The following is a 72,089-nucleotide window of genomic DNA, read 5'->3' on the forward strand; positions in this document are numbered from 1 at the left end:
TGTGATCATACTGAACGTTGACAATGAGTAAGAGAAAGCAGGCAATGCTTGCACTAAAATGAAACAAAAATCTTAAGTGTTGCATGATTATTTGCTCGACACAGATGTAGTGTTGATAATGGGGTGCAGCTGCATCTCTTGCACAGTTGCATTACTTTTCAAATGAACCCTTACTCTTTTGAAACTGACAAGAACAAATATGAAAATTCCCAAAAAGAGTTGATACTTTCAATACTGTACCTCTAACTTATAATGATTCCTATATTTTACCTAGGTAAGACGTACAGTACAGCTAACATTCATAGAAACGTAAAAATGTACGTTTTTAAAATATAAATTAATACCACAAGAACTGCTGACATACTGTATAATAAACAGATATTGATGCACCTACTGCATTTCCAGTACTGTTCTGTAAAAAACAATCCAGTAATTCAAAAATAAAAAAAAATAAAAAAACAGTCAAAAGAAAGAGTGTAAGAAAATAGTGTAAGAAACTGCATTAACAAAGTAACAAAGTAGTGTTGTAATAGTTCAGTGAAGGGTATTGTTAATTTATTCTGTATCGCCATTCTTATGTATACTCACTTATACAGTATCAATGCGAATTGATCATATCCATGAAGTGAAGAACATCACTTAGTGACATGGAACCTAATATGTGTTATGGAGAGTTTTATATATACATACCATCTTATATTTAATACATAAGTTTTGTATATACCTGTATCTGTGTCAGGATGAATACCTGACATTCAAGCCAAGGTCCCAAGGTGACAGTAAAAAAAATCACAGAACTGAAAATGTTTGGCTGATTTCTGGTCTTCCAAAACGAAGACATCTGTCTGTGGCCCTGGTGGATACAGTAGATTAATACAGAAGGTGTTAGTTACAGTACATCAGACATACATACAGGTACAGTACAAATAAGGAATATGATAGGGGCAACAAATTGTTTTGTAATGTTACAGTACTGTATGTGTTATGTTTACGGGGGAACGGTGATGTGCTGTGATGTTAAAGAGATACAATGAATAATGGTTTTTAAAAAGCATGAAGGCAAAGAGATCACATTTCTAATATTTCTAAACCAAAGAAATAACAGCCCCTAACACTGAAGAGCGCTCTTCATCTTTTTTCTTTACTTCATGTAAATATGTTCCGTTAAAGAATGAATTACTTTAACATTAAGGTCAAAAGTAGCCATTCTTGAGTGAATTGAGCCCTCTGGTGTGTAATCAAAACATTGCATACGATTTTATGGGTGTCTTTTCAGGTTGCAGCCTTTATCTCTTATCAATATAATTTTACGAAGCAAGTTGCAAAGTGCTTTTGATTAATTGTTTTCGATGGAGGTATACAAAATCATAGATTAGAGAATTGAAATCCTGCAGCTACCTGTACTATGTTTGTTAATTATGGGAGTATATGCACACCTATCTTCTGGTATTATAAATTACATTTAGATGACTTGCTGTATACAGACCAGATATTTAAGGATTGTTAATCCACATTACAGCGCTAACACGATGTTAAGCATGGTAAAGATATTACTTTAATTAGAGAATAGAAAACAATATCCTATCAGATGTACCTTTTATTCAGTCCAACACCCCATCTGCATGAGAAAAGTTTATTTAGAAAATACGAAATATTCCACGGAATGTGATAATGTGTGAATAAAAAAAGGATTAAGAGGGCTGAGATTATGTATATATATGTGGTTTTGCAATGTTTAATAATATATTAACCATTGTTTCTTACAGTATGTAAGAAACTAATTCCTTTGTTCCTTATACTAGGCGCTACGCCGAAGTACACACCTCCACTGTGGAAAACCCTCCTTGCTTCAAATCCTAAAGGGAAATGAAATCTGACCTCCTCTAAGGTAAAAGCGTCGGACAGTTACTGCTCCAGTGAAGCAGGTTCCTCAACTGCGGTTCTTGCAAATCCACGTTTCTTCTTGAATAAGGAAGTTGTTCTGCGGGTAATTAAGGTGTGTTCTCACAACCGGGTGAGGAAATAATAGTCTCTTTTACCTATGGCACTAAAAGGACTACAGGTATTCGCTGGAAAAGGAAGTCTCACTGCCGAGAAGCAACAGTGGCTGTTCGGCTCTGTGAGAAGTGGGAGGCTTACTTTCGGACAGGCTTGGGATCTAATGAATGAGGACGTGAAGACTATGGAAATGCCTAAACTCGCCATAGACGTCCCGCAGGTGCAGTAGAAAACCCGTTTTAAAGTTATATAGATATACAGAATATAGATATTGTTACTATATTCTTGTCACATTTTTTAAATCATTAAGACTTGCCAAACTGATCTTTCCTGCTGCTGCAGTTAAAACTTGCCTTGGTGACAGAATTACTGTACGTTCGAGTTCCTTGGATGCTTATCTGGTGTTTTATTAAAGCTGTAGAGTACTTATAATTATAATAGTAGGATATGTGCCTAAATAAAAAAAAAAACATTTAAAACATGCATAAATGCCATTGACGTACAACCCTGTGTATAACATCAAACATACAGTATAGCCGGAGATGGAATATTCTGAGAACGGTGATTGGGTTGGTTTGTTGGGTCAGTAATCTGCAAGAAAAGTACGTCTCACGTGTACCGGCTCATACGGTTTTGAGCTAGAAATGTATAAAGCCTCTCTAGAAATACAGATCAGGCTTTACATCTTACAGCTTACCTCAGATAACCCCACAGTTCCATATACAGTACACACCCAATACCCAGTGTTGTTGTAGAAGATGCTGTCACTTGAATGAAGCATATTCAGAATCTGTGTAAACTGTGGACAGTGTTTGGTGACTATTCTTTGACAGTTGTAAACGTAACGAAACTAAGAACAGGAGCCCCCAATTCCGCACTTGTAACGATCCCAGTAGTCTTTTATGTGCTATGAAAGTAGCTGTTCAGATGATTTCTTTGAGTTAGAAGTGCATTTTAATTTGAGTGCGTTTGCGACATTTTGTACTGTTTTCCAGAAATGATATGCGAAACGTTAATACAGTTATACATCATAACATGTGACGGCTGTCTTCATCAAATGCTTGAATATCGCAAGCCTGAAGTTTATTAAGATGTGGAGAATTCAAAATTCTTTTCATATGATTCTGTGAAAGCATGTCATTAACATTCATTTCCTTTTTTAAGAAGGAAGTAAGCGCAGCTGTTCATTCCCTGGTAGTTTTCAGAGCAAAATATAACTCGCTTTTACACATTGCAAATTTGTACACTTATGAAGTATTTTATAATTATAAGTATTATGGAATATTTGTCAATAATGTGTCATTGATATGCTGTTAATACATCTTATCTGAATAACACTTTAGATCTGATAATTATCTGAATAATCAAAGGTCTCTATCACAGTAGTACTATCTCTATCCAGTACTTTTTATTTCAAAACCATTATCTACACAAAATATTATGCATGCAACAATTTTACAGTACATTTATTGTGCAAGTATTACAATTATAATCAGATGGCATGCTGTACATACTGTATTACAGTATGTCTACAGCCATCAAAGGGTTTAAAAAACTAAAAAAAGTACAAAAAGGCATACAGAAAACTGACGGTGGGTATCCAAAATCAATACTGTATTTCTGGTGCTCAGTCTCCAGCGGAATAATCACAGGAGTGCAATATACTGTAGAAGGTTACACTGTGGAGTGATCACTTGTTGACCACTTGTTGTGTTTCTTATCTGTTTACTGTGTTCCTTATTACTGTAACTGCTGTTCTCTTTTTCTGCTGGTCACCAGACTGTTTGACTCTCTGAAATCCCAACTTTTACTTTGCAGATCAGCTGATGTGTTTTATTCGTGTCCTGCAAAATAAAGCCCTTCAGAAGCAATGTGCTAAAAAAGATAATTATATAAAGAAATGTAGAATTAAATAATGCAGATTATATGAAACGATGTAGATAATATGGTTGAATGCCTGACTTTGTAACGCCTAACCTGAAACTTTGTAAACTGTCCTTTTGATCATTTTCTTTGTACTTAATTGAGCAAGCCAGATGGAAAACAATTAGTGTGTTTTCACTTTTTCTTTTGCATGTGTTTTTCAGCTCAGCAATGAGAAGCAGCTCAGTATCATGAATATGGTGAAGAGAGGGGAGCTGACCATTGAGGAAGCTTTAAACGAGGCCCGGAAAGAGAAATTCGAACTTCCGAAGCAGAACAGGCCATCCCATGTAAGGACAATTAGTACCTGTCATTTTGCTCGATGTACAGTTCATGTAATGGCAAATGACGAGATGTTTTTTCTGTATTTCCAAGTGCAGCACATTTTTATTATAATAGGATAGTTCCTCCTATAACATGAAAAAAAAACTGTGGAGGCCATTCAGATGTGCTTAGGTGCTTGAATGTGGCTTTGACAAGGAACACTGAATTACAGTATTAGCTGCAGCTCTTTTTTTCTGGCTGGTCACCATGGCCAGACTGTTTCACTCTCTGAAATCCCAACTTTCACGTTGTAGATCACATGGTGTGCATTGCTCATGTCCTGCAAAATGAGGTCCTTCAGAAGAAATGTACACATTGTGTTAAAAAAAAGAGTATTATTTTTTGGTCCTGAAGTACTTAGAAACCCGTTCAGTTACTATATGGATGTAACCTGGTAGTTAGAATGCAGAACATACAGTATGTGTTGAAGTAAGACATCAGAAAGATATTTGATTGGAAAATCTTTGAACTAATACACTTATTAGATATGGATTTTGCAGTCAGTTTCCCAGTAGGTTTGTATAATAAAAAAGCTCTATTTAGAATTGCATCAACCTTGCTTATCGCGAGCAGAACTCTTATAGTTCTTAGATGTCTCTTTAAAACCAGCTTATTTGATTAGCTAGAGTTATAGAACCCTGCAGCCTCACAAGTACTGAATTAATGGAAATTTTCACACTACTAGTAGAGCGCAGAGCGCAGAATTGATTTTATAAGCCACCTGCTTACTTTTAAATCCCTTTATGAATATACAACACTCTTACCTGGCTGATGTAAGGATTCTAAATATTTCGAAACAAGCCCTGGGAAAGATTAGAGTTAGAAGTTCTTAGAGCCTGCTGTTACTGTAATTCTTTTGGCACTTGAGAGAGAGCTCTGCTTATACCCTCCTAATGTCTGCAGTACACCAAGTAGATTAGGTAAAACAAATCTTTCTTTTAGGGCAGCATGGTGGCACAGCACAGGGGTTAGCATTGCCTCTTTGCAGCCCTGGGTGGCTAGGTTCAATTCTAGACCTGGGTTGCTACAGTATATACAGTATGTAGAGTTTGTATGTTCTCCTTGTGTTTGTGTGGGTTTCCTCTGGGTGCTCCGTTTTCTTACCACAGTCCAAAAACATACCGGTAGTTTAATTGGCTTCTGGGAAAATTGGCCCTGTGTTGGATTGGTGTCCCACCTAAATGCCTATTATTTACCAGGATAGGCTCCAGCTCCTCTATGACCCTGTATTGGATAAAGGGATTAGAAAATGGAAGGGTGAATCTTTCTTTGTGCCATATACAGAGAAGCTGCTTTTCTGCAAGGGAATGAACAATAAATTATCCTCTTTACACAGAGGGCTTTTGATCAAGCCTGATAGCCAAACCCTCAGAGAAGCATCTCTACAGAACCATTGTGATGCCAGACTGTTAAAGAGAGTTTTTCTTAATTCTGTTCCCGCCTCTGCCATTCCTCTGATCTCCATTCCCTTACATCCCCTGCATTCTCTTACATTTTTTGTGTTTTGGGGATTCACTTCCCCTTCATAAGACCATGTGCTATAGTCCCGAACCTGAAGCCTTTTTAAGGACAACTTAGAAGAGGATTTTAATAAGAAATTAATTTAGTTCAAGTACTGTACTGTAGGTAGTAGTCACACCTGAAGAAGGTTGTGTTTCCTTTCTTATCTTTTCAGCATGGATTAATATACTTCACAGTCCTTCTCATTCCATGCATCCTGAAAGAATGTTGCATAACTGTGCCATTTCTCGTCCAGAGAACATTTGTTTTGAAAGCCATTGTCAGTGTCCCCTACCTAACAGGACTTGAAGCACATATCTCAGTTGTAATATCCTAACATCAGCCATGTCCCCGACTACTAGATATGGCCAGTCCTACAGTATATGGATTTATAGATCTGTTTTATTTAACTGTTCATCTCAGTATCTGCAGAAACATCCACAACCCAGGTGTTAGAGTGAGCTTCCCCATTGCAGTCAATAGAACACACTAATCTGTAAATTTAAAAACGGAACAGCAAAACCTTTGCATGCTTTTTAAAGGTTCTCTAAGCAAATCATTAAGCGTTTCTTTTGGAAATGAGGAACTGAGATGTTCTCTAGGAGGAAGTAGACATTAGGATTTCCACTACCCATAATGATAAGACCAACTTAAATCGACTACATGGTGTTTTAATGTTGTGGCCAAAACTCTCTGTGCTAACATATAAGATGTGTTTGCTTCATGTAAAGGATCACTGCAGAACTGGATGGAAAAGGGAGAAATTTGAAAGGAGGTTTAAATGCAAAGTGTTTCATCATCTTTATTTTTATACATTACATGATAACGTAGTGGCTGATGAACAACTGCACTTGCTAGCGTTTAGCATCGATAAGGTGTTCAAATAAAAACAAAATACTTGCATAACAGTACCGATAGTAATAGTAACTTTCCAAGGTTACAAAACTGCCTGTAAGAGCTAACCTTCACACCCTGAATGAAATGATCTCATGCATTATAATTACATTATTCTATTATTAGGTAAAATAAACATAAAACTAAGATGGGAATTGTCATATTTTCCTCCAATAGCAAAATAGCCTCCTAACTTGCTTAAAGTAAATGTTAAAGTATGAATACATTAATAATGCTAGAGACAACATACAGTACATGTGAAAACAGAAATATACTGTAAGTTAAATTCAGTTTCATTATGTACTTTAACATTTAACTTTAACATTACGTTTTAGGATTTCACTGGGGTTTATTTGGGAAGAGAAAGAGTGGGCCATTTTTTCCACTTGAGCTGAATGCTTTTGAATGTTACCCTGTAAGTGTAATAGCATTTAAGAAGCTTTGGACAACCCAGTGATTTTGAGTGCAGTGTGCTCTGTATCATTGTTAGTTTAGTTAGCCATGTTTTGTCATTAATTGAATGAGGCCCAAGAGCTAATACAGAGAAAGGAAGAGGGATGCAAGGTGACAACAAGAGGAAAATTTACTACCCATACAGTATGTGTGGTTGGCTGCTAGTCTTAAATACACTGATGCACAGCAGTGAGACTATTTGAGTAGTTTAGTACAGTGGGATGATAACAAAAAGAACTCAGGCCTTGTGTTTGATCATTTAGTATTTCTGAGAAATTCCCTAAAATAGTTAACCCAGAATCTTTGCATAAAAAGAAATGTTACATGAGTATAAATAACTCTTTTGAGTGATGATGGTGAAAGCGTGATTGAGGGTGGCCTGTCTGTGAGAGAAGCTGCCTAGAGAATAATATGTTTTTCTTAAACTAGTTCAGAGTATCCAAGAGATTAGGCTCTTAACTAGGGTGTCCTTCTAGTTATTCATAGCAAATTAAGTAAAATATATTTCTTTAACAGTGTGATGAATGCATGTCACGTGCATGATTCAGTGATTGGATAGTAGCTTGTTTGTGTCCACTGGTATCACCCTGAAGTATGCACAGGAACAGTTTTGAATTGGCAGAGAAGACATGGGCCAGTGCTTTGGGTGCAAAAATACTTTGTCTCAGGGTCTTTAGGGGAGGAAGAGGGCTTGTGAGAAACAATTCTTCAGCTCCTTTAAAAGAAAATAAAAGAAAATGCACTGGCGCTTATGGCACTTAACAGGACTGGTACAAGCCAATAGGCATGATTTCAACTGGCAAGAGCCAGACATTTTGTAAGCATATAAAAGGACAACAAAAATGAGTTTCCAAGTTTCTTTTTCCCCAATTGGCATAGAGGTTTTTAATTTACATTTTGCCTATCCAATATTTGAAGCACCTGAATTTTTTGGAATGTGAAGCATAGTCGAGGCAGCCGAAGGTGGTTTACAGCTGGAGCATAACGACTTTGCAGAAATATGTCTCTGTGGTGGGCACAGAGTGTGGCTGTTATACAGAGATAGAGGATCTGCCTGTAGCTTTGGGTTCATTTTGATCCAGAAGGTATATGGACCTGTGCCATGGTGCCTTTCTGCCTCCTGGCCACAGACTTCATCTGCTGGTCCTGCTCTCTGAGGGGGAGTATTGCACTACTGGCATTGCACTACCAGTCTGGAGATCCACTGATGCTTTACAACAGTGGTGAGACATTTACAGATTTGTGTGAATCAGGATTGTTATCAAAATGCTTTGGTTATCGTAATAAGACATAAATTAGAAAACACAGACCAGATAAGCTGCAGGATACTGTATTGAAACATCCTGACGACCTCTTTTAAAGGTCGCAACAATGGTAATAAAACAATGATTCCTTACGTGCTCATTTTTAGTTCCTCTTTTGAAAACTTCCTCTTATGCTTAGTATTCAGTGGAGTTTTGTTTGTCTGCAGAGTACATCCATCTGAAAGACCTGTATCAAAACAACCTGAATAAGATATAGATCATAATATTGGATCGTAGGCTGCAGAAAGAGCAAAAATAAACCTGATGCTAACAAGCAACCCCAACAGTAAAGGTACTTGCTCTTTAAAACAAGATGGCTAGTTTCAGTCTGTGTTACTTACCCCCTGTCCTTGTCTGTCCAAATGGCAGTACATCATTCTGGCTAGTGTTTCCAGAGCTGGCTGGGTTTGAGTTGACCATGGTGTCCTTAGGTTCTTGCCCACAGTGACTTACTGGGTATCATTTAATTGATGACAAAACTGAATACTAATTAATTAATGGATGACAAGGAAACACAATAGTGAGCATAGTGAAATTACAAGCAGCTAGCTTTCCTTAACAGTGAACATCACATCAGAAGAGGAAGCTGTCTATTATAGATGCTATAATGTTATAATTGTTCATATACTGTTGATATTATTTTCTGAATTTTTGGCCAGTAGTAATGCATAGGATGGATTTGGCATTGCAAAAAGAGTCAGATAACATGTTTTCCTTCCTTTATAGGAGGAAGACATTACACAATACAATTTCAGTGTCTACAAGTACAACAGATATCGATGGCAGAAACGCATTTTGCAGGTAAGCGAAAATAACTGACAAATGCAGGGAAACAGAAGAATGTATTTCCATCTGAAATCCATTCATCCCCCTGAGAACCATGAGAATTGCTTCTCAAGAAAATTGTTTTGGTTTTAATTAAAATAAAGACAAATGTTTGTAAAATTAAATACGCGACATACTGTAGATCTGTGGCATTGTCCAGATAGTTACTAATTAAATTACACTCAATTTAATTAGATATGTAATATTTAATTACTGCCTGTAATAATGTTTGTATCAGTAGAATGCAAGAGGGATGTTTATACTACAGCATGTACTCTCCTGTTTCCTATAGATTTTATGAGTTTTGTAATCTTTAACGTATACTGCATTCTAAAGGACCTGCTGCTTCATCTATCCATTGCAAGAAAGCAGTAAAGGTTGTGATGTTCTAAAGGTTGCAATCTGTTCCACTATGTTGTCTGTTTCTATACAAAGGGCACAGGGCACATCTATGCCACGCATAGGATGCCAGTCCTTTACAATGAATCAGTGTTCAGTAAGATCTATTAAGATTCAAAAATGCAAAACATCAACACCGTGAATGGGGCTGTGAAATTCTAGCTGAATGTTGCTCAAGGTCAGAAAGCACATGGAGATTCCAAATGACTGTGACTAGTTAGACCACAAATACTGTAGGTGGTGATGTAACTTGTGCAATTGAAATGTTACATTGAAATTGAAGCAAGGAAACTATTTTTGTTCCCTGTTTTTTTTTTCAGATCGATTTTAAGGCAAAAGTCATCTGCAGTATTGAGAAAGGAATTGTCAAGAGGCAGCTGCCCTTTTCAACTGTGAAGTCATGTGATGATGGGGTGGGGGCCAAGTTCTCCATCTCATTTCAGGGACGGCATGACTATGAGCTGGAAGCATCATCGCTGGAAGACAAACGGAATGTGAGAAGACAAACACCCTGTCAGTGTAGGACAAAGCAGTTGAGACAGGAAACCTTCGCCTTAGTCCTTCACCCCTAAGGGCACTGTTGCTTTAAGACAGTGATCTTATTGCATATTCCTGCAACACCAGTCCTGCAGGTTTTAGATGTTTGTTAAAAATGTTTCCATAACCGGTCAGGAAAAAAATGTAAAATATTTCTTAGATCCCCGATACCCTGTTTGAGACTGTATTTGACTGCTCTTTGGAAAGTTGTGTTTTTTTTTTACTTAATTTTGAATGATTCATTTTAATATGTTTACATGCCAAGCTGTGTCACCTTTGAGACACATCAGCAGATATGTGACTGTAAATGCACCACAACTTCACTTGTACTCTGGCTTCTGCAAATCACATGCGCACCAGTGCAGAAGCCATATTTCTCTAGTCTGTTCCTCAAGGGCAATAGTTCAAGAGGTCTTTTTAAATCACCAATGATTACAAGACCTCAGGAATTAAATTAAGGTTAAGATCAAAGGTTAAATTAGCACGATCGTCTTAATAGAACCAATTAAACCTTGCTGCAGTTTCTAAATTTGTTGATGATTTTAAGGAGACCTACAAAAACTGTTGGACTGTTGCCTTTAAGGAGCTCTGCGCTAAGTGCACTATGGATGTATATCATTAGTGACACTGGTCATGGTGCAATTTTTGAAACAAGTGCATTTTTTACACTGACACAGAGATCTCAGCACCTCAGAACTCAACCTTATTCAAGAGCAAAATGGGTTTTGAAAACAAACATGAAGGTTAAGATGTTAGTTTTAATATTTTCTGGAGGGAAGATCAGACTCCGATTAAACCTTAATAAACTTAAAGCCAATATATCCAAAATATCTAGTAATCATTCTGATCAACTGAAAAAGTAATAGAATCAATTACTTGACCTGACCTGTTTTGCAGATTTCTGTGTGTTTTGTATACTTAGCTCTTTAAGTACAAATAACTTTGGTTTCTCAGCAATGGATGTTTTTCTAAGTTTGTCTTACTTTCTGTCTCCTTTGCAAGATTATGCAGCTAGTTAACTCAATCATATACAGCAATATTTATGACTTTCCAATACCACCCAACTCGGATACCTATGAGCAGCCTACAACATCAAATACCATTCGCGAAGGACCACTGGATTTACAGAGAGGGGGCTTGGCCTCAGTCACATGGGTGAGGTATGGAAGGTCTTGTTCTAGTAAGAAATTGGTGATTCCTCAAAAGTTTCATTTGCACCTTTAGCTCAACAAACACATTGACTGTACATGGCTTCAATGTGTTTAATCAACAAAAGTCTTAAGAATAAGCTTAAATCTCAAATCTTATTCACATCTGTAGTTAATCGGTTCAAGAACACAATTAAGTTCACAATTGTTTTCTTGAAAAATGTCATTTTTTCCTCAAGAAAAAAAAATGTAGCCACTCTCAATGTGGCTAAGGGACATTAATGCTTGTCACACACTTTTTGGTACAGTGATGTTGTACATGGAATAACATCTAACTCTTAAACATTTTTAAAAAGAAAAAAAGGAAAATAATTTGGTGGTTGTAAATTTTAAATAATGCATCATTGTTCATAGAAAATGAAAACACTATGATAGTAAAATATCCTCTTTTGCCCCAGAGGTCAAATGTAAACTTCTGCAAAAAGGTTTGATTGTTCCTTATAACATCAGTGTTGTATAATGCATGAGTGGTAGTTTAGCTTTTAAATAGAGGACTAATATAATGCATTTGCCATAAAACTGAAATGACATGCTTGACAGGACACCATTATCTGTGTCATTGTAATTTACCTACAGCAGTAATTCAGAAATGTTCCCCGCAGTAATTCAAAGACAAAAAATTACATTTAATCTGATATAAGGTCCCATACTTACTGCATAGGGATACATTTTTCTTTTCTTATGAAATGTCAGCTTTGAAAGGAAGGCTTGTCTACATGCACTGCACAGAAGTATTTAAAGAAAAAGATATGGTGTCACACTTTAACAAAAAAAATGAACAGAAATATTATGCTATAATCCAATTTTCCTGATGTTCGATATAGCCTTTCATGATGGATCTAATGATGATGGATTTTTTTTAGGATTGTCACGCGTGTTTCACTAGCAATGATTAAATGAATTGATGTTCAGCTTCTACGAGGGAGGTGTGTTAGCCATTCTTTTGTTAAGAGCGGTGCTTATTAATTTTGACCTGTCTTCCCTTCACCAGGCCTTATGAGCCCAAATGTCTGTGTTAAGTTATTAATCATACTGACAGGATCTAAAAGAGCACTTTGAAGAAACCACAGCCAGCACTTTCTTTATTGATTTTACAGGTGTGATGTTACAAAGTCGGGATTTTTGCAAGGACAGTGTCCAAAATCAATATCTTGACCTTAAAACACAATCTTATGGATTGTGGTTCTGGGACAGTAGGATTGTTGTACAGTAAGTCAGTTGAAATGGCCATAAAGTGTCAGGGTAGTTGCACGGCCTTGCTCCTGCTTCATGTGGTTTATGCAGAATCCTGTTTCTGAAACATAAGGTATACTGTTCAGAAGTGTAATGCCTTGTCTGAAAAGAAAAACTATAGCTTATTATCAACATACTGTATCTGCTGTTCTGTTAGGTGCATGGCCAGACTTCAAGAGGGAGAGCTTGTCTTGTCTCCTGTCGGTCAAGACAATGATGACATTAACGCCACATCCCAGTCCTTGCCCGTGGTCATACACTTCTCTGATGGGAATGCCAGCGTGGAGAAACACAGAGGCTGTGACACCTTCACCGTGCTCACCAAGAAAAATGAGTACCTGTGAGTGATGGTATCGCCCTGCTATCTCCTACTCTGGCTCTGCAATGGTACTGTGCTTCAGGTGTTGTACCATCCAAGGGATATCCATCTGCTTGCTTGCTTTATCAGCAGATAACCAAGCAGCTACTGTACTTCTGGACTTGTTGAAGGTGAGACTAGATATCCCCAGAGTGGTGCAAACCTTTACACTGGCAAAGAAATAGGTATTCAAAGTCCCTGAGGCAATCCACAATGCTTTTCTTAAGTGACCAGAGCTATGTTAAGTTTTACTTCCCAGTTTTCTTTCCATTGGCTTTGGGGGAACAGGTGCCATTCTGAATTGCTGAAGTGCCCTGCTTTTAAAAGGCCTCTGGAAATGGATTTTTACCATGAAAACAGCTTTATCTGAAAAAACCCGCACAGAGTGTGAAGTGTCTTGATTAAACAGCCATGACCTGCTAATGCATTTTTTCTTACATTTTATTCTTTTTTGTTTCCCTACAAACAAAAAAGCAAGTCTACAAATGCTATACAAAAGGAACAATCTATTTTTCTCATTTATTCAATGCCATTTCAAAAGCTCATTTAAAGCCCATTTCTTCTTTTAGGTTTCGGGTACCTGCTAGTAATGATGTGAACAGCACAGAGGCCATTAGGATGGATCGGAATGAGTGGGTGCAGGCCATAGACAAGTTCTGCCTGGATTGGAAACGCAAATCTCAGTCAGAAGACAACAGTATATATGAGGTCATCAGAATGCCAGAGATCCAGGAGAACAAGGAGGAAGAACAAGACAGGAAAAAGAATGAAGAAGATGAAAAGGCAGCAGAAGAAGCGAAGCCTGCTGTTTTACAACTGGAAGGGAAGAGAGCCTCTGGAGAATCAGACGTTGTCCAGACTTCAACTCCACATCCCCCTTCACCTCCTCTATTTCCTCCTGTGCCTGCAGTTCGCAAATTTACCACTGCACTGGTCGGTTCTTTCATCCCTCCGTCTTCTCCCAATGCACCTGTGCCTATCCCTGGATTTGCCATGAATCCTCCTCCACCACCTCCAGTTCCTGCCCCACCTCCTTTGCACAACAGATTTAATGCTAAACCCACATCAAAGAGAACTAAAGCGTTTCACTGGGACCTGGTGTCCCAGGAAAGGGTGAGCATCTTTATAAAATTCAATTGACAAAATGAATTCAAAATAGCTTCTCATATACAGTACAATGATGACCTGGATATTAACTTCCATTTATACAGCTGGACATTTCACTGCTGAAACTATTTTACATAAGGGCACAACATCAGTGTCCATTTCATGTTTGAATATACAATATTACAACTGCAGAACCATGACCGTTATACCACAGTGCTGTTTCAAAACTGCTTCTTATGTTTTAAAGTATTAGAATGTATTAGAAAGTATGTATTAAAATATTAGAATAGACCTATTCTGAGTGCATTATTGTACTCACTGTACATTACAATAGTGTATAACATACAACACCGCTATAGGATATAAAAGTGAAACAAGCAGAAAATGGAGGAATAATTTTTGCTTGATGGAAACGTTTGTTTGAAATCCTGAGAAAAAAAAATCAGCTTTCTCTTGGCACTTAAAAGAAGTAAAATACAGTACTTGGAGTAAACAGATAAACAAATAAGGCTTTTGCTGTACAGTAATTTTATACATTTCAAAATTTACTATCTAAATACATAAGTTAAATTCAACTTGATCAAATCACCTTGCAATGGGAGTTTTATTATGTCCATTAAGAACTACTACTAAGGTCAAAGGTTAAATGGCTTTATACTGTATGCCTAATACAGTTTCTTTGCTTCTCAGAACCTCAACACAGGGACCTATTCACTGATGTCAGCAACAGCTTTGTCATGCCTTGTAGCTTTGACTAAGCTTACTGTGTGACCCAAAAAATTAAATAAGGTCAATCTTAAGGATAACAGCTTTTCAGAATTCCTAAGAAATGAGGATTTTAAAAAAGGTCGCTTATCTTTCAAATCCTCTAGCAGTCTTTACAAAAGTCTCCAGTTACAAAAATAATAATGCTTACACATACAGTACTGGTACTTTTCTGGACACTCCACTCAAAGCACTTCACAGGTAATGTAACCACCACCAGTGTGTAGCCCCACCTTGATGATGCAACACAGCTAAAGTGCACTAGTATACTCACCACACACCAGCTATCAGTGGGGAGGAGAGCAGAGTGATGAAGCCAATTCATAGATGGGGATTATTAGGAGGCCATGATTGGTAAAGGCCAATGGGACATTTGGCCAGGACATACATACTTTTTCTCTCATTATACAATCTCCAATTGTAATGTCAATTAACAAATTGCAGGTACAGTATTAGTATACAAATGACTTTTCCCATACCGTCTTGATTAATTTCTATACTGAATGTGTGCCACTCAGTAAGGAACGTGGACTGTAGTATTTCTAGTTGATTATCACTGATATGACAATATTAACAGGTTGGTAATATTGCTTGTCCTGTTGTAAACTGTTTTTTTGGCAGATTGGGAAATCTGTGTGGACACGGAGTGATTCTGGGAAAATTAAAATTGACGGAGAGCGGCTGTTTGAGCAATTCTCCGTTCAGGATGTGGGAGTCATTGGAGGGGTGGAGTCGAACAACAACCCTCAGATCATGTTAAACCAGAAGATAGCCCATAACTTCAGTAAGTCTTTTCTTTCTAAAGAAATACAAAAGCATATATATATACTGTATATATTTTTACATTTTATACTGCACCAGATTGGGAATCATTAATTGGTAATCGACTAAGATAGTGAAGACAATAAATGTCTTTCTTTTACAACAGCTGGTGTTGATGGCACAGTAATTTCATAGTGTTTGCTACTAAATTGTATGTAGGAAAGCAGAGATTGCCTTGCCCACACAAACCAGTGTTGTAGTTATAGTTAAAAACCAGTGCTTGAAAGACTTTCTGTGCTCTGAATTAGCTACGTTTAGTGATTTACGGACTACATTGAGTCTCTTTACTTCAGTGTCCTGCATTAAAGAATTAGAGCGTCCCCACAATATAAAAGACGTGTAAAATGATTTCACTTCTCCTCACTCTCTTTGCCCCTGTAAATAACCAGCTGGCTTTCCAATAGCACAAACTCATTTACTGTACGTGTGTTTTACCAGAGGTTTGTGTGTGTATGTTACACAAGCTGGATGTGCTTTTGTTAAATGCAGGGTCAAATAAATACACAAATGATGTGAGTCGTGCTGTTATAAAATTGCATATCTATTTAAATAGCTTAATCTTAAATCAGCTGCATTTTTCAGAACAAAAAAGCTCAAAAACTTAAATACAGATGCTACACATGTTCAGACCTTTTTTTCTGGCAAGAAGAAATAGCAGTATTAGTGAAAGATCAAGTATTAGCAACAAATCAACATCCTTGTACTGTTCTCTATTAAACACTATAGATACTTTAGGTGTTACATAAGGCTTTGTTAAGAAACTTAAACTACTGAGGAGGAAGCATATAATTTTAGTAACAGTGAATAGCTAGAACAGGACAATAATACATGAACTGCAATGAATTGCAAGGAAATAAAGCCTTAAGGGAATTCCTGACAAGATAATGTACGAGAGCTAAGCATAGGTTTTGATAGTGAGAGAAACTGCTAAAACTGGTACAAAACAGCTGTTAGAAAGCATTTTTTTAAATGCAAACTAAAAGAAATTGTATGATTTTTCTTAATTTATCTATGTGTATATTGATTAATAAATGATTGAGAAGCAGTCTTTATTACAATAAAATGTCTAGACACAGTCATTGGTAACATAAGAAAATGAAAAGGACTTTGCACAAGATGGGAGAAACCAACTGAAACTGAAAAACATGAAGCACTATACTGTACAAAAGTCAGGTTTTGAGCAACACTGATTTCTGCTTTTCTCTGCAAGTTCTGTTGGGGCTTATTAAGTTCCATTATAAAACAAACAAATACTATTTAGACACGTATTCGTCACCCTCAGGTTCAATCATTAGACTTTGTTTAGGAATGTGGGAATTCTAGATTTGATCTTAGCATCCCTTACTGACATCAGGAGGTTACATTTGCTGTGATGATGTTGATAAAAACCATTCCAAATCAGTTTCCCACTTTAATGGGTTGGCAGCATTTCAAAAGGGAGGTAGAATCGACATAACCAGCTTTCAAATTGTCTTAGTCTGGTTTGTTAGGGGGCAGATGGTGTTCTTCCTCTCAAACTAAAATGAGAAAAGAATCTAATACAGGTGGCAATGGCCAGAGAATTCAGTGCAAACAACACTCTTCTTGATAGAAAACACACAGAAGACACACAACTGTTTTTTTTTTATTTAGAGCTTTGCAGCCTGGTTAAGGAGAGGGGAATTCAAATCTTATGGATACAATAAATGTAACAAACCTTTTTTTATTTATTCCTTATCGCTTTTCATGTCATTGAAAAAACTTCATCTGTATTTTTGCCCATTCTGATTTGCAAGAACTGTCCATTAGAGTAATTACTGATGGTCCTCTCATTCTATTGCAATTACTGATGGTCCTCTTATTCTATTGCAATTACAGTTTCCCTTACTATCAACAAGCATAACCAACAGCACAGATATTCACCACTGGACCTGTATGGTGGCCATATCTTCCAATTTGCATTCTACACTGGAGTGTTAATGACCTTATTTGAATTGACTGTTCACTTAATGTGTCTATTTTACCACTGTTGCTGTGCAATTACACATTGGAAAGTATAGGTACAGTAAGCCTCAAAACCTGGAGGACTGTGTCCCTTCAGGCTCAGTAGTAAACATCACTGACTACAGGGTTTCTAAAATACTGAACTAAGCAGAAAGCCCCTCTGGTCTGCATTTGCAGGATTCATTGCAAATATTATATTCATTGCAAGTGCATTATGGAAAAGTGCATTTGATCCTGAAGTGAGTTTATCTTCTGAAACCCAGGTGGTGGCAGAACCCAACTACAATAGTCAGTGCAGAGAAGTGTGAAATGTGTCAAGTGCTGTTCTTAAACACCATTGACATGTGAAAAAACTGAGACATTTTTAACATTTGTTTTGTGAAGTGCTTCTCTTATTATCCAAATGTTGATTTTTGCAAGTTTCTGAAATTCTTCTGAAAGCAAAATACCTTGAAAAGATGGACATGCGCTCTGTCACATGACAGGCCTGTAATTCCACATACATTTCAAGTGAATTTAAGTAAATTCAGCTTTATTGTGCCTTTAGAAACTAGCTTACTACTAATGTCAGACGACTGTTCAATTTACCATTTAATCGTCTCTCAAAAAAATCATTGTGAATAAACAAAAGTCCCTTCCTAGTTGTTCTCACTATAGATAGCAAACTGGACAAAACATACCATGCCCTGCTGGATACCTACTGTAGATACAGTAAGTTAATTGAAGAAAAATTAATACTTTTGTCAGTGAAAAAGTATTCTCTTTTTGTAAATAGTTGTAAATAAAAAATTTTGTAAATGCCCAGTTGATGGCAGCAACAGACAGCAATAGGAACTTGGTGCACTTTTCAGTGTTGGGTTGTCTTGTAATGTTTATTTTTTTGTCTTAAGAGCTTATGCAAAGTGCTCATTGATTAAAGAATGAGTGATATTCTGACAAATCCCCACTTACAAATGCAAAAGTAGTTTAAGGAATAGAATTAACCATTTATATTCATTTCACTTTGATAGGTGAAAAGGCCTCTAACTGGATAATATTATAATAATACTATATTTAGTTCAAGTAGGAAGCTGTGTCAGCATGCATAGGCTGCAAAGGAACAGGTAAAAGTTTATTCCATGCCTAAAAGAGAAGAAAAGAAACACGTTTTTGTGTTTCTTTCCTTCTCTTTTCAGCATACTATATTTATACAGTGTTTTTCAGGCAATGCTCCCAATGTATTTTACAGCACTGATAAGTAATTATCTACCAAAATGATATATCTCAAGAATGAGTAAAGTAAATTAATATGTAAATTAAATTAATATGTTTTAAGGTCCAACTTAATAGACTCAATTGTGCCAGCACTATTGTTACAGAGTGGGAATTAAAATGTCTCCTTTGGAAGCACCATGAGATTAAAAATCACTTTTGGTGGTGCATCCAAAAATCACTAAAAGTTGGCTGAAAACAAATCTGAAACAGAGGTATAAATGTTTACCTTTGGGCATATTATAAAATTGTATTGTAATCAAAGTTTATCATTTTTATTAATCTCTTAATTAAATATAATACTACAAAGAGTTTTTACTGTACTTTCCTGCTGATACCATAGATACCATACTGTAGCATACTTTACATCCATCCCTAGTTATGAAATAGAGGCAGCCAATGAAAAAGTGATACGGATGTAATAAATAAGAGTAATAAAGCAATGCTTGGGTAATTAGTAACTGAATAATTAAGTAATTGTGTAATTGGTGACATTCTAGAAGCTGTGTCTTTATCTCTGATGGACTCATTACTTTATTGGAATTTACCAAACCACACAGCCTAACTAAAATTTCATCTGATTTAACAACCAAAACACATAAAAAATATTGGGTTTTTATCCCTTGGTACATTAAAACATTGACATCATCACAAACAACATTTATTAAGCTTCTTTGAAAAATAATCTTAAAAATATTGCATGAAAGCATTAAATCATCTCAGTCCTTCAGAAATAGGAATCATGTGTGAGTCTCAGTGCTGGAAATTGGGGGCCTATGATATCATGAACATGTGTGAGTACAGCAGTCAAGACATACAGTACTGTATCTACATATGTACTGTATAAATCATAGAAAATCACACTCTATTATGTGTTTTTTTAAAGAAAATAACAAAGGACATTAAAGTAAATGGAAAGCCTGATACTTAAGTGATTGTCTTTTAGTATTAATTTTCTAATCTTAAGTATTTAAGAGTTCTGAAACTGCATTATTCAAATTTTGATGTTAAAAATCCTTCATGGTATTTTATATTCAGTCTTTCTTTGTTAAAATACAGAGTACTTTTGGATTTAACAGTCAATGAATGTTTTTTTTTTCCTTTTTGTTAAGAGTAGCCTTTGATATTGTGGTGAACCACTTGAATTTTCTTTTGTTCATACAGATATTTTCCTCAAAAGTTTCCCTGTGAGGCCAAATGAAGTGAAGGAAAAGTTGTCCATTCTTAATGAAGAGGATGGAGGCCTCAGTGATGAGCAAATTGCTTCTCTCAGGAGGTTTGCTCTCTCACTGCTACCACTCATGGCTCTTATATATTCTTTAAAGGGGCAGTTTATCTCATCCTTACTATACCCTTCATTTTACTTTTCTGTTCTCTATTTATCCTGTATGAAGGTTTCACCTCCTGCTTTTTTGTCATGCTGTTAAATCTGTGTTATACAAAAATACTTTCGGAAAGATTCCATAAAGTTGGATGAGAGAGGAGAGTATAGTATATTTGTGCAGGGTGTCCTACTCTTGTCATAGAATAGACCATGTCATATCATGAGGGAGACCCCAACTAGGGATTAAGAAGGTCTTCAAATACCCTCTATAACCCACTCTAAATACCTTTCTGGGTAGGTTGTAGACAGTGGGCACTTTCCTAGCTGTTGTTTAACTGGCTTGACATAGCTCTGCTTTCCATTAGAGTGGGTTGAGTTGTGAGGTGTGTTTTCAAAACCTGAAAACTATAATCTATTTTGCATGCATGAATTAGTGTACAACTTTAATTTATGACAGGCCGCCAGTGCATAAATGATCTTAAGCACATATTTTAACTTTTGTTTTTCATTCGCACTTCAATTACTTTAACCATATATTACCCTTGTGTGCAGGTGAGGATGGATTACTGTGGAACTGAACTATCACATAAGCAAGATGGGCTTGAATGATCTCCTTTCATTTGCAGAATTTCCTAAATTCTTATAATTGGAAAAAAATGGGAAAAAATGACTGCATAGTTACTGTAGATTAAGTGGAACACTCACTTATGTACTTAGTTATTGATATATATATATAATCAAATCTAGAGTAGTCCCATGAACATATTTTTAAAGTCAAAACTTAAAATTCAGATGAGAGGAGTGGAAACAAAATCTCTTTTCTTACTGTATGATTAAGGAGAAACTACTCTAGTATATTACTAGGATAAATTATGATTTTGTGGTCATTCTGACAGTAGTTTAGACATTGAACTTTCCCACAAGGAATGCAATAGCCCAGTTCTATTCTTTCTGTGCAAGTCACTGCTAGATAATCTTGGGCAAAAAGGGAGAGAACTGAACTTTATAATGTTGATGGAAACAAATGCCAGAACCTTTTAGCAAAACAGGTGCATAGCTCTACAGCTGAAGGTCTTATGATAAAGTGCTCTAAGAGGCACATAGAATTGAGTGACTCTCTTGGGCACAGGGTCTGAGAAATGATAAAATGATTCTTCAGTTGAATCTTTGTGGAATGCTTGATGTCTTGAAAAGAGACTGTGGTCAAAGACATTGCATAATTCAAAAAGAAAAAACTGTATTTTTTGTCCTGTTTTTTTTTCATACAATACAGTTTGTATCTTATACTAATTTTTCACTCCTAACAAAATGTTAATATGCTGTAGCTGTAGCTACAGAACTGAATAATCCCCCTGGTTATAAACTTATGAAAAGGTTCGGTTCAGACGTTTGAACTCTATATTGAAAACTACTGTATACAGTATTATCTGGATCCACTTGGAGACTGAGTCAAATGCAGTGCAATTTAGACACAACTCAGCATCAGCATTTTATGTCAGAACAATATGGCTTTCTCTCTGAGCAGCTGAACACCCGGGTACTGTGCCGTGAAAGAAAGAGAAAAATGTGTGATTCTCTTGATGTGTGCATTTTTATAGAAGTAGCACAGGGTTATAATACCAAATTTCCTGTAAGCAGATGCTAAGATTTACATTGTTTTGGATAAAATTAGTCAGGCTAATGGGCAAAGGCTGTCATGTTTTGTAAACTAAAACACTCATAATTAATTTACCACCACATCCTTCATTTTATGTGAAAAATAAGACTGGAGCAGCTCTTTATATACTATACTGTATGTATCTTAGGTTCAGGCTTCCCTTGTTCTGTTTTGTGATTAAATCTGTGTAAATCAAAATTTCTCTGTATGTAATTAGAGGAGCAAAATGCTCCTATGAATTGACTGACTACACAGCAGCCTCTTCAAACTAATTTTCGTTGTTCTGATTTACATTATTCATTTTTATCTTACAGCACTTAGAATACCTTAGCAATGTACAGTACTGTCATTTCTGCTTGAGGACTGGAAAAAGGAGAAATTGACAGCTGTTAACAGTCATTAAGCATGTGGTAAAATCAAATCCTGGATTTATTTCATCTCACTGTTACTGTACTGTATATTTCCTAACAGATATGTACCCACTCCAGATGATGTGGAAATGTATAAGTCTTACAAGGGGTCACCCTCAGAGTTGCACCTAGTCGATCAGTACATGTTAGAGGTAAGGAGAGGCATCTGATGTTTTCTACTTGTGTCAAAATTAATTTATTGTTTGTAATGTGGAGGAGGAAGGCACCGCTCTATGGCCAGTAATGATGCTGAGTGCATTCACTGCTCATAGGGAAATCAGGAGCTGTTCAGCCATCAAATGAGGGGTCTGAGACCTCAAATCCAGGCAGTTGATGCCGCTGTCAGGGTGTCCACGTGCATGAGCACATGTTTGTTTTGGAGGAGCAGAAGAAAATGCCAAACAGCCAGGAAGACCATAAGATCGGTTACAGTACATGCCCAGAGTCACACTTTAACAAATTCCATACACCCAAGCCTATAAGAGTGAGGCATTCATTGCATCAAAGTCTAGCTGAAAACCCAGGAATATGAACCTAAGATGGTTCTTCTTCCTTTTGGATAACCTGGAGATGGTGGTCTGTGACAGGGGCTGTATGGGATACAGCTACTGTAACCCTTGGATAGGACACAAATTACAGTAGTTTAAGTGGAGAGAGAGCTACGTTCATTCAAGCATCTAGGAGTTCTGTAGAAGACTACACACCAGGAAAAGGTAATTTTCAGGAAGGTCCTGGTATGGTGATGCTTCTTTTTGGAAAAGCCAAAATTTTTAGCCAGAACTGCACCCATAGTGCCCAAGGGAAATGCCAGTGGGTCCCACTGCTTCTGTCCCCCACACAGAAGTGAGGTCTTCCAAGGTATTACCTGCAGCATTAGAGGTCTGTGCCCACAAAGAGCACAAAGAGTTTATTTCATTTTTAACCAGAACACCTACTGTATATTTTTTCTTTAAATCTGCATTTTCTTGTTCTTAAAGACAATAATTTCAAGACCTCTGCATATAAAATAAGCAACTTAAAGTACCTCATAGTCTTTTTCATTGAGGTAATTTAATCTCAGGTCGGTCAACGAAACATCATTGGCTCAAATGCAGCTCACCGGTCATTGGCAATGTCCAACCAAACTGAGTTAGATACCATCACTGGCAAGTATTTGCTAGAAAAAATGAACTTAAACAGTGATCAAATAAATACATTTGCTTCTATTTCCTGAAGGGTTCAGAGATGAGGAACTGGACCCTTAGCTTCTTCTTATTTACCATGTTGAATTTAACCGAAACCAAAAGACTTAAGGAGCCATTAGATCTGCAGAAAGGCTGGTGCTGAATGACACCATGCTTTGATTTATTGCTAGTTAGTAATGACTATGTGCTCCATTGAATAGCACAATCTCCCCTTTAAGAGCTCTTCTGCTTTTTAATCATTCTTGTCAAGCTTCAGTTCAGAAGGAACCATCCATTTCTTGCACCACAAACCTTTTAAGTGCTCCCTCAGATTTAAATCTGGAAAATACTCTGCAGTAAATGACAAATGGACAAGCCAAAACTTTCTGTGCGCTAGGAAATTTCAAAATTTGCTTTGAGGAGTGCTTTCTCCTGTTTGTGTTCATTCAGCTGAAGCCTTTATGCAAGGTGACTTATGGAACTCCACTCTACATAATGGAGCATTGTAAACAGAAAGGTAACTGAAAGAAATGCATGGTGCCATACTAGAAATAGTGACCTGATGGATTGCAGGATGAAGCCATAATGGTCATATCTTATCCAGTGAGGCAATATCTTATCACATCTTGGCAATGTCATATCTGATCCATTTAGTTGACATACGGATATGAACAAAAACAACAAATAAGGTCTAGGATGCAATGCACTTACAGCAAAACAAAGACAAAGTTCAACACAGATGGTTCTGTAGAAGTGCCTTGCTGTTTTGATGTACAGAACATATATTAAAGTATTAATAAGTTATTACTTTATTGTTAAAGTATTAATAAAGACTCCATGAAGATGTGTCATAGACAGTAAAGCAGTAGAATCCAGTTGTGGTCTAGATGAAAGTGTGATGCTTTTTATAACAGTATTTATCCTAGTACCAGATTTTTTTTTTGTGTTTGTTAATTGTTGGTATTTTCAAAAACTTTAAATACTTTGTTTTCTTCCCCCTCAGATGTGCAAAATACCATTCTTGAATAATCGATTAGACGTACTACTCACCATCAGAGAACTTCCCATAAGCATGGAGGACCTGCAGCCAGTGAGTGTAAAAGTTGAATATTTCTCCTTGAGTGGATCTGTCACATACACTGCCCAGGTCATATTTTGGGACACTATCAATGTCAATTGGCAATGAAAATGTTTAGAAAAATGCAAGCCACATCTGTACTCGTTAGGCTGGAAGATGCATTTAATAAACCACAGTAACACACAGAGGAGTGAAGAGAGTGAAGTTACAGAACTCAGTTCATTCTCTCTAATGACATAGATAGGGAATGCTTGAGACAGGTAGAAAAATATTCCCAACCATTCCTTTTTTGAAGATTACAATTAAATTGTCTCAGCAGAGCAATCTGCATTTGTTGTATTAATTACAAGCTCCAATTCAAGCAGTGGTATGTTGCAATTCTAATTTCATTGTAACTTACAGTGAAAATGCCTGTCTCCCCTTGCCAGAATTTGTTGTCCTTGGTTATTAATAAAATTGCATGGCCTGTTTACGTAGACAAACTTCTAACCCACTTTCAAGCCAAAACAGAAAATAATGGCTTCTTGTTTTTATATTATTACTATTTAGCAACTAAGCTTTGAGTCTGGTTTTCTCTTTAAATGTTTGGGATTGCAAAGCAAAATGACCTTCTAGTGTTATATAGTATGTGTGTCAACATTTATTAAGCTGGTGAAAAGTGAAGTGTACTACAGTGTGTCGTATTACACTGAAATGGGTTTTTTCGATTTGTTGAAATATTGCATCAGTCCGCACAGTCTCCAATATCCCCTGGATTTTCACTGCTGTCAGGTTTGCTTATTGATGTCAAGCAAAATGAGTTAGGAATTACTCTATTGTCCACACATTCAGAGCTCTCTACTGTGCTGCGCAGAGACAGGTTTCGTTACAGGTCAATTGTATCGACAGTCTAATGATAGACTGAGCTTCAGGGAAAAAATAAATGGCTGTCATGTACATTTTTATCTTGTTTTATTGTTGCTGTAAAGTGCTTTAGTCATTTTGGACTCACTTGTTCCTTCTGATTTTCCATAAACAACGAGGACATTTAAAAAAGCAAACATTATTGTACGTCTTCCAAACCTGGCCAGACTCCTGCAAGCTTGCAGTGTTGCTGTGTTGTCTTCTGCAAGGCTCTGTGGCGTTTCTGGAGTGTGAAATGACAAATGGCTGCTAGGGGGCACCCTTGCTCAGCTGATCGTTCCCGCCAGTGAGCTGCAGGAGTGGTAACAAGTTGAAATGACTGACAATAGGCAATACCAATTTATAATGTTTTTAATGTAGAAAAAACTGAATTTGATCGGAAATGGAGCAAATTATCATGAAATAGCTTTATTACCACAGAGGATAAGAGGGATTATGGAGTTTTTGGGGACAATGCAGGACTTTTCCTAATGAGTTCCCTACTTGAATATTTAAGGTTATGAGAACATATTAGTATTGTTGAACATTATATACCCAATAGGATTACTATGGAATGATTGTTATAGCTTTAAGGCTGAAAAAAGATTTAGGCTTTTTAATGTACCTTAATCTGACTAGTTTAATTTTAGATATACAGTATGGCAGTATTATTGGTATTTAAGATATTTCCAAAAAATACTGTAAATATTGTTGCATTAGGGGCTCCTAGTAGTAACAAAGGTTTAATGTTTGGTTCAGCTTAGTTAGATCTGCCCTGACACCAGCCTGAGTACATGATAATTAAAAAAATGAAATAATCACACGCCTCCAATGATCAGAGAATACTGAGTGAGGTCCTGTGGCCTCTTTAATGCCAAAAAGGAGACAAAGGTTTGCCCTTTGATTAAAAAAAGCTTCCAAAGAAACAAGAGTGACAAACACTGCCTGGTAGATTTAAATAGAAAACACATCCCCAAATCCAAAAATATAGCTCCTTCCCCTAAATGTAAATCTCTCTTCAGTGCCCTTTCTTGTTTGTTTCTAGAACAATATGTACAGTACAGTACTGGGACACATTTGCCATGGTGGGCTGAATAGTTTCTTCTTATCTGTGGCTACTTCCGATGTCTTATGTGTTGTCCTTTTCACTCCATAGATTGAATTTCTAATCCATAATTTTCTCTTTTAGTATCTTTTCATTGTTTGTGCTTCTGGGGGTGATGGAAATTAGCTAACAGATGGCTTTTATTGCCAAGCAATGATACGTTTTCTGTTCTTCATTGTTTTTGCTATGTATAACTTAGGGAGGGATTTGCATTAATTAAACTGCGAGGTGTTAAAATATCACCCACATAGTTTCAATGTGGTGCTTGTGAGAAATATTTTCAATTGGGTGAAAGTGTTAATGTGTTGCAGGTTGATGTGTACCTTCTTTCTATATATAAATAGGTTTTCCAGACAGTATTCCTGTTCCCTTACTCCTCACAAAGAAATGCAGAATATGATTGGCTACTTGAAATTGTCCCTTTCCAGGATGGGTTTCAAGAATTTTATGTGGGAGGGCTCTCTCCCAGTTGCCCCAGTACTGGCTGTCGACCTATAGAATAACATAACCAAATGGGGACAGTGGATTGAATGACCTTCTCCTAAGCTTTGGATCCTTGTTGTCATCCATATGGGCCTGTATCTGCTGAATCAGTTTTTTTTCTGTACAGAAAGTTAAAGCAACAACAAAAACATAAAGCTTTGACTAAAACATGATCTAGAAAGAGAATATTTAACAGAAAGCAGAATAGCTTATCCTTTACTGAGTACTTTAAAGCTTTTAATTTAATTTTAAATCTTTATGCTGGGGACATCAAAAAGGATTCGTCTGTCATTTCATAAGCTTGATGATGGAAATAGTATTGAGAAGCAATGGGCATGCTTCACTGTGAAATTATGGCTAGATTTTTTCAGCTGGCTGTATGACAGAGGTTGGCTAAACATTAAAAGCCCAATAAATACAGTACTTTGCTTTGTCTGGCTCAAGGTCAGGAATAAAATCATGGATCCCTGATGGTTTTGTGTCTTAGATCTGTATTTTAAGTGCATGATGTGTGTTCTCCCTGACCTATCATTGCTTGCAATGCTGTGAACAAAATGTTCAGAGAACTCCATGTGTGGATTTTCTTTTTGTATTCAAGACACATGGAAACTGCTTATGTGCAGGTGCACAAGGTTACAGCTTGAATCCTTATTTACATATCCACATCACAACACTGGTACAAGCAAAGCAGGGGACGAGCTGTGAGGAGGCAGCAGTTAAGTCCAAATATGTGTAAGAAACACAAGGGGCTGGAGTTCCCCAGCAAGCATGAACATATGGATAGGTGTTACTGAACGACTCTTAACCACAACACAATATGGTTATTCAACAAATTCTCTCCCCCCAGCACTGTCCAGCCCCAGAGGCAGCAGTGCTTATACTGTACAGTAGCTGCCTCTTTGAAACAAAATCATGCATCAATGTCAATAGAGGAAAATGGAATATTAATTTATTTTCTTAGAAGTGACATAATTTTTAGTATCTTTTTTACCAATCTTCCTTGAATAGGAAACATATCTTTATTATTATCATTTTTATTATTATTATTCATTTCAAGCCATATGGAGATATTAGGTGTTGGTTTGAATATAGGAAACAGTGTTTAAGCTTAAACATTATGATTTAATTTTAGACGATTGATGCTACACTAAAATGTGTTACACAGGTGTTGCGAACTTAACAAAGGTGGCATTGGGGAAGTACTGTATAAGTCTTCCTCTCAGTATCAATGTGGAATACAACATATGGCAAGATGTGACTTTTAAATACATTAAATTAAATTAAATGAATTTACATGAATTCTTTAGAGCAAACGTTACAGCACAGAGGAAAGTAGAATCTAAAGATTGTCATACTTGAAATATGGAATATGTGAAAGTGCATTCTCCTTTCAGATTTACATTCTTCTTTGAAATTTACAATCAGTGAAGTTCTTTTTCAATAACTGAGAAGTGCTTCAAAATATGCATTTTCTTTTTCATAGCCAACACTATTGACATGTGACCTTCTACTTAGCATGTGTATCACTAAAGAAATGTCAAGATGAAGTGTGCTGTTTGTAACAAATAATCCCAGTGTACTTCACATATTGTGACTACCTTGCCACCACTGAAGTGCAATACACACCTGGTGCCGTTGTAGATCACAGCACACAGTATGTAAATTACAGTAGATTGATAAATTTAGCTACTGTAGGACACTGCATGAAACCACTAGTCTTACAAAAACAGTGCCATTGGAAATTCCATGACCAAGTAGTCACAACCTCTATATACAGTCTTATCCAAGAGAAAATCCCTCCTACAGTCCAGTGGTCCTGGGGCTTTAATTGGTTTGGAAATTTTAATCCAGAAGGAAGAGTGACGCCAACTGATCTACCAACATCAGCCACTGCAGTAACCTTCTAGTTTTCCTTAGATTTCTTCTGTCGTAAGACAGGTCACGCTTAATGTTGCTAAGCTTCCAAGATCTGATGAGATCCATCTACAAGGTCATAGCAGTGTTGCCTAACGTCATGATTTGGGTGATGGTGCAAAATTGCAATAATGCCACAGTAAAAAAAGTGTGGTTTCATGGCTAAAACATAAGTGTTATAGCATTGTCACAGTAACTCAGGTATTTATTATAGGTCATAGGTTTTTATTAAAGTGCTGATTTTTTTTCATTATATGCATCCAATTTAGAGCAGCCAGTTGTGTGTACTTTATGTCTCTGCTCATTGCAAACCCTGTGACTGCACATAGGGGCGAATGGGGAAATGAACTCTTCTGACCTTCCTGCCTTCAAGGCACTCATCTTTAACACTTCACAGGCCAAACAGCCCCGTAACTGAGGTTTGGCTTGAGGTGAAACAGAAGCACATACTGTATGTCACCAACAGCACTGCAGGCCACCACGTGCCCAGGAGGCCAGAGGGGACGCTGTGCTGCCAACAGCTGAGAGAGCCCTCTCCTACTAATCCCACCCTGCGCTTGGTGCCTAGCCTTCCAAAAACTATTTGTAGTATAGTGTCTATATTTCTGCTACATAAACCTGTTTCAACATTTCTTCTATTTTTGATCATTTTGAATCTGTGTAAGACAAAGTTGTCTCAGAAAAAGAAACAAGATAACATTTAAATTTTATGTCGCATTGTCTGTATACTGTACTGTATGTTGTGGTAAGCATGGTGGTGCAGTAGTTAGCATTGCTGCCTCACAGTGCTGGGGCACTGGGTTTAATTCCAGGTTTGTATGTTGTCCCTTTGTTCACCTGGGACTCATCCAGGCTCTCCTGTTTCCTCCCACAGTCCATAGGAGGCCATGATTAGTAAAGGCCAATGGAAAATGTTGCCAGGACACTGGGGTTACACCCCTACTCTTTTCAAGAAACACTCTGGGATTTTTAATGACCACATAGAGTCTGGACCTCAGTTTTATGTCTCATCCAAAGGACGACGCCTTTTTTCCAGTATAGTGTCCCCATCACTATGTTGTGTTAAAAGGAAAACACAAGACAGACTTTGCTAATATTTTTCTGAGGTGTTTGTCTTAGAGGAGAACTTAAATTAGAAACTAGGCCATTCTGTAAAGCAGTAATTTGGAATTTAAAACAAAACAAGGCTGTCGCAAGCTAAATTTGTGCAGGTATTACAGAACAGCTTTAATTTGGTGAAAGAAAAAACTGTCATTACATATTATGATGTAGGCTTCCATTAACAGTAGAAGACAATTAATGTGGTAAATCAATGTCTTGAGTAATTGTGAACAATGTAAAGGAAGTTGACAAAATGGTGATCTTGGGGGCTACTGTTTTTATTTGAAATGTAAGTCATGGCACTGTAACTGAATAACCAAAATAACATTAAACCATACTGAGAGATTTTGCTACTTATGATTCAAGTTACATAAGCACAAAAGTAAATGTAATACCTGCATGGTGTAAACCAGGACAGTCCCAGAACACCACTGCTCATGTTACACTTAAGGCAAGAAGCATTGCTTTTTTAAGCATGTTGCATTTTCATATTCACACCTGATTATGTTGGAGCCTTTACACACCTGACTTATTTAATCAAAGTTGATGCAGTTGTGAATGACTAATATATTTCATTGTATATTTCAGCTGATTGACCAGAAGATCAAAATGTGCTCTCAGCTGTTGAATTGCAAGTCGTTTGTCTCTGTGCTGGAGTACCTTCTTGCTGTGGGCAATTACCTCAATGAGAATGCTGGGAAGGAAAAGGCCAAGGGATACCGGCTTTCCTCTCTGACAAAAGTAAGCCGCTGTCTTCTGTGTCTGACCTTTTTGACAAACACTGCAGTTCAGTGCTAATGAGATTGCTTAACAGTTTACACCATGGGTCCTCCTTCCACCTTGTGTAGATCACATTAGCAGAGTTTTGCAGAGTTCTAAATCAGCTGAAGCCATTTTTGTCCAGCAATACTAAGTCTGTAGTTTGAGTTTGAAGTGAGTAATTTGATAGTTTATCCTTTAAGCATATACAAGCTTTTCACTCACAATATTGACCTCTTCCCTACACATGCATACTGTATGTACTAACCAGTACCGTTTCAATTTACATTATCACCACCTTCCCAGCCCCTGAAGGAAACAATAGTAAGGTATTGTACTGGAAATAATTTTCTAGTTTTTATTGTTTTTGACCTATTCAGTGTCTTGTAAGACTTGAACATGTGAAACTTGTTTTTAGTAAAAAAAAATTAGTAAACTAAATATGCCTATGTTCACAGAAACCACTGGAAGGAACCACTGTGTGCACTTCAGTATACTGAATTATCTTCTATTATAGACAGAAATAATTTTAATCTGACCACTGTGTTGAAAACTACAACTTCCGCTGACAATGGTTTACTGTGTGTACTTTAACAATTAATAGTTATAAACAGTAATTTGTAGCTAATCTGTGGTAGTGAGTAGTAAGCTACTACATATTTTTCTTTTTCTTTAGTGAGTTTATTTTAATGGATCTTGATGTTTGTCTTCTTATGTTTAGATTTGCTCCTTAATTGTTACAGTTGTAACAAATTATTTGCATGCTGATGAATTTCACAAAGTCAGTTTTAAAGCATATACTGTATTTAAATTCACTTGGTTTGATTCCAATAGTTCAAGTACTTCACATTGATGTGCTTTCTCACCTCTTTATACCCAACATCCCACCCCCTCCCAAAATAAAGATTAGAAGCTTGCTTTTTTAGGACTCTGTCAGATGTTTGAGGCAACCAGCCAAATTGTTTGACCTGTGGAATCGGCTCCCTATTTCTTTTTCTGTTTGCTTCACAGAAGCACTGAACTACAGAAAGACTGGTGATGTCATGCTGTCAGCTCTGTTTTTAGTTCAAAGGAAATACAGGATCAACCTTTCTGTGATGCTTTACACATTTCTTTTGGCTTAGTCCTTGGAGATGGTGTAGACACGAAATGGGTAAACAATGTTAGGCAGAAAAGACAGCAAATCTCATTACAGAATTAAAGGGTTCTCTTGCATTTAAATTAAGAAGCACACAAAACTATGCAGCAGTCAGTTGAATTTGGAGAGATCTTGAAGAAATGTTTGGTCCCACTGTCAATTTATAATATCCCTTACTTTATATACCTAAAGGAAGGAGTGAAGAGATTTTAAGATAGTCAGTAAAACCTATTTATTTTTTTTTCGGTCTTCACAAAAGATGTTCCTTCGTGTTCTCCAAAGGATAGAAAGTCCTTGCCTTTAAATGTACTTAAAAAATAATTCCAGAGCTATGTCATGTTGTGAAATGACCGCCATGAGCACATAGAGGATACAAATGAAACTACACTGCTATTATGCTGTTTAGTGCAACTAAACAACTAAACACAAATGAAATGGCATGAAAACATGCAGAGCCTGTAGAAGATGCAGATGCAGAAGATCATATAGAGGGCTGATATTTGTAAGGTGTGAAAACACTTTAAGAGTGAACATTTTGATGATTGTTTTAGAGGATATGCTCTTTTCATTATGCAGGGCTATAATAATGATGCTGTGGAGCATTTCATAAAAACATAAGAAAGGTTATGAACAAGAGGAGGTCATTGAGGCCATCTAGCTTATTTCATTGCTAGCAGCCAATTCATCCAAGGATCTCATACGTACTGTAAATCCTACCCAAAAGAGCTCAGGGTATTGGCTTTGTGAATAACTGCTGGGAAGCCCTAAATTATTCAAAGTCTAGCTAAAAAGTAAAGACCTTTTTTAATCTTCATTTAGGCAAGTGAAAGATTTTGATCCTTAAAATCTTAGTTCAGGAAGAAGGGTGTGGGTGAGTCCTATTTCACCTACGTTCAGCTTGTCTTTCACTAGAATCCACAATAGTGAACACAATTTCCTGGTGTTTCTCAGAGTTGAATAGTAGCACTCAATTTTACAATCAACTTCATTATGAAACTAATTCATTTAGTCTGTGCCCTGGAAAGTATTTCAAGCAAAACTTCTCTTGTGGGTAACCAGTTCTTGTTCTTGGGAGAGATTATTGATTGACATTTGTCTTTCCATAGATATTTATTCCTTAGTTTACTCTTGTCCCAGGTCAGATTTGTTCTTTTTGAATGTTTATGAATGTTTTACAGTAGAGGTCAGCTTTGAACAGCTTAATTTCACCTTAAACCCAACCCAGAACTCAATCAGTGTCTTTAGAATCGAAAGACCTAAATAAGAAAACTATACTGTCACTTCATACTAAACAGCACATGACAAAGATAAAGCCCTATAATGATTTTTCTGTGCAAAGCCCTGCTCTGTGTTGGGTGGAGCAACATCTCTACAGTGTCCACTGTTCTTCACAGCTCTCACAGCTGCGTGGGAAACACAGGAAGTTCACCTTGCTGCATGCCCTTGTCGAGCAGATAATGTTACATGATCCTGCCGTGGCAACATTTTTCCAGGAGTTGACAGAATTTGAAGCCGTTCCAGGGGGTAAGCTAATGAAATTTTTATCAAAACTGAAAATCACTGGCATCATGTAGTTGACAATTAGTTAAACTAACACTTTTTTTTTCCTTTTTATTTCTAGCATCAATAAAAGGACTTACAGCAGAGGTGGATGGTATGTCACTTAGAAAAATGTCCTTTAATGTCACACAGTTTTATCAAACAAGCTGTGCTTAGCCCTCACTGTACAGTACTGTACATCTCATGTATTTTTCTTTGAAGAAGCTTATTTGGTTTTGTCTACGACCATTAATCTAAAGAACAAAGTTATATTAGGACCATATAAAGCAGAGATGGCTTATTTATTTGATTTATTTATTTTAATGAATTACTAATTAATGCTGAAATGGTCAGTTTATGTAAAAAGATGTAAAAAGAAAGGGAAAGAAATGCCCAAACATTTAATTAAATGTTAATTAATCTCTGTTACAAATGAGAAAATGGTTTTGAATGCCTTATTTTGTTAAAGCCTGGAAATGTAAATTTCTTATATAATGCTTATGTGAATCAACATGCATTACTGATTTCAAAGTATACGGAGTAGTACGCATAAATGCACATTGTGCAATTTAGTGTCTAACTTGAAATTGATGTTATGCTTCAGTACGTATTGAAGTTATGGTAATTTATTAACCTTCAGTGGTCAATTCCAAATATTTATGATTGTTACAATTTTCATCTTACAGTTCTGAAGAATGAGCTTCAGAAAATTATTCAGTACAAAAAAGCTTACAAACCAAAAAACCAAGGAAATCAACATCCAAAGTTTTGTGAAGACTTGAAGGTAAATATTGTTACCTTATATTTTTAATATCTAACAGGCAGTATACAGTATAACTCAGAGAAAACAGTTGTACAGTAGTTTCCTATAAGGGTATAGAAATCTCTACATACTATGTATAACAATTAAACTAAATGAAGCATGTTGTATCTGTGAGTAATCCATAACTCTCAAGGCCTTCATCTTTTCCTAATGTAGTTCATTTACTTAATAACACATAATGCTTCGAAGCACTACATACAGTATAAAGGTTATCACTGTGCTGAAATGAAATCTAATTTTAGAAAAGTCAATGTGAAGACCCTCAGCATGTCAGAAAGAATAAAGTGTACATGTTTCTACCATGTGGAAGGAAAAAATCAGGACATTTTCTTGGAATCAGGAAAAAGATATGATCCAGAGATTGTGGAAGTATTTCCAAGAGATTAGAGGTACAGTATTTGTAGACTGTTGTAGTTTGTCAGGTAATCACAGTACAATTGATTGACACTGACTATGGTCCTTGGAGCCATTCATTCTCAAATGTAATAATTGGAGCACAATATCTCCTATTTTCCACCTGAGTTTTTAATTTGTATGACTAATTTATTATTTAATTAAACTGTACATTATCTTTATTATCTTAATTAAATATCTTTAGACCATTTTCTGCTTTTCGACTTCCATTTCATAAATGTGCTACTGTATATTAGGTGTTGTGTTGCAAAGACATTTAGTAAACAGAAATCTCTGTTCACCCTGTCCTCATGTTAATGGATCAATCTTTGCTTCCCAATGACTATTTGAACTACTCTTCTAAATATTTGTATTTACAGATGTGTAGACAAAGGTAGGAATTATATCCCAACTTCTCAGCTAGAAGCATTAAGATATACAAATCTCTATGCTTGATGGTACAGTATGATACTAGCCGTAATTAGTGAAGCAAGAATTATTAATAGGGCATTAATGTACATTTTCCTTGAGACAAAGGTAATACCAACTGATTGGAAAAATGGCAGTGCAGTGGTCATCCATAAAAAAGGACACAGAAACAAATAACTGCAAATGAATAACTCTTATTTTTACTACATGTAAGATTATGGAAACAGTCATTTGAAATAAATTAACAACATCTCTATCATGTGAAAATTCTTAGGGAAGGTCAACATGGATTTAAAAAAGATAGTTTTTGATTAAAAACAGCAGTAATGGATATGGACTCACCAGAAAATACGGTACAGTATATTTAGATTTTCAGAAGTCTTGAAATACGAACTCAAAATCTTATAAATAACAAACCAACTCAATGTACAGATTTAGAATTAACAGTGAAACATGAACCAGACGATAGACATGGAAACATTTAAACATTATAAAACTAAGAACACAAGGCACATCTTCACTCAATGGGTTGTGGGAGTATCCAACAAACTGCCTAGTCATGTGTTTTAACCTAATACCTACTGTAGTTTCTTCTTTCAAGAAACAGCTGGTTGAGATCCTTGAATCAATTAACTACTGAGATCTAAAAAAAAACATGCTACTGTAAATGGGCTGGATGACCTTTTTTTGTTTGTAACTATTCTTATAGTCTTAGATAACTTCTAAGGAGCTGTTAGAAGGCAGGGAGAGTTTTCATTCCTTGAGTAAAGTTCTCTTTACTGAGGAGGCTTATGGGGGAGATGATTAATAAATTATATTGAGGAGTACACCATTTGATGATCGGAAAATGAGTCTCCTAAGTACATGGAAAAGATCCCCACTTTGTTTTCAAAAGCTACACGGTCTTGGAGAGCAGCATCTCTGCAGTTTTTACAGTGAAAGCCATGTTTTCGAGGACTAAAGATTTGGAAGCAGTAATTATTAACACTGATTAAATCAATAATTAACACAATTAAGTCATTATGAACTGAGATAGAATAAACCAAAAGAAGCTGTGAACTTTAATGCATTTTCAGTAAATTTCTAATGTTATTTTAATTGAAAGTGTAAAAAGAAAACCAGTGTTGGTTTATGTATCACCGCCTGTGGAATGCAAAAATGTCTAATATTGCTTTTTAATGAGAACTTTATTTTCTACATAAGGTTCCTTGTTATCCATAGGAATGGTGTATTTCTGCATTTTCCTCTGCCAGGTTACTTGTTCTTCAGGCCTAATGACCACTTTCATTTAAAGCTAAAATGATTCTACAAGGTGGTCATGCTTTCTAGATCTCACAGAGGCATGTTTATAAATCTTCATGTATAATTAATACACAAAGTAATGAAAGGTAATTTTATGTTTTATTATGTGCTGCAGATAGTAATCCGGAAGTATAAGGCTGATCTATCCCAGCTGACGAAGAAATGCGATGAGATGAAGAAACTCTACTCTGACATATTGGTAATCCCTGGCTTTTACATGTGATATCTTTGTCTTTTGGTCTCTCTGGCAGAGATAGACAGTTTCTGAGCAGTGTCTAGGTGGCTCAGTTTGATTGTTCATGGTTTACAGAGAATAGAGAAGGAAGAGTAAATATTTTTCAGGGATAATAACTAAAGGTCACATTGGCCTGCTAGATATGTTTATTAACACGAAAGAAACTAAATGTCAGTTGCAGTAATGGATGCCAATGCTGAAAACAAAGCTGCAGAAAAAGTGTAGTTTATTTTTCACTTGTTTTAGTCCTTTTTATGCATATGCTACTGTATATGAACATTTTTGTGCCACATAAACTACTATTGTATATACTGGAAACTATTTTAATCGGCACAAAACTTTACTATATACATCTTAGAAAGGAAGCATATTTTCACGAAGTGTCTGAAGAACGTTTGAATTATTCTGCTTAGGTGTGCATCATTATCTTAAAGAAACCATTTTGCCATCAGGTTCCTTTTTGCTCCACATTAAAAGAGAAATTGCGCCCGTAAATAAAATTATCTCAGCACAATGAACACAATTTTATTTTCGTTTTTGCTGTGTTGTGTTTTCATCAGATTTGCAGACAGCTCTACAGATCATGCCTTATAGATCACTTGTTTTATTTGCCATAATTTCTTGAAACACCCATGTACTGTAAATTAGCAAATATTCTACATCACTGAATGCTGGTTATCTACAATACTTAAAACAAACCCCTAGTAGTGCATAGCAAATTCCTATTTCTTGGTTAAGCATGGGACATTATAGTGTAAAAATAAACTAATATAAATTCTAGTTAGCTATTAATGGATGTTTTACAGCTAACTGGCCTAGTTGCCAGCTTGTCAAGTGATCAATCAACAGCATGACCAGAGTTCGCCATGTTTAAAGTTATGTAATTAGCAAGACTTGACAGGAAATGCAATTATAGAGAAATCGCCAGGGAAACTGATGTGCAGTCTAAACTTTTCTCACACCTGTAAAGCTGTTAATGAAAGTAAATCAGTGTTGATATACAGTAGAGGAAATGTTGCAATATCCTTCAGCCGAGAAGCATTACAGAAAAGAACACTTTTTTATGTACTCTACATGAATTCTATTTCACTTCCAAAACTACAGCTGCCTTAGCTGTTTGAGAATTTAATCTCCTCATTTCAGAGAGAGGAATTTTTGTGGGTTAGCAATGCTACCATGCAGTGGTACCAACCTGCCAACCTGCAGTGCTAACCATTGCAGTGATTAGCAATGCTTTCTAGCTGTGCTGGGGCCCTAGGTTCAGTTCCAGACCTGGGTTGCAATCTATGTGGAGATTGTAGGTTGAGCCTGTGTTCACATGGATTTCTTCCCACAGTCCAAAAACATACAGTACTGGAAGTTTAATTGGCTTCTGGGACAATTGGCCTGAGGCGGGTGTGTGCCCTGCTACTCACTGGCATCCTGTCCAGGGTGTATCCTGTCTTGTTCCTGTTGCTTGGCAGGATAGGCTCCAGATCCCCTGCAACCTTGAATTGGATAAAGCAGATGGATGGATGGGATTTTCATGGTACACAAAATATAATGCAGTTGAATTGTTTCTAAAAATCCATGCCGTTTTATTTTTCTATGTAATTTTCACCATTACAATTTGATATGGGATTGCAGAAAGGAAGGGGCTAGAGCTGTTGCTTCTTTTCAGATGTTCCATTCTTCTGATTTCATCCTATGAATTAATTTCTTTCTTCTTTCATCCATTTATACTTTGCAGGAGTTTTTCGCTGAAGTGATAGAAGCACTAAAGAAATATTTTGAAGGTATTTTTGTTTGTTTTTTTAAGGTAAAATATGGAGAGCCAGGAGATCAGGATTCTCAGGAGCTATTTGGATGGTTGTGCACATTCATCAGTGGTTTCAAGAGGATTTACATGGAAATGGTGCCATAAGGACCTTTAGAAAAAGCATATCATGTTGATTTTCAAAATATTTTATTATTTTGTTGTGACTTTACAAATATACAGTAGCCGGGTTTAATGAATGATAATAAGCTAATAACACTATGCAATGTCTTTCTCAGAATTTTCCTTAAGTAACAAAAAAATAGGATGCAGACAGCTTCAAATGACTTCATCCTATTGATAACTAAAATCTGCTTAAAGGCCATCCAAAGCATGCTATATCTACAGCCTTATGGTAAAATAAGGCCTGGTGAAAACCACATTGGTTTTATGGATTGATAAATAGTTAAAATTGGCCAGCATTTAATGTGTTGCATTCAATAAGAACTCATGTTCAGGTTTATAAACTGGTAAAAGTAATACATTTTTTATTTGTGTGTAAGCTTCAATAAAATTAATGTTTAAACATATAGTAGCCCTAAACTACTGAGACCTTAATGCTTAATGAAAAATTTAATGGAACTTAATCAATAAATACTACCTTTCATCATATCTTAGAATCCCAAAGGGTTTGTCGAGAGGCTGGATTACATTAACCTGAAGTGGATTAGTCCAGAATATGAGCATTTGTTCTTTTGCTCAAAGAATTGCCACAGGAGTCTCCAGTGCCCTCTGAAAAGACTTGAATCTGGAGTAATATCTCATGCTTTATTATGTCACCCTCTATAGCCAAGGCTTCTTCAATGAGTGGGTTGTGATGGAACTTGATTTGGGATTTTTAGGTCCTAAGAGAAGAAGATGACTTTATTAAGAAGATAACTTTGAACATAACCTTTGCCAGCTCCTGTCTGGATAGCATGCATTTACTCTGGCTTGTCAAAGTCAACCCATCAATAACTATGCAGTTTTGCAAGATTCATTACTGGAAACTTCATTCTGAATGGAACTGAAGTGCTAAAATGTTATACATCAAAATAGTAACTCAAAACAGAGAACAGGCTGTGTCTCTTGCTGCCCCTAATAATGCAGTGCTTCTGCTAGATACATTTCTGTTAAGTATTTTTTTAAGTGTCATGGGCAATGTATTAATAACACTTCATAATTGTTTATCAAAAACTTTGTTTTACAGTGTGTGTATTTTAAAGAGATTTTTTTCCCTTGTTAGGGTTCTGATTTAGTGTGTTGAATACAAAGGAGTCTGTGTGCTCTTTTTTACTTGAGGACTGAATTGCATTACTTTTGGGGAGTAAAATGCATCCAGGAAAAATGCTTGTATTCTACTGTGCAGTCTTTCAAACACATGCAAGTTGTTTCATTTGTTGTTAATATTTTCTATTATTTTTTTTAATGTATGTACTTTTTAGTTGCACTTTTGTACTTTGAAGCATTGGAGTTGTAACCAGAGAGATCCTGGTTAAATGTCTTGTTGAATACAGAGTCCTGTAAATAAAATTTCCCACCTTGCTAAACAATAGCCAAAAAGGTTATTTTCAGTTACAGTATATACAGTACAGTATGTGATATGGGGCATGTTTTGTAATGAGATTAAGTAACTACAGTAGCTAAGTCAAGTTAATGCTGTCATCTAACAACCAAATACAAAGAAGTTAGTTTTTTTCTGCCTTTGCTTTCATAAAGATTTTATGTCTGTGATGATCATTGTCTAAGCTCAGACAAATATTTTATATTTCTGTTGTGTATTAATAATTATAATGTAATGAAGACAAAGTTTTCTCTATTTTCTTTCTTTTTAATTCTTGGGATGACTAACAATCTACCTTCAGAAAACATTTTAGAGTTTACTAATCTGTTTAGCAATGTTGTCCCACCCCATATGGAATAGTTCGATGTTTTTTTGTTTTGGTTCATAGCAAAAACTTGTGTATTGCAGACTCCTGTTTGGTAAATAAGCTCCTCTGTCCAGCCCACACCTTGAGTCATCCAGCTCTTTTCAAGGCCCAAGCTCCACAGTGCCTTACAGGAGAGCTGGTGCTGATTGGAGGAGCAGCATGTTACTCACTGATGTAACCACAGGCTTACAGGTGTCTAACAAGTCTCAGAAGTAAGTTTTCCTAGAATATTAAAGATCCTTGGCCAACTAACCCCAGTAACACTCTTCCAATTGTTTGCCATGCTTTGGAAATCTTAGGAACAAGTTAAAGGTTTATTCCATGTTGAAAAGAGAAGAAAGGAAACAATGTTTCAGCTGTGGAGCCTTCTTCGGATGTGAGGGAAATCTTAGTCACATTCAGATAGTGACATGACCTTGGACCTTGAACTCGCAACTTCCTCTGCATGGAGCTCAATCTGCTCTCAGAGCCACTACTGGTACTAATTGAGTCCTTGAATATCATATCATATTCCTTGGTTTGAGCAGGTAAGCAGAAAATCATACTGTATATGACAAATGATGAGAAGTGTTTGATTATTTCCTTAAGTAAAGAATATTTTTACACAGAGTTTTAGTTCTAATGTTTTTCATTTGCCCTACTTGGCAGGTTGCATTTCTTGGTGTGGTGTAAGTACAGGCGTTATGATGACAGTGGGAACAGGTTCACTCCACATGAAATGCTTGAAAAACTCTCTCGTTTCAAGTGAAGAACTTAACAAATGGAAAAAGTTTTTTATTTTGCAATAGTTTGCGCTGATGGACCCTCAGATAGACAGGTGAGTCTATCACAAGAACTACAGTTCAATGCATTTCTAATGTGAGACACCGGAGGAATGCATAGGGTCAATTCTGATCTCATTTTCATTTCCTCAGTGGACACTTCTAGAATGACAATCCAGGCCAGAAAAGATATGACATTTCAAGTTTTGTCATTTCCCTCCATTTCAGCAAGTCTAATAATAGCTCCTGATATAGAAATACCCATTAGTAAATAAATTAAAAGGTTTTAAACTCTGGAAGACAAAACTTTCTTTGTCATACCCAGGAGTGACATTTAGCTCTGCTTCCCCACGGCTCCTGGGTCCTGGGTTTAATGTCAGCCTAGTGCCTGGTAGTGCCGTTTTATTATCGTCATGCAGACTGGGGTTTGCATTCTGCCAGACTCACAAACTTTGCAATCTCAGAAGATGGGTAAGTTTATAGCAGAGCTTGCATTTTCTTTTTATAAACAGAATGAGTTAAAGTATTGTAACTTAGTTCTTCTTAATCAGATAATTAATAGTTACTGTTATTTAAAAAAAATCACAGTATCAAATTGGGTCCTGGCTATTATAACAGCTGGTGATTTTTATTAGACTCCTTATTCCTTATAAGATGCACCCGCTATAGGACACTAGTCCATCGCAGGCGCACACACTCACACCAAGGACAACTTTCTCACAAGTAAAATAACCTACCAGTATGTCTTTGGACTGCCGGAGGAAACCAGAGCACCTGAAGGAAACCCACTGGACCACAAGGGAAAAATACAAACTCCACTCAAATAGCGCACCAGGAATTGAACCCAGGGCCCCAGTGCTGCAAGGGACCAATACTACTCAATATAATATCTTACAATATTGAGTATATTGTAAGGGCCATATTGGCACATTACCTTATTTTGTCCTTTACTTCAATTTAGCCCATTAAGTTCAAATGAAAGAAAAGTTATATGAAGAAAGCCTATGCACATTAGACAGACTTTTATTCTGTATTTTTTTCCCTGGCTAATTTAAACACCTTAAACTTAAACTGGAGTGAAGGACCTTGTCAACCCACCCACTTCTTCATCCAACTGAAAGTCAACAACCTTATTTAGAAAGCTAGAGTACTGGTTAGGGAATCTCCTAAAGCAGACACAAGATCTCTTAAATGTAAAATTTCCTTCATGATATCAGTGATTTATTTTATTGTATATCGATGGGAGGACGAAGGTAGATTTCATTTTTATCACTAGTAGTTCACAGGTACATGGCAAATGACAGGGGTCAGTTTTACAGGTCAAGTCAGTGCTACCGTGTCTCAACTTTCTCAACTATCTCACTTTTCCAGTTGTGCACTGGCTCATGCCAGCACTGTCTGGACCACATGGCTCAACCTGTACTCTAAATGGGCGTTTTTCCTGTATGACCTCTTTCGGATCCTTGGGATCTCTTCTGTATGGACAGAATCCAATCCAATTCTCAGGTCATTCCCAGTATTCCATCAAGTCATCACCAAGCATGTCTGTTAGATCATCCTTGTTATGAATCAGCTCTCCTCTGCATTTCCTGTCAAGCACTCACTACTCCACGCTGTTGATGACACTGCCATCTGTGCCTTACAGGCATCCAAAGGCACATTCGTTTAAATGGTTGCAGTCCAATGATCCTTCAGTGCAAAAAAATAACGCATGTAATTTATTTCTGTTAAATACTGACACATCACTGCTACCTTGGTTTCTGTTTCAAATGTCAATGAATGTCTTCCCTTTGCTGAGTCCTTTTAATATTATGAGACAAAGCTTGATAGTCTACTCACGCACAAAGTGAATATTTCAACATTTATGGGCAAACATAAGCATAAGGGAAAATGTGCTTTTAGCAAAGTTCATTAATTCCTCTCGTTTAATTTCCTCTGAGAACATCAGTTCCATTTTTCTTCCCATCGTTACTTTAACCCATGCAATTTGGTGTCTTGACTGCAAAAGATGCCACAGCTTCTTGAAAATTATGCTTTCATAATTACCAATTTCTATAAAACATTTTCCTTAGCAAAATGGAATGGTTCCAGTCTTTTACAGATAATCCAGTGGATTTTATTCCATTCCCAGTTCCTTGTCTTATCCCCCTGAATTGTTCTGTAATCCTCTCCCCAAACACACAACCAGTAGACCACTGATACTGCTGGTTCCTGAAAGCCCTAGGGTCTAGTGATATTCTTTCTATCCCAGTTCTTAATTAGTTTGTTAAATTATTCAGTGACTTAATTGGTCTAAATTACCAATGTTTCCAAGCCTTTAGCTACATAGATTTTAAGGTAGCACCAAAACCTACATGATTAAAACCAAAAACTATATTAAAACTACAATGTTAACACAACAGAAGGGTACGGACATCCCCAAAAACATTAAATGTGCACACCTCAAGTGTTTTGTCAAATATGAATAGCTGGAAAAAAATGATATTGAGAGAGATTAAAAAAGCAAAAAAGAAAATATTGGAAGCAATAGCATTTGTTGCATTTTTAATGCCTCTCAGTATGTCTCCTAGCAGAGCAAACAGAACAGCTGTAAAGATTTCAGTATACTTCAGTAAAGATTGCTACATAAAGAAGGAGCTACTGTATACTAAAATTGTGTTGAACTTGTGTTAATAGGTTAATTGATCACTCAGGTTGCAGAAAATGAGTGTGCAATCCCTGCTATAGTCTAATCTGTGGTTCTTTTAGTCACACAACTTTCTTTGTGGATTTAAGAGCAGCTACAGACGGGGATCACACTTTTTATATGAAATTCTTTTCTTATATCCCTTAGAACACATCCAATCAATCGAAATTCCAACACAAGGAAAATCAACATCTTAAATGACCGGATTTTACTACTGTAGTGCCTGAAACACTTTCCCCATATCTTTCTCTTTAGTGTCTTATTAAACCCCATTCCTCCAGTATTGGTAACTTTTTAAGGCTATATTACATCCAAAAGCATGAAAGTCCTTGCATGAAGATAATTAATTTACAGCACTGCTATATTACAATCCCAATACATTTTTAGTAAAAGATGATCACTTTAGCAGAGGTCCATTGCCAAGGAAACCTCTTGAATGCAGAGTATTGTGCATGTCTGCTGCCTCTTTATACAGTAGTTCTGTATGTTACAGCCCTATGATTTCAAGCCAGATTCTACAAATTCACACACTTTTCTGTGCCTCCCTGTCCATGTTAAAGATTATGGTCTCCATGTTTAGTCTTTTCTACAGTTGTGTGTCCCCTTTTTAAATCTCAGCAGTGCAGTGTATTGGTAAGGGCTCTGGACACCTGACTGGAAGGCTGCAGGCTCATATCCTTGGTAGGAAACTGCAGCAGGATTGTTGATGTTTATGGTATGTTTTCCATGTTGCTCCAGTAAAAATCCAATTGAACGCATGGATACGAAAATGTGCATGTAAAAAGAAGCAAATGTAACACCTCTGAGTCACTTTGTATAAAAGATTTAAGGAAATAAATTGATAAATAAGTAATAATCTTCATCCACTAGGCCACTTCTTTCACTCTGTATCTCTGTCTTTAATAAAACTACCCTACAGTATTGGAACTCAAATTCATATTCAAAAATTCTTATTGTCATTAGAAAATTACAAGTAGCAGCAAAACAATAATATATAGTGTATCATTACAGAGAGAGATGCACACCTTGGCTTCAGTTATTATAGCCAGCAGTAAAAAATGCAAATCAAAAATATTCATACAATTTCACATTTCATTCAGCTAAGCTACGAGGTCCACTGCATAATGTTTGTAATAAATGTCTCATATGTAAGCTTACCTTATCCAGAAGCACTTATCCTTTTGTTTTCCTCTGTAAATCAATTACAAATAAAAGCTATAAAAAGACTTAGACTATAAAAAAAACCTACAGTTACTGTTAAATGAATGAGTACTGGTCTATTTTGACATACTTTCAGTTGCCTGAGATTATTTATTATTTTCAAAGTGTCACGCTATTGATTTCTTACAAATTTCAGTGGAATATTTTCCTCTGACGTGTTTATGGTCTGACCTCAGATTATTTTCATGTACTGCTTACATCTGTTTTCTTTTATCCTTTTTGACATTTCTGAAAAAAAAAATCAATATTCCACAAGGCTTTGACTTCAGATTCATTATTCATTTGAGTGTTAAAGCACTCTCTGTATGCTGTAGCAGTTTCTGCAAAGCAGTGTAACTCCTAATTAATTGCCTCTTTTATTGCTTTACACTTTATATTACCTGGCTAGAACTTAAACGACTCAATCGCAAAGTCTGAAGGGTATGAAAAGTAGGATGCTCTTTGAACTTGCTTTTAAACACTGGTTTTCTTCTATTCTAGTTCCCTGATTAAATAGAAAACAACAGATTTATATGACATTGAAAAGGAAATCTGTTGTTGGGAATTATAATCTAGCTTCACAATGTGACAGAGAAATTCCAAGGACAGCTTTAAGAAAATTCTTTACTTTAAAAAGCTGTTCTTTTCTTCTTACGAAAATCTGCCCACAAGCCTTCAGGACGTTCAAAACACAAAAACAAAGTCAAGAACACAGATTTCAATGTCTGTCAACACTGAAGATATTTCTTAGAAAGGGTTTACATGAGATGCATGTTGCACCCACTTGTTTGTCCATTAATATTGTTATCCGAACTAATCCATCTAGTGAAGATTATGACAGGATCAGGTACAAGTATTCAAAGTGCCCCAAGGCATTGACAAAGTCAATGAAGCAGATTTGCTCAGCAAGTGAATGAATGAATCAGAGGGCACAAGTGGCAATTATGCAAAAGTGCATTTAAAATTGAGAATAGCAGGTGCTTTTTATCGAAAGGTTCATGTGAGTCTGGGACAACACCTCGACTCGTTAGACAAACGAAGAATAAAATTGTGATCTAATTTTTATTTCTTTTAATAATCTTTTTCTAAGCATCAAAGTACAGATATAAAAATGCATTTTTATACATTTAGAGAATTCATGTTTTAATCACTTAAAAATGCTGATACGTAGCAGCAGCAGGCTTGAGAGAATCTTTCTTTTTCATTCTGCTGTTAATATTCATTAACAGCTTAAAACATATTTAGTGGTAAGAGAAGCATGTTCCACTTTATTAAATCTATACTAAGTCACCCATCCTACTCTGTTAATATATATACCCATTTATTCCACTGCTAGGTGTTTCTGACACTTTTTAATTTTTTTCTTATCAATGCTTCTTTTTTGTTCCATCAGGAACATTGTGTGAGGGTCGTCACTTGTCATTGTTCTCTGAAATGAGCACAAATGGGCTGTCATATTCAATGAAAAATATTTTCTTTTACAATATGAGCTTCTGCTGGTTTTCTAAGCCCTTTCACCTCAATTATACTTAGCGATATGGTCCCTAAGATTGTCTGACCTAGAAATGTGACTAGTAGCCTAGCAAACCTAGCACAAACATATACAGTACTAGCTGCCATTTGGCTCATAGGGTATACTGTATAACTGACTCCCCTTAACACCAGGAAACACAAACATGAACACACTTGATGAAGTATCCACAGTCACAAAGTTGCATTTTTCCTTATTTTTACATTTCAGTGAGCAATTACACCTCTTTCTTTATATTTCTGCACTGTTCCTATTAAGAATTAAAATGGTAATTAGACAGGAAGGGGTTGCAACAATGAAGTTGTATAAGAACTACAAGGCTCATAGTAGATGCTTGTGCATATACAGTATGCTGTATCTGTATCCCCTATTTCCCTATATTACTTCTTTAATTTCATTAGTCCTATCACATTCTAGATATAAGGGAAAATAATTATTTAATGAATATCTTTCAAAACAAATAGTTCATAACCTACTGTATGTCTCTGCAAAAGTATGTTGTTTTACATATTCTCCTGTTATTTTTGTTAGTGGCTCACCGTTCTAAATAATCTTTAATATGCAGGGGCTTCTTCCAGTAATTTGGAACTGCTGAAATTAGATAAGTTATACATATAGTAAGCCAGTATTCCAAGTCCAATATTGTACCCCCTGAAGTGCATTGTCTTCTAGGGCAGAAAAATGAACATCAAATGCTATCCTCAGATGGGTTTTTCCAGTGACATACTAATTAAATAACACTACATATTTAATTTACATGAGTCTATGTGAATGTCTTAAAACACTACCTCATTCACATTAAAAGCATGTTTGCCCTGTGGTTCTGTGTAATAATTCTGGCAGGAATTCAAAGTTTTTCTTATATAGTAGTCAGACTGATTCTGATTCCCTCCAAATGGCTATGGGTTACACACATGAGTTTAGCACTGAATGCTGCTAGCTTTGTTCCAAGAGAATTTGCTTTTCATTACAAAACCAAGTGACATAGAGACCTTTCAGTACTATCTGCCTTTTTCCCAGTGGAATATATTGAGCAGATGATCGGAGTCAATCAGTTCCTTTGAAGAGCAGTGGGAAATAAATAAATTACTCTAAAATGACTCCTGGGAACAATTAAATCTATCAAATGTTGACATCCCGATTTGGATCCTGAAACAGTCTTATTGAGTTTGGTTTAGTGAATTAAGATGGTGCTTGTTTTACAAAATCAAAGCAGTGAAAGTTTTAAAATATATATATACAGTACAGTACATGTACAGTACATACTGTACAGTATAATGGGAAACATTTTCACAAACTGTGTGACATAGTAAATGCTCTAGGATCAAGTACACTGAGCCAAACTTCTTACTACTCTGAAAACGTAAAATAGAAATGAAATTTGCACTTCATTATCTTCCGAGTGTTTGATTTAAAAAAAACAAATAGTCCTTTCATGTCCTTAACATGTTCATTCGCAATCAATTTATTTTCATCATATGGTTAACAAGAAGGTTGTTCTAGTACTTTGATCCTGATAAAAGAGCTAAGGTGTAATAACTCCTCATCAGGCAAAGTGATGCTCTTCATTTTCTAGGATAAGAAAATAAAGTCACACTTTAGATTATGTTGTATAAATAGAAACTTAGCAGTTTTGATGTTAGAATGAAGTTAATGTTAGGGTTAGGGTGAACATTATTGATATAGATGTTATATAGATACTTATTGAGCTTTAGTTGGTAGTATATTGATCATTAATATTGTTATAAAGTGAATCTAGATACAATGGGAACACCTGGCCAGTGTCAACATTTCCAGTCTCAAAGCAAGAGGATGTTTGCTGAGAAGTAGTGGTCCTACTGTAGATTCAGGGATCAAAGTAATCATACAGTTTACCTTGATTTACCTTATTCAATTAAGTTCTGGGTAAATGACTTAGTGTCAATCAACAGTCAAGGAACATAAAACAGGGAGACAAGTACATAGGGGATAAAAGGAAAAAAAGAGAAGAGGGGAGGCAAGGGCTGCTTTTTCTAGATCACCTGAAAAGATCAGACTGGAGCTAAGTATTTGAACCTTGTTAAGAGAGCTTGCTATTCTGTGCTTTTTTTTAGGGATCTCTGATTTCCTGTGTAAAGAATCCTTCCATTTAAAACACCCTCTCCTGGTTTTTGAATGCATTTTAGAATAGGGAGATAGGTTATCATTCATTTTGTGGCATCTGGGTGTGCAGAGAGAGAGAGAAGGCAGCTACTCAAATACTTTGTAACAATCTTTTTTTTTCTTGGTGACAAGGATGTTAGGGTTCTGAAACACCTTGCTAGGAAGGGTGTACACAGTATATCTTGTGTTGCATGTTTATGTTATGGGTTGTTTAATGTGTGTACTGTCATTGTTAATAAATATTTGTTTAACCCAGTGTACCTGAATGATTGTTAATTTCACCAAATCTGTGCCAGAGAGCAAATAACTCATATGCTTCTAACTATACCAACTGCTGAGGTATATCCATGGCAAAATCTTTACAAGTTGGGGGTTTTGATTATTTATTTTAATTACTGATTTATCTGCACAGTCATTTCTGATATTCTCTATTTTTGTAAACCCTTATTTGTAACAAAATAATACCTAATAATCTATCAAATGTACAGTACAACTTAAACTAAAGCATTATCAGAATTATTTTTCCACTGTTCCTGTCTCACAGTAAATTCCTAACTGGTGCTCAGAGCAAATAAAAGAGAGTAACATTTACATTACAGTGTATTTCATGTACTGTAAAGAGCTATATAAAAGTATCAGGTTTCACCATTAATCCATCACCCTGTCCAAGAAAACATAAAAAACTTTGATTTGTCCTTGTATATTTATCCTACAAGTTCAAACCCAAGATTTATTTTCCCATCTTAATTCTCTTGTGTTGTTCCACTCTTTTGCTTTATTCTCCAGCAGTTTGCAGGGATCTATCCCTTGTGTTGTAATTGAGGTTATTTTATTGTCTAGTATAGCTGGCCTCTGAGATCAGCAGAAGAGATTGTAAAGTAACAATATTCAGAAATGTATTGTATTCATTCCTCTTAGCAATGCATCAATTCTGCATAATGCTGTCATCTAGGTTTTTTTCAACTAAGAATGTAAAAGACTGTAACTTTTTACTTACATTGTAGAGTGTTCCCAGAGAGCCTGGATTGTGCTTTAGGCAAGTCTTCTGCTGTACGGTACCTGTCGCAGTTATCTACCAAAATGTCAAGCTCGGTACTCATGTGAATGGTATATTTCAGAACTTTTCTTAGCATCACAGGAAAGTGTGATTTCACGCTCCTATCACTTTATAAAAGCTCCAAGACTTAATTATTCACATTGACCTTCTAGTGCAGAACACCCAGTATTATGTTACATTAATCTGAGAATTAACTTATCCTTCAAAGGAAGTAAAGCTTTAAGTTGGAAAAAGAGAAGATAACTGGTGAAACATAAAGTAATGCACAGCACCATTTGCAAAAGTAAGAAAAATGAGGAATGGGTGATGCACACCACAACTTCCCTGGAAAAGGATATCTTTTTTTGGGATGTTTCCCTTTTCACAAAAGTTGGATAAAAGATCTTTTTCCCTCTCACAAAGCTGCTAATGGGCTAAGGGAAGAATATAATTGTACCTATGATGTGTTTCAAACCCCTTCAGTACAGTACAGTTGTACAGTACAGATACACTGTACTGTATCAACCCAGTTAAAGGCAAAATAATGCTTGTTGGAATTTCAGCTGTGCCTGTTATTTCTTTTATAAACAAAGTGTTATATTTATATACAGTATCTCTTGACTCCTTTCATCCCAGACATCTTTAAGAAAATCAAGTAGGAAAGTAACATTTTTTTTTATTTCTCAATGTTCCTCTTCAGAGCTACCTTTGCTTATTTTACAAAATCCATCCTGAAAAATGCAGTGACCGATGTCTTAGGAATAACAAGTAAAATGACAGGATGGAACATTTTAATGTAATTAAGTACCCATTAGCTGCTGTTTTTATTATGTTTTACATATTAGTAACTAACAAACTAAGTATAACTAACACCCTTTATATATTGGTAATATTAAACATTTTGCTTGTCATGTATTTGCTGTGCCCAAACAACAAGTCTGCGACAGTGAAAAGTGAATGCTGTATGTTGCCAGTAGATTGCCTCTTTTTCCACATCACTGATGTGGAGAAGTGTGATATTTTTGAACATGGCTAACTGCAATCTGATTTGTTACTCATCTCCCAGGCTAGCCTCTGGGTCTCAAAACCAGGGATAATTAACATTTATTTTCTTTCAGGAATATGTATCTTTCTCTTGATTTTCGGAGCAATATAACAAGGTTTGAAGAGTCAAATAACAATGATCCCGATAGACATTGTAAATCTATTCCTGAGGATTATTCATTAGAAATATGACGGCAGCTGTTCTTACGGGTCACATTGGAATTCCTGTTTGACTTTATAATGTCAGGTTTTTTCTATCTTAAAAAAAAACCCAAAACACTTTAGGGTTGCAAATGCCTTTATTAATGTTTTATAAATAGAATATATTAATGTACTGTAGTAAAGTGACTACATTAATAAAATGACATACTGTACATGTGATGATAACTAATCTCTAACTGTAGATTTGTTATAGTACATTACACTAACAAAACCTGAATCTTGACCAAAGCTGGAATTATACCCTTAACCCTTCAGTTATGGAGAGCTAACGTTTTTATAGCAATAGATTATGGGGTAGATGTGAAATATCTGTCACGGCCACCACTCATCGGAGCTCTACCTGTAAACAAGTTAACCAGCTTCAGGGGTTTCCAAATTACACCAAACGTCGCCACAAAAGTTAACTAATCATCTCCTGCTGTTCTTCATGATCACATCACCAGTTCACCGCATACTTAAACCCTCACTTCACACTGCTTTGTGCGCAGTATTAGTTTCTCCTCTTGAGAGCTCCTACCTCGCCTTCGTAATCTCGCTTTCTCTCCTTCTGCTACCTCTTAGGTTTGGGACTTTCGGATATCATTTTCGACAACGACTTTTAGAACCTGGCTTCCCTTCTACCTTAACCTGTTTGACTGTCTCTCAACTTCGCATAGGATCCTAAAACATTTTTGGCTGGTGCGTCGTAACAGGATCCCCTTTAGTTGATAACATGACAGCGAGTCTAGCAGATGAAAACCTGAAACCAAAAGCCTATCTTTCTCTCTGTAGCAGCGGTTATACCCTCAACCCAGTTGATTTTGTTTGTCCGGTTATGCTCATTAACCTTCATCTTTACCAGTGTCCCAACATGGAAAGTGCCTGAGACCTCTACCAATAATATCCAGTCATAACCTAGTGTATACTCTAATGGAGTATGTACTGTAGGTACTATAACAAACTCTTTTCCTCGGATTCTTAGCGCTCACTGTTCCTAGAAACCTTGATAATGATAATGTCTTACAAGACAACATCTGACTGCTCAGGCACTGTCTTTATAGGGATCTGGTGATTCCAGGTGCAAGCAAATCATTGACTTTGTGAGAATGTAAAAAATGCACTTCACTGAATGTGGCGACTCCACCGTCTCTAGCTATAAGCTCTGCTACAGCTGGTCAGGGTGCTCCAGTTTTCTCCGATAGTCCAAAGACATACTGATAGATTAATTGGATTCTGATAAAATTGGCCTTGGGGGTGACTGTGTTCCTGTCTGTGTCTATGTGTCTGCCCTCGATTTACAAGCTTTCTTTCCAGGGTGTATCCTGCCTTGTTCCCGTTAGTGCAGGGATATGCTGTGGCTCCCCTGTAAGAGTGTACTAAGTGATAAAGTAGTTAGAAAATGAATGGATGGAGGTGCCCTATTGAAGTCAGATGCAAAACTTTCTAGATAAAATTCTTTAAATCAGGGATTAGCAACCTATGGCATGCGTGCCATTATTGGTTTATTTACTGCATTATTTTTAGTGGGGCTAATCTACTGTTTTCATAGGAAAACTATGTGCCATTGATAATATTTTTCACAAATTAAGTGTCAAGTCAACATTTTGGACAAAATGGCAGTTGCTAAAAACAGCAAAGTTAGATGTTCGGTCATTTCAACCATTTTGGAGAGAGGAATATGGATTTGTTCAACATCAAGACCATGCTTTTGTGATATATGTTGTGAGGGCGTTGTTTGTCACACATCAAGTGTCCAATTACATTTTCAGAAACAACAGAAACACTTCAAGGATATGGTGGACAAGGCTGAGGCTATCAAACTGATAATAGTGGTGTAAAAATAACAAAAAGAGGTGTCTTCAATTATTTCTGTTTAAGTAAAAATCAACCACAGAAGCAAATTATAAAAATTGCACTGTGTTGCGAAACATGGAAAGCCTTTTACAGATGGGGAAAATACAAGCGTCTTTTCTTAGTTGTTCAGAATTTTTGTTTGATGGTTTGCCCAACAAAGACACAATCTTGAGTGGTAAAAGACTTACCTGCATTCTATTACATCTGTGGAGAAATGCGTAAGTGAAATGGCCAACAATGTCAACAAACCACAGTGTGAAAGGTCCCTCTTTTTGATAGCATGGCAAGGGGTCTCCACATGAACCGTAATTGTATCTTCCCCAGATAGCAGCGGCAATAACCTCTCTCGGTTAATTCCGATTGGCCAGGTACGCTCATTAACCGTCTTCTTATTTACCGGCGTCCAGACCCGGAAAATGACCGAGGCTGCCACCAGTTTTATCCTGCTATAAATCTTCTCTGATTTGTAGTGCTTATCGAAAACCTTTTTTCCAAATTGTCTTTTTAAATACTTACTGTCTTACTAAACTGTGAGGGTCCATGAAAAAGACAACCTCTGACTGCCCCCTGGAACTGCTTTTACAGCGACCTAGAGTCTCCAGGTGCTGCCAATTCACTGATTACCTTGTGAGAATCTGAAGAATGTTGATTTTCTAAATGAGATGACCCCCTCGGAGAATTCACCCGTGTTTCCAACCTCTGCTTTGCTACACACAGCCATTGCCATTAAAATCTATTTTTGCAAGATCTTGTGACTCAGAAGGAATTCAAGAAGAGCGTGCTGCCTAAAAGTCACAACTACAGGGAAAGATATAGCTGAGAGTTTTGTTAATCATTCTGAGGAAAGAGGAATTGACTTAACAAAATATTTTCTGTGATGACTGACGGTGTCCCTGCTATGTTCAGAAAACAGAAGGGATTTGTAAAGATCATTGTGCATGACATTGGCCATCCCATAGTGAACTTTCATTGTATTTTTCCCATCTAAAACGAATGTTGTATCAAGATTTTGAATTACTATCTTAATAATGTAATGCCTACAGGGGTGAAAATCTTGAATTTCTTGTTGCTCAATCTGCCTTGAGGCACAGGTGGTATCAAACTCTGCTTCAGGAAATGGACAGTGCGTTTCGGAAAAGTAGTGTGGACCCTATGCATAACGTCCAGAGACATTGTTGAGTGAGCAAGCCGAGGTCTGTAAGCTGTAGGTAGTCGGACCAGGGCAGAAGTACCAAAGTAGAAGTGGAGCTGTAAACCATGAGGAAGCTGAGAGTCAAAACCAGAACAGTAGAAAGCCAAAACCGAAACCAGGAGATGTAGTCGGGAGACAAACCAGGGTCAGGAAGTCAATATCCAAATAGAGAGTCACAGAATAAACCCAATACTGAGCAGGCAGATGTGTGTGAAGCAGCCTTAAATAGGCTGAGGTTAATTGACTAATTAGGAACAGTACTGGAATGTGAGGTGGAATGATGAGTCCTCTGGGGGCATGGCGTAACACAGTGCATGCAAGGACATTCTGCTTCACTGAAATGTTCATTGGCTGTGGGAAGGTTTTCACATGCTTTGTGGATTGTCTTAATGCAATCTAGATCTTATTGTCTGAAAAAGGTCAAAACTACCCCAAACTGCACAACGAAAAATGGGCTGCAAAACTAATGCTTCTCGCTGATGTCACCACACATATGAATAAATGCAACCTCCATCTGCAGGGTCTAGATCAAGCTATTGTGTCTTTTTGAAAGGTGGAAAGCATTTCTTGCAAAACTTGCCTTTTTTTTCTCAGGACATTGACATCTCAACTTTCTGCTATTTCCAACATCTTAAAGAACTTGAAAAAAATTGCACAAACCATGTTGCTGAGTTTGAATTGCACTGTACATGCAAGAACTGGCATTGGAATTTTCTGTCAGGTTACAGAATTTCCAACATTTGGGCAGAATATTTTCTTTTCTGATTAAATCAGACAGCTCTGATACTAGAGACATGGATTATTTAGTGTTTCTGTGGATGGGTGTTGAGGATTGTAAATGGAGCTAATTGAATTGGAACTCCGTTCTGAAATCTGTGAAACACACTGTAGGCTACTGAAAGTGATCACAGCATCTCTATCATTGCCTGTTAGAAATCCTTGCCAGTGAAATTTGACTGTTTGAAGAAAGTGGCATATTCACTGCTCTCAGCATTTAGATGAACATACTGTACCTCTGTGAACAGGTATTTTCACACATTGTCTATTCTTTGTGCCTCCTACAGCCCGATAACTGAAAACTTGCCGGTTGCCTGAAGTGTCAAGTTAAGAGCCTGATATTGGAGAACTCAGCAAGGGAAAGCCAGGGCTAGCATCACACTCAATGGTAAGACATGTTTATTAATATATTTATTTGAAATATTATTATATTTTTAATAATAAAGTTTTAGTAATCAAATTGTAAGAAGGGCTATCATTGACATTAAAAAAGTTACTGTAGATCATATAGACAATGTTGTGGTTATTATTTTGCATTTACATATACTGTATAATAAACCGTATGTATATAATATGATTCATAGTAATAATAGAGCATATACAAGAAAACTGTAAATCATCTCTTATAGGGGAAAATATGTTGGTTTCTTCCCCTATTATTGCTGATCTTATTCTTATTCTGCCTATGACTACATTCAGTGTGTTAGACATGGTTTTCTTGTTAATCCCATATAAACCCCTTAAAGTGCCCACTTGCTTGCAATTCCAGGGAACGTGTCAGAGTAGTAAGGATCACTGATCTCTGCAGCCAATACGGTCTACACATCATATTACCCTCGACCTACCACCACCTAAATTCATGATAACGTTCACACTGACCTCTCCATGTCGCTTCACATTGATTCAACCATGATACCTACTGTATGCTCGAAAGATCTTACAAGCCAACACATTGTTAAACTGGGTTCATGCTTTTCCCCACATGAACCCAGGTCGAATAATCTCTTTCTGAGCTCCCCGTTTATTTTCATGTTGCACCCTTTCGCACCTCCCCGCATCTCCAACTAGACGTCCTCCTTTTACGCATGGCGCTCCCAGGACAGTTACAGTAACTGACCTCTCCTCTTTTCCGTTTGCCCCACCTAAATCTTTCTCTTACTGTATGTCTCTGCTCTTTCTGCCTCTCCTGTACACACCCAAGAACCCCCAGTCCAGACGTTTTTAGTCTTCGCTTTTCACTCTCCGTGAAATTAACCTGTGATTCTTCCCGTGTTCAGATCGTGCTGCTGACGCAGCTCATCGTTCTAATATCTTTTTAGGTCTGAGCCTAGTATTCAGCACTTCTCTTCAGTGTACAGCTCTGATTTTATTACAACTTACAGAAGGAAATAATTACCATTTTATCGCGATTTGTCATGAATTAAAAATGTTCAAAATAACATCGTTACTTCCCTCTGCATGCACAAATTGTGCTCCAGGCAAACGTCCCTAGAAAGGAATGATGTTTATTTAACATTAGAAAGTTCAGTCCTTTGACTCCAGTCATTTCCAGTGTTAAACGATAAACACTGAGTATTTGATTAGAAGGTATAGATATTAATCTAAATTTATTTTATTTTCTCTTAAATACATCCAGTTATACATATTGGTCCCAGTCTTGTGTCTGTTATAATTATAGACCACGGGCCTGGACTATAGGGATTCGTTTCAGTTATATTATAGGTTAAAGGGCAAATAAAGAGAAATGGTCTCGTGTAAACTCCTCTGAGAAATCATGAATCCAATAGTCAGTGCAATCTCCCCTCTCTGCTTCAGGATTGTACTCATACAGTACTTCCCAAAGGTTTACGTGACAAAAAAAAAGATAACCAGAAGTTTTCTATCGCGCCAGCTATTACTATTAAACATCAATGTGCAACAGGGCCGTAGCATCACTTTACATAATCTGTTTGATTGATTGAAGCTGCCACGCAAATTGCTTACAAAAGCCTTATAACATTAAGCAGAATCAGAACCTATAGCGATGCCTAGTAAAGCAGTTACAGTATGTGATCGGAGCGCAGAGATTTAGTTTATTCGATACGCCATCGATCTTGGAGTTCTCTTCGCGTTGTTTTACATAAAATATATTCTAATCCGATATTTCACAAGAGATTAATTTTACACAATGGGATATTGAAGATTATTAAATGGTGTTCAATCAGTGCATTTGCGCTTGTGTGAAGGAAACGGCGATTAAGAACTAACCAGAGACGAGAGAGGTGCATTTGGCACCTCTTGATACAGAGTTTTAAATGAATTAAAGAATGGGTTCATTAATATGAGTTCAGGTAAATTGAACGGCTTCGTGACATGACACCACGGGGAATAGCAGCTAGCGAATCTCAATGTGCAGTAGTCCCGGCAATGAAATCAGACACAGTGTAGCTCTCTGCCTGGCAGACTGGAAAAGAGCTACCAGTCTGTAACCCCTGCAGTCAATATCGCATTACATCCAGATTACACCCAGGCTGGAACAGGCACGGTCGAAATAATCTGATCTGGAAAGAAAAGGGAGGTAGAGACGGGGGGAAATCATGGCAACGTCAAATGTTTTGTTATTTCTCGATCTAGAGCATCAATAATTCACCTTTGAGATTCTCGATGTCGCAAAGAGATTGCTAATTTTGCTCCCTTCATTTTTCTAGCATCAAATCTAATAAGAAACGGGACTAGTGGCTTTCAGCTGGAGTACCGGAAAAAAAAGGAACAAGACTTGGAAGCCAGTAGCGGGGATCGCTTACAATGGTTTTGATAATGCTACTGAGCAAGGCTATGTTCACGGTCGTGGTTCTTCTAATCGGGTTTTCTCTGTACATCGAGCTTGTTGTGGCTCAGAATGACACGGAGCCCATCGTCCTGGAGGGCAAGTGCCTTGTGGTTTGTGACTCTAATCCGGCTACAGATTCCAAGGGCTCCTCATCCCCGCTCGGGATCTCGGTGCGCGCAGCGAACTCCAAAGTGGCATTTTCAGCGGTGAGAAGCACCAACCACGAACCCTCAGAAATGAGCAATAAAACTAGAATCATCTACTTCGATCAGGTAAGGCATATTGGAAGTCTGAAGGGAATTAATGGGACTGCTTGCATGAGGCAATAGACAGTTTCCCTCGCTTTCATTTTTAAACCTGATCCCTGAAGTTGTCTGGGAGAAAAAAGTTAAATCTCTTGGGGCTTTTTTTAACCATTAGGCTCCACTATCTTTAGAATATCAGAACATACTGTAGATGTATTCTATTGTCATGCTTTGGACCAAACAACACTGGCTATTTTTTTCTTCCTTTATTAATGGAGAACCCGTGCGCACTTTGTACTAATTTGATTAAACAGGCTTTTTGTAACACAAATTGTTTTTTTTTTCAATTCCGTAGTTTGTGTATCATACGGATATTACATAACTGAAATAATACTATTTTTTATTCATCTTTGGCTAATAAATAAGACTTTCAAGGCAGCTGGAATTATTTCGTGGAAAACGCGCAACTGTTGAATAGATTAGACAGTGATGTGTGATGATAAATAGATAATCGTTTTGTATCTACAGTATACTGATTGCTGGAATAAATGTTGGTGAGAACAGGCGAAGTTTGTAGAACATCGTCACGCTCTGATATAAATGACTTGCATTTCGAGGGATTCCATCAGATAGCACATTCCCGCAGGACTAAATAAATGTCAGTGCGCATTTTATGGACCATGTAGAACATGGAGCCTAAATGGAGCGGGAAAACGAAGCGAGACGAAATAGGGACTGCATCAAAAACAAAGCAGAGATGAGAGATTAACTTCTGTGCATGTTTTTGGTCTCACCTGTCTCACCGACACTCCTTTATCCGCTAGTAGACATACAGTACGTTTCTGATGATAAGCAAACCAGAGAATGCAGTCTCTCATGTTATGTCCAATAAATGTATAACTACGGTACGTGCAGCTATGCGTGCTTGTGTTAAATCAATTGATGCACTAATTTTGCGTCACATTAACGTAATGCTCATTAATGTTACCCATGAAAAATATATTTTTTTACGCACAGAAACAGAAATCGTGAAACGCAAAAGCAATGATAAGATAGTAATGAGTTGTGCTTGTCTGTTCGTTTCTAATAACTTCGGTCTGTTTACGTTTCTGCTTCAGTTATACAGTACATGTCAGTGTTCTTTTTTCTGTCAATATGAAAATGTGTAACGATGCGCTCGTTAAATTTGGCATTTTCCAGTAGTCAGAATTATATAACTCTTATTTTCTTTAGCTTTATTTGTACATGTATAGAATATATGCCTGCTAATATTCGAAATCTGTATTTTCCGTATGCGTTATTAAAGAAAAAAAATACTTCATACAGTATGTATACAGGCGAGGTGCTATCTAGGCCCTTTGTAATTACCAGATTAATTACCTAAACTACAGCCCAGTCTTTATGCCTATTCAGTTTCTTTTCACTATAGACTAACTTTGTGTGAGCTAAAGGTGTTGTTTTAAAACTTAGACGTACAGTAAGCCTCTTCAAAACCAGTTGCAGTATGTACAGTACGAATTGACGTATTCTGTACTATTGAAGTTATGAAAAGGTTTCGTTAATGATATGATGTAGTATGGACTCTGTTCAAAATAGAAAGGGCTGTTGAACCGTATTGATGCCTTTAAGAAGTGGTGATTTCGTACATTGGTAGAGAGCAAGAACGGGAACAAAAATGAAGGTTTAGTGTGTAAGATTCTCGTAATGCTGTTGTCCCAATTCAGATTGTCAGAATATTGCTACTTTACAGGTCCATGCATGACTTTCTAATAACCGCAGTTTATGGTGTTAATGTTTCCTTTCAATTATGCACGTCTGCGATGCTTAATTACGTTATGCTTACAGTACCTTGGGCACGGTAGCGCTCCTCTGGACATTTTTGGCTGCCACGCTCGCTGTGTTCCCTTGGCGCATTAAGTCAAGCACCCAAACCTGGCGCTCAGCGTAACAGTTAAGAAACCCCAATGCGTTTCGACTGTATCACCCCAATACTGTATCACACACAACCTAACCTGTCACAGAATCCTTTTTAATACTTAATGTACCTGTATCTGCATACTTTAAAGAAAAAGTGAGTGTAAAATATGTTTAAGCAACTTTTAATGGCCCAAAGCCAACAGCATTTTATCTCATTTTATAATATGTACAGGTACTGTATATATTGTAAACTTGATTTTGTAATATACAGTAGGTAATGGTTAGTTTAGCTCTACAGAATGTACGGTTAATAACTGAGTATAATATCTTTGGATTTACCTTCATGGATGTACTGCACATAAGCCATTTATAAGCCATTTCACTCGCCGCACGCTCTGCCATTAAAAAACAAATCCGACTTAGATTAGCTCAAAATAAGAAAAAAAACGATTTAATGCCTATACAAGTTATATTTTATTGTTTCTCACTGAAAATGAATGTTAAATGCCAGAGCATTTTTCTACTAATCATTTTAATTCTTATTTGTCTATTAAAACGGTAGAACGGCAAGTACTGTACTGTATATGAAAGGAGACCTGCGTCAGCGCAGTGACAGACAACAGACACTGACATGTCATGATTGTATTACAGAGTAAACCGTAGTTAGCCGATTAAATATTGACAATAAGATTCCTCGATCTTAATAGTGCATCAATTATTATTTTTGCACTATTGTTTTTACTGGATTTTATTTTACTACAGTATGTCATGTATGCTAATAAGGAAAATTCATCTGTTATAGAAAATAAACTTGTAGAACATGTATATTATACCATTAAATACTTCTTATATGTAGGTTTTGGTGATGGAGTCTTTGACAGCTAAAAAGCTTGGTGCATTAGTAATACAAATGTAACTTTAAAACATACAGAAAACCAATTTCATTTCTCACATTTCCTGGTGGCTTATTTGGTTCATCTGTTCATTTGACTATTTTTTTCAGGTTATGTGACACATTGATATATGCCCTAATTTAAATAATGGTTCTTTTGCTTTAACCTTCATGAAGCTACTGAATAAACATGATTATTTTTACAAAATGCTGCATAACTGAGAATTCAAAACTGGGCTGCTTAACTAAATAGGAAGAAACAACTTTTTTTCTAATACGATTGCGTTAGAAATTTAACCATTTTTTTTTGTTAAGATAGGCCAAAAAAGTCCAGTTTGGTTTAAATGAAGAGCATTTGCATTCAGTAATGCTGTGTACTTGTTGCTAAATTTAGGTCAGCATGTTTAATTCATTGTGCCTCTGAATGTCCTCAGATGAGTGCATGCAGTGCACTGCCAGACGGGCACTTTCAAAATTAAATAGGAAAGTGCTTTGTGTCAAAACCAAGATGCCAGTCATCAGCTGTAGCACCAAATCTGATCTAAACGGCCTCGCCTAATCTAAAATCATAGCAATGGGTTTAAAACTCCTTTCACTCCAAAGTCACAATTAAAATCAGCTTTTAAGAAAGAAGAAAAATACAAAAGAGTGATCAAATGGGGTGCAAACGAATGATTGATCAAAGAAGTGAGATTTAGAAAGATAAAGATGAGGTCTGGTATCACCAGGGAAATCTAATTCCAGTTATTACTCATGTTGTCTACTGGCTTCTTTCAAAAGAAAACTGCATTCCACACAACTCTACATAGCAAGAGAAATCAGATTGCCACTGACAGCAGAAAAAAAAAAACAGCTAATTATTTCCCAGAGGGATCTATTCCATGAGAGCTATCTGTAAGGATTGATATTCTGAATGTACTGTTAAAGGTGAATAATGATTTCACAGCAGATTGGAGGCAGAGGTGTAAGTTACTAAAGAGTAAGGTTACCCATTCTGATAAGGGGTACTGTATATTCAATTTCAATTGCCAAGCATGAGAAAATTTCATTCTGGTCAGGGATTGACTTTTTAATCTGCAATTCAGCTGTAGCCAATTTTCCACTAATACCTAGGAAACATTTATTATTTAAATTGACAAATGTAAGTGTATAGCATGGATTGCAGCATGTAATGGAGACAGAGAATGTTCCAGAGATGATGCTGTGATAGAGTCTTTGGAAGCACCAAAGGGCTAAATGTTTTCGTCTTTAACTTTTTTTTGTAAATTGAGGTTCATTGATAATAAAGATTTGGCTTTTATATCATGCTCTTCATTTCTGATTAGACTGTGAAGTGCGTAACCCACCCGGTAGGTATCATGCGCCAGCAGGCCCGTTATACAGCCGATCCAGGAAAGATATGAGAATTTACTTTAATTAACCTAAGGGGGCTTTAAAAAGGTGAGATTGTACAAACCTAAAGTGAAATTTAGCCAGGATACTAAGATTATCACCCCTGCCCTCATACTGAAATCTTTCATGACAAAGTAGTCATTTACCTTAGTTAAGCATCTCATCTTAATTACAGCACCACTACTACAACATCTCTGGTCCCCATATTGGGGTATGGATGTGCACATTCCTAATCCAAAGGAAAGAGCTCCACCTATTGGTCCACAATCATCAATTGCAGTAACAATCAGTCTTGCATCCCAGTACAGGTCAGGCCTGGACTTGCTCAGCTTCCAAGATCTGGTGCGATCTAATTTATACTCACTGGCTTCAAAAGTAGAACTCCCCAGACAAATGTATCGGCTCTCTCAATAGTAGACAACAGGAAGCAGGCTTGAGGTGCCTGAGCCAGATCTCTATTAACTTCTGGGGTTTTGACAATGCAAAGACTGAAAAATGACTTATCCCTTGTGAACCCTCACTTACCACCTCGGCTTACTGCAATCCAGCTAGAAGATAGAGATAATAATAATACTTGCTTTCTGGACACTCCACTCAAAGCACTTTACAGGTAATGGGGACTCCCCTTCACCACCACCAATGTGCAGCATCTACCTGGATGATGCGACTGCAGCCATAGTGCGCCAGAATGCTCACCACACATCAGCTATCAGTGGGGAGGATAGCAGAGCAGAGTAATGAAGAAAATTCAAAGATGGGGGTTATGAGGAGGCCATGATTGGTAAAGGCCAATGGGAAATTTTGCCAGGATGCCAGGGTTACACCCCTACTCTTTTCGAGAAATGCCCTGGGATTTTTAATGACCACAGAGAGTCAGGACCTCGGTTTTATGTCTCATCCGAAGGACAGTGCCTTTTTACAGTATAGTGTCCCTGTCACTATACTGGGGCATTAGGACCCACATGGATCGCAGGGTGAGCTCCTCCTGATGGCCCCACTAACACCTCTTCCAGCAGCAACCTTAGTTTTTCCAAGGAGATCTCTCATCCAGGTACAGACCAGGCTCACACTTGCTGAGCTTCAGTGGGCAGCAGTTGTGAGTTGCACAGTGATATGGCTGCTGGCAGATAGTATTGGAATGCAGTATTTTTAGAACATTGTGGTTTTCTTGTTACTCCCTGCTCATGCACTTTTTGCTACTTGTTGCAAGGCCCAACATTTTATTTGGTAGGGTGTTTCAGTATTTCGGTGATTGATTATAACCAACTTCAGTGTAGTTCTTTTGTTGTTGATGTAGAATCTTGCAGGTGCAGGTTTTAGTCAGTAGCTCATCATTTCAATAATACATGGATCTTTAAACAATTTCAAACACGAATTCAAATTTTGGAACTGGAGGAAGAACAGCGCATCTCGGCTTCTGAACCACAGAAAAGAAAATGATGTGTTATGTTACAAATGAGTTTAAAATCAGATAAATCAGTACTTACCAGTTGCATATGTACATTATTACATTCTTTTCTATTATTGATTTTATTTCTTGTATTATTTGGCATTCTAAGCCGCACTTGCGCTGAAATTAACATTCTAAAGCCTTAATCTAAACAGAATAAACATAAATGAAAAGATTCACAACTTGCTGAGAAGATCATGTCATTCTTCCCAGCTCCGGGGCCATCAAATGTGTCATCTGGGGATGTGTCTGAAGGAGTGTATGTGCTGTAGTTGCTTTCTGGATGCTCCAGGGAAAACCCATGGTTTACACTGCTAGAACAATCTTAGCACATTCCCTTAACAAAAAAACAAAAAGCATTATTGTCTGGGAGCTTCCCGCCTACTGTATGACCAGTTTAAACTCTTATAATTATTGAACAATTTTAATGTCTTTAATGTATTTTCCTTTTTATAACCTGCTCTGGCATACAGACACTGTAGAAATCACAAAAAATAGTTTGTTCACATACTGTACTGTATATGAATTCTCCTTGAAATAAGTACCTCCATTATCCCCAGCACAGAATACCAATTGAAAACTCCTCAAATACCCATAATATATTTTCCTGACTCTATTTATAGATAGCCTGTGGTACAACTAAGGGATTGGCATCAACAGATTATAAGAAAAATGAAAACAAAGCTGCAGATAGAAAAAAAGAATGTAATCATTTCCAGGTTAATTTTGTCTATGTTTAGCTACCCCCATATGAAACACTATCCTTTCTCCTACAAATAATCTGTATTTTCTTGAATGGTTGTGTACCAATATACTGTACAGTGTTTTTCATTCTTCACACCCACTGTACTCTGTTGCTGTGTTTTCTCTTGTTGGCAGGATTGTGGTGACTCTGGCTCTAATACCATCTTTTTGCTTTGCAGATCCTTGTGAATGTGGGAAATTATTTCACCCTGGAATCTGTTTTCGTGTCACCCCGAAAAGGGATCTACAGTTTTAACTTTCATGTGATCAAAGTGTACCAGAGTCAGACCATCCAGGTAGGTTCTGTGTTTCTGAATGTATTTTTTAATGTTAATGATCCAAAGGTCGTTTTCTAAGTTCCTGTATTCTGCTATAAATCAAACTAAGGAATACATGAACAATGTATTGTTTGTATTGAACTTGTATTTATCAATTTACCTTTCTTAAACATTGTTACCAATATTTATGTTGTAAATCAATATACTCATCTTTACACTGTTTATTACTTCCCTGTATTTTCAAAATACATTGTATCTGTGCAGTGTTGTCAAACATACTGTGTAGTGCAGCAGCAGACAGCAAGACATATTTTTCCATGCTGAAATATTCCAAAACAAAAAATTTGTGGTGCAGATTCTGCTTTAATAGCAAGACGGTGTTTATGACTATGTTTTTATAGTCTTATGTATGAGTGTAAAGACAAGTCATAAACATAATATACTGTATGAAGAATATATTCATTTATATATATTTATGATTGTATTCTTCGCACATTATCTAAACACATTTTCTATTCAAAAACAAATGTTGTTTTAAAAATAATGTATGAAGAGTGCTGTGTATGTGTATTCACGTACCAGAAAACATATTTGATTACACAGTATATAAAGTATTTAATATGCATAATATTTTACGTACATTTGCTCAGATGTTGCACACATAAATCATACAGTATATTTCTGATATATTTTCTTCTAACTCAAAGACCCTGAGTTTTATAGTATATGGACAATGGGAGTCATGGTGAGTTTGCAGTTAGTGTCCTGGGTTTAGTTCTGGGCTGGGGCACCACCTACAGTATGTTGAGTTTGTACGTATTCTCTTTGCTCATGTGGGTTGTTTTTGCTGAGCACTGAGGTTTCCTCCCACCTCCCAGAGACATGCAGGTTAGGTTTGATTACTTATGCTATAGTGTCCGCAGGGTCTGACCCTGTCCCCATTAGCTAACTGAATGTGTCCAGCAAAGGAGACACAATCCGGGTCTGTATGAAGCAGGCATTACCTTTATTACATATGCATATGGGAGCAAAAGCCGATGAAGCACTGACTCAACTTATTGATACAAAAGGATGCTTTTTAAACAAAATCACAAACAGCAAACCCACCCAGAACAGTACAATTCCATGCCATATATGGTGTAAAGCCAAGGCTGCTAGCCTGGGTACGTGATAAACTGTAAGAATATTCTTGGGTTCCTTTGTTTATTGTTTAAGCAGACATTATGTACTTCTAGATTTTGTTAATCATGGCAATCGGGCGCTCTCAGTTCTGGTCAGGCTCCCTGGAGCTGGCTCTGCCCTTCACATTCCAGGCACGTAGCCGGCTCACACTTAGTTAGTAATTTTCCATTGTTCTATAGCAGGATAGTTAGTAAAATGATGTTAGTAAATTATTTACACAGTAAAAGCAAACTAGTGAAATAAGAGAAATAAATGTTTGATCCTTCAAGTCTCTCTAAAATTGGACAAAGTATCATGAAGTTAAACATGTTACCTTTGTCCATTGCCATGAAATTAATCATATTACAGTACCTACAGTGAAACCTGCAATCTTCTCTTTGTTTAGTAGACTCCTGTGGTCTGAATTGCACTTCTTGTTGTTAGCGTTATCTTATCTGCAAACACCTGCCTGTAGACCCTTGAGGCTGCCTAAATTGACACATTGCTCAGTTCTGCTATAGCCTTTTGCAGTACTGTATGTAGACCAGTGGCCTGCAATACATACAGCCCTACTTCTTGTTATAATACAACATCGATTCATCTTTCGCAAAGTACAGCTCACTGAGCAAAATTTCTGGTTTGCTTCTAGTGTACAGTTCTCAGGAGTCATGGGATGTGCAATGTGTTGGAACATTCTCACGCCATGACTCTTTAAAGGAATTAACATATCATTACCACAGATTGTGAAATGGAAGTGTATTAATTTTAGTTTTGCATGTCTTATACTTATTTAATTTATCTTCTGTAAATTATTTTCCTAATTTGCACCATCTCCTTTGGGTCAAGTCAGTATCCCTGGTCAGGTATTCACTTGGTTCGTGGCACAGCTGATCATTATTGTTTTTTTTGCTGTACGTGGTAATTACACAATGTTTAGCAAAAGTGGGACACTTAATTGATTCATGAATTTCTTTCACTTTTAAAACCCCATCCTGTCTCAGATCTTCCTTGTTATTATAGAGCCAGATGGTCAGCTTGCTGAAGTTTCCCAGTCTTGTCTTAAGAAGGGTGGCTGCCAATTTTCTCTATTCACTGTTTACATGCATTTAAATTAATGTATTCTTGTGGGAATGCGAAGGTGGACATTTTAAAATACTTTTCATGTTCTCTTAAAGAAATAATTTTCAGAGCTGATTTATTGCTCAATCTGTTTAATCAGAAAAACTGACTCTACTCTAGATTCATTATAGCAATAGGCAATCTTATGTCTTTGATTTGTGTGAATAGTAATATATGGCATGAAATTTCAAATATGTTTAATATCCTAAATATAGAGAACTAACAATAAAAATAAATGATTGATTCATTTTTATGCTAGTATATGTTAGGTAAAAAATACTTGACTCTGTTTCAAGTATGATTAGATTGTGTTTAACCATCTTTTCAGATAAATATTTTGTATTCATTTAATGCCTCTCCAGATAGTTCACTACCTAACTAGAGAGGCTCTTTCGGTTTTTTTAGTTGTGTCCTACAAAAAATAAATCATTAATACTTGGAACAATATGATGCATTCAGTAATAAAATATCTCTACTTAATAGTACATACAGTATTTGCAAGTGGTCAATCATATCAAACCTTGGTGATCATTGCAGATCAGTTTAGGATTCCCAAAACCAACAAAAGTCAAGATGTACTGTAGCTCATATAACATTTAACATTTCATAAAACAGATTACAGAGTGAGATTGAATCTAATCTATCTACAACACAATGCCATACTGGAAAATACTGTAGCTGCATTGCATCCTACCTGTTAGCTTTTCTATTTACAGTTTAATATAATGTCCACAAATTTAATCAGCCTAAATGTCACAGGAATAGCACGAGTGTACAAGTATTTTAGGAACTTCTGTTGAGTTCTGGAAAAAAATATTATTATCATTTTGATCAAATGATGATCTCCGATAACCCTAGTTCCCATAAATGAGGACTGAAGACTGCACTATTATGATTTTATTGCATTTCTGAATGAACACGTAAAGAAAAAACTTCTCAAAAACTGCAGTATAAACAGACAATTATACAGTAAGATTAACAGGATTACAACAAATTAATTAACTTGAATATATAAGTTAGAAGACCATATATTATATACAGTAGCTTTAAGATACTCAGCTACATTGACTAATTGTTATTTAAATGATTTAAACGTTGGTTGTAACTAAATTATACAACTGATCAGAAGCGGTGATTAGAAGAGCTGTAGGTTGAGCAGGCCTGATCTGGCCACTTTCTAAAAATATGTGTGCCCAATGTGCCCATATCTGCCTTGAACTGTAATTGAAAGCAAGGATAATTAGGATTTGAGATTAGCTTGACACCCAAAAGATCAAGACACCAGTATGACACACAGAATTGTAAATATTTTAAATCGTTTGCAGAGGGTTTGGTTAGGCAGGTGGCGGTTTCTACTGCAGTGAAGGTAAGTTGTCATTTTAAAAAGTGAGATGACAGTATGCAGACTTGCTGAGAATAAAGAAGTACTGCCAATTCATAATATTGTAACTGTTGAGTTCTGGGAAGTTTAATGCAGGTAAACACCTTATCCATCTTTGAGGAAGAATGGATTGTACATGAGATGCACTGCTACTGAAATATATTTGTGGTGGCCTTTTAAACGTCAAAGTCACATTTACCACTGCATAATGATCCCTACTATCTTAGTAATCAGTGTTGTTTAGAACTACAGGCATACATTTTTTTATGTTAAAATGAGGCTTATCTGCATAAAACATTTAATAAAGACAGGAGATTAATATAAGATTAAATGCTAATGTCATGGATAAGGCTGGTGTTTTAACATAGCTGGTATGTTGGGTACTTTTCTGGGCCTTGTGAGTTACATGCTCAGAGGTATCTGACAAAGATTCTACTGTAGCAGCACATTCTATAAAAGCAGCCCCATTTTCTAATAATAGGTTTGTTTGTTGAAGACCTCTTAAATTCATTGCATGTTTATCTTTGAAGAGTACATACTTTACAGTAGAGATCTCTACTACTAGCCAAACACCAAAATCCTTTGCCACCTTTCTCCTTGTTGTCTTTTCTGCTGTCTAGGTAAACCTGATGCTGAATGGCCGGCCAGTGATCTCGGCCTTCGCCGGCGATAAAGATGTCACCCGCGAGGCGGCCACAAATGGAGTGCTGCTATACCTGGACAAGGAAGACAAAGTCTATCTGAAACTGGAGAAAGGGAACCTGGTGGGAGGATGGCAGTACTCCACTTTCTCTGGCTTCCTCGTTTTCCCCCTGTAAAAATATCAAATAAAGCCCCCAAATGGGACTGCTCTACTTCATTTGTAAACCTACAGTCAAGTCATCATTTTTGTGCAACTGACAAATTTCGGCATCAATTTGGATTTACACCAGTGGATGATATTTGATTCTATGCTGTGACTTTTGTTTATGACCTGCAAGAGGAGAAAACAGAGGGGAATATTTTCCTTCGGAATCTGAATTAGCAACATCACAAATACTGCTCCAGCCCAAAGCGGTATGCCCCCCAAAACAATCATTTGCTTGTATACTGTAGATATCTGTTTCTATTTTACCCTTGCCTTTATATTGCCAATCTCCATGTGCAGCATAAGAGAATCTTGCATTCTTTGCAGTTTATCAAGGGGATGCCTGCCCAGAATACTTGTTTCCACGCATATGTATTAAAGATCCTTTCAATCTGATCTTTTTAAAAATATTCTGTTTAAGAAACACATTTTCGGGAAACGGTATTTTCTCTCTGAACTTGTATTTCTCTCTCTCTCTGTCCTTTGGGAATATAGATTTACCTTCATTGTTATGGGTGGTACATTACCACAGAAGTGCTTGGAGACATATATCACCCATTAATTCAATTAAGCCTCCTAGCGTACATGCTCTTGATTTCTGGGTAGTCCGTGTGAAGCGTTTTATACTTTGAAATGTAGTCTGCAGGGCAACATTCTTCTGTATAGCTCTGTGTAGAAACAGTTCAGAGAAAGAATATTGCAGCAATGATCAAGATTATGCGACTGTGAATATCCTGATAAGAAGCAGGTTCAAGATTGGTTAGTTACTGTAAATTCTCTTCCTTTTGTGGTTAAGAAACACATAATCCAAGTTTTGAGTTTGGAAGTATTCTGGGATGTGCTGTAGTTTACTTTTATTGAGAGCCCTGCTGTTTTAAAATAGACAGCCTTGACATACAGACAACATGTCACCAACAGATTACCAAGCACAAAACAGAACATACCCAAACATAGTAGTGCCTTGCAACGTTGCTTTTAAAACTATTGCTTTTAAATGCCACTTCAAAAACCAAAGGTTGTCCACACACCTCCTTTAGGAAAGATACAAATCTGTCATGTTTCTTTTATTCATCCATTTATTCTTTTTGTAAATATTTTAAAATATTTTTCCATAGGTATATTGAAGACTACAGTGACTTTAATTTTGTCATTTATTAATTATTTTTGTCTGTTAAAATGTTTTCTTGTTTGTATTCCCTTTGGCTTTTATGAAATTACTGGTGTAGAAAATTCTTGTGAGGTTTTAATCGCAAGGTTGCAGCACACTAATGCTTCAAAGTATGGATTTTTTATTTGAAGGCACAGCTGGAGGCTCTAATATACAGAATACACTTAATATTTGCTTCTATTGACAAATTAACTGGAGTGAAATAAGATACTGTAAAAGACTAAGGATATGAAAAATAAGCTAGGTATTCATCATACCAGGATGACACATTTTTAAGTTTTAAGGGATTTTATACTAAAACAAAAGCCTGAACATTTTTGCTGCTATTAATTGGATTTTGTGCACTAGATAGATGCAAAAGGGCACAATTATAAACATTACAGTAGACCTATTAAAAGTAACGCTCACATTTTCAATGGTAAAAAGTGAAAATTCCTTTCTTTCCCTTAAAAGTTGCCCTTCATACTATGCCCTTTATACAGCCAGCCTTCTACTCCTTCAATCTTCAAGGACTCCATCACTGTAGCTAATAAGCTAATTCAACACTTTTCCTTCTGATGACCAGAACAGTCTAGAGATGCACCGACATCATTTTCATTTTGTTTCTCATGTCCTGAAAATGATATCGTCCAAAGATAATAAATCAGTATTATATAGAGCATTGGACATGACATAAACTGATTACAGTTAATTTGTTTCGGTTCCAGCAATTAGCAAACAATTATAAGTCACTGATCAGACAGGTAACTAATTTTATAGTACAGTACATTAGCCTATATCTAGATGTTTGGTATGAGTATTAATTTGCTGTTAATCCAATCACAAAGCTACTTTACAGTAGCTACAGTACTGTCTTATGATTTCTTATTCCTGTAGCGTTTCAGGATGAAGAACTAGTTAATATTTATGCCTGCTGTATAATTCATTGTGATGGCCATTTTTAAGTCCCACCCTAACTTTAAGTGGTGTCCAAGCCATTTAATGATCTATTTCTTATTGCAATTAATTATTTAGTAAAAATACCAAAATACCAAATACCACATTCATAATATCCATTCCTCGCTTGATTCTGAATAGACGATGCTGGTCTAGACGTACAGATAATTTGAACTTGTGCTCCTCTGTGCTCCCCAGCTTGAAAAAAATATTTAAAAATCTGTCACCAATGGATTATAAACACTGCCTGTTATACAGTAATTAGATGAAATTCACAGAGCTCATTTTGTACAGTAGTTAGCAGAATAGTCTTTCATGCATAACATTTTCGGAGCCTCCTTTAATGTTAAAAAGGAAACTAAAAAAAACGTGCAAGCAATTTGCAAATGGGTATACTGATTAGAACAGGTACACACAAGTGTTACTATTATAGTATGTTTCATTTTTCTTTTGTTTAGTTTGGGTGCTTTTTGTGAGGAGATTGCATGAATACTCCCTGTATTCATAGGAGTTTTTCCTACTGTATGTGCTCTGGTTTTCCCCACTCTTGTTATCCAAAGACATACTAACTAGGATAACTGGGATCTATAAATTGTGCATGGGTGCTTCTTTGTGTGTACACTATGATGGGCTAATGAGCTGTAAAGGGGAAAGGTCCTACCTTGCACTCTAAGAGTCTCAGACAGGCTCCACTGTGTCACAAAACTAACCATGTTTTCTATTCACAAATAGAGTTCCATTGGCAATTATTGAGGCAGTTGTGCTGTATCAGTTTCTGCTTGTTCAAGAGGATGTGTGTGACAGATTTGACACAAAGTGAATTGTGAAATTAACTTTGGAATTTCAATTAAGTCAATTAACTAACAGGAACCGAGAAAAGAGAGAGAGAAATGCTTAGTTCAGAGATTCCTCAGTTTGAGTTTTACAAAAGGTTGTTTCAGAATACACTGCATGCTTTCTCTTGCAGTTTTTACATGTTGCACTGGAGCAATAGAGCAATCC

The 72,089-nt window shown here is 36.6% G+C and overlaps 2 protein-coding genes across 3 annotated transcripts; both read left to right on the plus strand.

The window, feature by feature from the left end:
* The first annotated feature begins 2,041 nt into the window (after positions 1 to 2,041).
* On the plus strand, positions 2,042 to 39,943 carry LOC148818065 (uncharacterized). Of its 2 annotated transcripts, none has more exons than XM_088937838.1 (17): positions 2,042 to 2,218; positions 4,086 to 4,211; positions 9,123 to 9,197; positions 9,941 to 10,114; positions 11,160 to 11,317; positions 12,756 to 12,938; positions 13,526 to 14,069; positions 15,450 to 15,612; positions 20,049 to 20,160; positions 22,337 to 22,427; positions 24,442 to 24,528; positions 30,590 to 30,742; positions 33,293 to 33,422; positions 33,520 to 33,552; positions 34,124 to 34,221; positions 36,500 to 36,583; positions 38,418 to 39,943. In XM_088937838.1, the coding sequence occupies exons 1-17, from the start codon at positions 2,042 to 2,044 to the stop codon at positions 38,520 to 38,522; spliced, it is 2,493 nt and encodes an 830-aa protein (XP_088793964.1). In that variant the 3' UTR covers positions 38,523 to 39,943. The 2 variants fall into 2 exon arrangements, with proteins under 2 accessions (XP_088793964.1, XP_088793965.1); XM_088937839.1 differs by having other exon boundaries at positions 2,154 to 2,218; positions 4,091 to 4,211.
* Positions 39,944 to 57,532: 17,589 nt separating this feature from the next.
* cbln4 (cerebellin 4 precursor) lies at positions 57,533 to 68,954 on the plus strand. The gene is made up of 3 exons (XM_088937552.1): positions 57,533 to 57,829; positions 64,377 to 64,493; positions 68,757 to 68,954. Exons 1-3 carry the CDS (start codon positions 57,533 to 57,535, stop codon positions 68,952 to 68,954), a joined length of 612 nt encoding a protein of 203 aa, XP_088793678.1.
* Positions 68,955 to 72,089: the final 3,135 nt, after the last annotated feature.

The sequence above is a fragment of the Atractosteus spatula genome, chromosome 19 (assembly GCF_055471065.1).
Source record: "Atractosteus spatula isolate fAtrSpa1 chromosome 19, fAtrSpa1.hap1, whole genome shotgun sequence".
In the NCBI taxonomy this organism is placed as follows: Eukaryota; Metazoa; Chordata; class Actinopteri; order Semionotiformes; family Lepisosteidae; genus Atractosteus; species Atractosteus spatula.

Bases quoted from the DNA above. Each gene is read 5' to 3' on its own strand.
- LOC148818065 (XM_088937838.1), top strand. From the start codon at position 2,042: ATGGCACTAAAAGGACTACAGGTATTCGCTGGAAAAGGAAGTCTCACT. The intron at 30,743-33,292 runs GTAAGCCGCTGT...TGTTCTTCACAG, and splicing joins GGCTTTCCTCTCTGACAAAA to CTCTCACAGCTGCGTGGGAA. The intron at 36,584-38,417 runs GTAATCCCTGGC...TGTTTTTTTAAG, and splicing joins AACTCTACTCTGACATATTG to GTAAAATATGGAGAGCCAGG.
- cbln4 (XM_088937552.1), top strand. From the start codon at position 57,533: ATGGTTTTGATAATGCTACTGAGCAAGGCTATGTTCACGGTCGTGGTT. The intron at 57,830-64,376 runs GTAAGGCATATT...TTTGCTTTGCAG, and splicing joins GAATCATCTACTTCGATCAG to ATCCTTGTGAATGTGGGAAA. The intron at 64,494-68,756 runs GTAGGTTCTGTG...TCTGCTGTCTAG, and splicing joins ACCAGAGTCAGACCATCCAG to GTAAACCTGATGCTGAATGG.